The following is a 65,128-nucleotide window of genomic DNA, read 5'->3' as shown; positions in this document are numbered from 1 at the left end:
ATTTAAATGACAGTAGCAGTTACTAGCTATTTTACAGATTGAGATTTTCCATATAAAACAGTTGATTGGTTTGTAAAATATGATGTATTGTAGGGACACTTCGCCCAAAATCAAAAAAGATTTTCTTTCCCTGTTCCTTTTAGTGCTATTTATCCATCTAGATTGTTTTGGTGTGAGTTGACAAGTTTTGGAGATATTGGCCGTAGAGATATCTACATTCTCTCCAATACAATGGAACCAGATGGCACTCAGCTTGTGGTGCTCAAAGTGCCAAAAAATACATTTCAAAAACTCGACAGCAATGTGTCTCTTTCCAGCAATCATGACCCGGTTACAGCAGTTTCATGTTGGAACTATATTTTCTTTCTTCCTACGTATCACCGTGCAGAAGGAAGTGTGCATCTATACTCATGGACAAGAGGCTCATGCTCGTGACGGCGCAGGATCCAAACATTAATGGCGTCCTCCCTGGCTGAGCTGTAACATTAGATTGGTCCCCACAAGCTAACGTAGGTCTAGTTCAGCAGAAAGTAAAATAGTTCCTACATGAAACTTCTCGCAACAAGGTCTGTGGATTATCTTGATCTTAATTTCTGGAAAGAAACATTGCTGTTGAGTTTGTTATGTTCTTTTTTTGTGTCATCACACCAAAACAATCTGGATAAATAGCACTAAGAAAAAAAAGTGTATTTTTTATTTTGGGGTGAACTGTCCCTTTAAAGTTAGCTCCACTTCCACCAACTGTAACTGTAAAATGCTACCTACACATTAATGCATCGGCAATACTAATACAATAATATAATATAGTGTAACACTCACAGAGGGCATTTTACTGAATTATGAGGACTTTTACTTGTAATAGAGTAATCTTATATTGCAGTATTAGTACTTTTACTTAAGTGAAGGATTAAAACCACCGGCCTAATCAAAAGACCACAGTAATGTTTTTGCATGTTCATGCCCATTGACTACAGTTTGAATGTACATTACAGTGATAAAACATACAATATGTTTTTATACCAATTTTGTTGCTGGTTTGCATTGATCTCACTTAGCATTTATTTGACATCATATTATTTGATATTGCACTTAAGAGCATGGGCTGTTATCATGATTCTTCTTTCTGGTTCACTTAAAGACGCTGCAACATCCAAGCTGCTGAAAACTGCACTAATGAACTATATAACAAAATTAAATCAAGCAGGAAAACAAACAGCAATAAGCATTATAATGTGAATTGGGCTGCAGTGACCTTGAATGCACCAACATGGATTACATACTGTATAAAGTATTTATTTAACCCTAACCCTGCTTTCCCTTTCGCCGGTTGCACACTGCATGTTTTTCTTGTTTTTGGAGCTTAATGTTTGCTACACTTGTTATTTTCTCATACAAACAGCACTTTGACCGTACTTTTTTTTGCACAACATCAAATTATAAAGTAAGACTTAGTTATCTCAAAGAACAGACTGGCACTGGGTCCTTTTCTCAATCACCACATGGATGTAATACCACAAACAAGTGTTTGCAGCTGCTGCCGGCCCCAAACAAGCCAATCTGCATACACCAACACACACACACACACAAACAAGAGAACGCACAGCTTAGTCTTCATCAGGCAGCCTTGGCACAGCGCCCTGAGACATCGGCACACATCACGGGCACAAAGGAGAGAAGGAAACCCAGACAAAAAAAAAAAAAAAAGACAAAACAAAAAAAGAGGCTAAAATAAGAACAGAGGAAGAAACAAAGCGCAGCGGACTGCGGGACGACAGAGAAATAAAGAAGGCTGAAAGATAAATCTGACAAAGCGTACCTCGTTTCTGATCCTCACCACACAGGGAGAGCAGGAGGGATGTTGCTCTTGATTGCTACAGGGTCCACCTGTCTGTCTGTCTGTCTGTCCTTCTGCCTTCCTGGATCTTTGTCTGTGTGTCTGTGCATCTGTCTGCCATCTGTATCTGTCTGTCTGATGTCTCATATTCTCTAATGTGCCTTTGTGTTAGGCAGGGTCAGTGTCCTGGTGTTTTTTTCACATCTTAATCTGCAGTTTACTTCTATCTATCTGTGTGACTACCTGTCTGTCTGTCTGTCTGTCTGGATCTGTCTGGACCTGTCTGTCTGGATGTGCCTCTGTTTGTTTGTCTGTCTGTGCCACATCTCTGTTTTATCTCACTTTTTCTGCATCTTTTCTCATCCTTCAGCCAGTCTGCTATAAACAGATAATATGCTACTGTCTGTCTGTCTGTCTGTCTACAGCATTCCCCCTCTACTAACACACACACACACACACACACACACACACATATACTGAAGCACAGATGGACAGACAACCATGTTTGACTCAACAGCAAAAAAGCATCTTCAAAGCAAAAAAAAAAAATGCAGTTGAAACACAGACGCCGCAGGAAGCAGGGGCGAGGTGGGATGCTGGGAGCCCGTGAAGTTTAAGCGTCCATTTTGGAGGACACGCAGCAGTGCACAAGCCAATGGAGAGAGCATGAGACCGTCCGGGTACCCCTCCGTCCAAGGTTTGGACACAAGCCAAGCCGGGCATCCCGCATACCTACCAGATTTCCTCTGTTCAATCCCAGCATGCCTTGGCACGACGACGAGTGATTGCAGTCACAATGGCAAAACAGGGTAGAGACAGAGAGAGACAGTGAGGCTGGATCTCTGCCATGTCTTCCTTGTAGTTAGTTAATGAAGCAAGAAAAGCTTGGATATACTTCAAGCATCAACTTTCACACACACACACACACACACACACACACACACACACACACACACACAGCACACAATAACCCCAGCCAGCACAGACAGCAGGCATATTGAATACGTCTTTCAGATTTATTTTAACATCCTTCCACCTCCCACACAAACAAAAACCCTAACAAAGCAAACAGCCATCGCCCTGTCGGAAAACTGGACGTCTTTGTTCGTGGTTTGTTTGATGTCTTGATTCAAGTTTTAGGGCTTTTTAAGGTAGAGGAAATAAAGAAATGTCCCAAAAAATATATTTGTTGCATTCAGCATGGACATCGGTACCTGTCCATGCACGAAGGCAAGCAGACTAGGAGAGTGGATGAGAGGTGCTGTTCAGTCTCTGGATGGGAAGCTACTATAAGAGCCGGATAGGCAAAGAGGAGAAAGAGGAAGTGGAGAGATGACAACAAGCAGAGGAAGTCGAAGAAGGGCACAGAGATGGAGGTAAAGAGCGTGTTACTTCAGGGATCATTCATTCTACAGATTTCTTTCCATACTGTTGTGGCCAAAATGATCCCTGAACCATCACAATATTTATTGAATGTACTTAAGGTCCCAAAGAAACCTTCTCACTCACTTGACACAACCAAGAGGCCTCTGTGAACCTTCTTCCCTTTGGTCGGAAACTCTAAATCATAGCTTTTATTTTTCTGAAAGAGTCGCCCCATTCGGTTAAGCTTTGTCTACGGCCTATGTAACATGTTTTCTCAAAGTGGTTTTACTGAAAGACTCACAGGTTAAGCAGTTCTCTCAGCTCACAGAGAAACACACATCCCTGGCATTTATGAAGACATTGCAACCGGTGCGTTTCATGCTTTAACTTCAGCTGAAAGATTCAATTATCTTTGATAGCTACTTTAAAAAAAATAACAAGATCAAGAGTCTACAGTCATGCTAATAGAGAAATAGTCCAGCACATAACCCTTCATAAAACCGCAACTTGTAGTTGCCCTGCTTCCTGTTTTTGTGCTAAGCTGTCTCCTTATCTTTCACTTCATATCTAGCTAACACATATGAGTGGTAGACATAGTGAAGTGTCTGTTCAGGCAGAATCACTACACGTCAGATCTTTCAGCAGGTTAGAGGAAGACCAAAGTGCAAGAATAACATGACTTCTTGAAAGAATCCATCAGCCAAGACGAGAGAGCCAGGAAGCTGAGTGACTGTGAGATAGAGAACGAGGCTCTAAATACTCAGGCAGAGGTGGTGATAGCTCAGCTCTAAAGTTCAGAGCCGCACGTTGCCTGTCAAGAGGAAAAGGTTAAGGAGCTCTCCAGCAGAGACAGAGACGAATGAGAACAGGATTGTATTTAACAAACGAGCTCCAGAAAGAGAGAAACTGAAGCTCAGTGATCAGCTGCAGGAAGAGAAGAGCCACCCATCAGCAACAACTCGAGACGGAGATGAAATCTGGCGCTGAAAGGGGAGTGAGGACCAGGAGTGGATCAGCACGCTGAGGGCTGAGCAGGAGACTCCTCCAGCAGACGATGGAGCAGCAGATGGAGGACCTGAAGGTAACACTGGGGGAACAACAGACCTCAACCAACCTTGAGTTTGCCTTCAAGCTCCAGGCTGAGAAAGACGTAAGTCAGGACTGCCATGGAGAAGAATCTGCTACTTCCTCGGTTTGAGGAAGAAAAGGAAACATTTAAAAGTAAATGTTTTGTCTAGTTGTGTTTTGTGGTAAGGTTGTTACTTCAGCTGTATGCTCACTGTTCAAGGACGGTTGATCCAAACTGTGCTTGAAATGTCCTTAAAAGACCAGATCTTTAAAGTGGAGGACAGGTGAGCAAGAGAGACAGTGAGAGACTTTAGACAAAGATTAGCAATGATCAAGTAACTAAAAGTAATACATATTTTCTTTAAGAGCAAAATAAAATCTAAATGTTTAAGTTATTGTTTTATGGGAGGGGAGGGGAGGGGGTGAGGACCCGTGAGGTGCTCACCAAATGAACACTTAAAAAAAAGACTTTCTCGCATCATATTGAATATTTTGGCAAGGCTGTCCACAAATTGTTCTGTAGGCTGTGAATGTATTTTTAATGAGGTTATGTAATAGCCCCGACTGACCCACATTTAAACAGGACAAACTGTGAATGGTGACAGTGGACTGTTTCCTGCAAATAGTTTAATACTTCAACAATCCTAACAGGTCCAGTGCCTTCATGTATTCACAGCCTTGTTTCACTCATCAGGAGGATGATGATGATGATGATGATGATGATGATGATGATGATGATGATGATGTGAAACTTGAGTACTGGGAGGAAGTGGAGGGTTTAGTTTGTAGGGATACCTACTGATGAAGGAATGTTTGAATTATGCACATTTAAAAGACAGCACTTCTGAGGTACTTGTACTTCACTTGAGTATCTCCATTTTAGCTACTTTATACTTTTAGTTCACTACGTTTGATCTGACGTCTTTGGTTTCTACTGCGTTGGAGATTATAATCTCTATACAATCATATTATAAAATATAATGGAAATAAGTTTGGATGGACCACATGTTTCTGCATACTAAATGTCTAGCTAGGAAATCTGAACCATCTTACCAGTTAAAAAGAAGAAAAGGTAAATTACCATTACATCCTTTATGACGAGTTCATTCTAGACCTGTTCTATTTGAAAAGTGTTCTGAGATCACCTCTGTTATGAATAGGACCTTTTGGAAAGCTTTTCAGTATTGGATAACTTAATATTATCAAAATATTCCAATTCTAACCTATGAAAACATGAAGTTTGGTGAATAATTATTATTTTGGCAAAATATTTCATACACAAATATTGTTAAAACAAAAAATATATATTTGCATATGTTAGGCTACAACAATAGAACTATGTAAAATTAAAAAAGCCCTATATCTTTATCAATATCTATATACCTTGACTCCTGATTGACAACTTGTATTTTTTATTTCAGTATTTATTAACTAATTATTTAGTCACTCGCTCTGTTGTCCTGTTGTTGTGAACTATATTTTCTTGAATATGACACATGCCTTTTTTATGCAATAAAGAAAATAAACAATAATAATAATTAAGAGTTAGGGGTGCTAACATTTGCTAAATAAAGCTAAACCACTAGCATGACTTAAGATACTGTCAGGTTCCTACTCGGTTGAACGTGCACTTTTCTTGCCCAATTAAATTACAATCTCAAGAAATTGTTACTCAGATTTTCATTACATGAGTCACTCAAACATACTACTGTTACTTGCTGTAAAAGCAGCAGAAAAACACACAACATTTTAAGGATGTTTCTTTTTATTTCCTTCAAAACAGGAAAAACTAAACTTTCTTCTGGTACATTTCTTTATCCATCCAGGAGTTTTAAATCAAACATTTACAAAATTAAAAAGAAAAAAAAAATACGAGTTTCAAATCATAAATATTCACAGTATATGCTTTAAATTAATCACAAACTCTTTTCAATAATATGCACTCCTGTGCTCCTGAGTGAGGCAAATCAAATTACTGAATGACCTGTTGTCAAAATATAAGATTTCCTTCATGCAAGCTGCAGGTTCAGTACATAAATCATAGTTGGTGGCAGTCCTGAGCAAGTTCCTTGACCTTTAAGTAATTCAAGAGGTCAAATGTTTCACATTTGCTTCCATTCACATTCATTTTTCTTACATGTCGTATAAAGTGCTTTTCCTTCACAATTTGTTCACTTTCATTTTGGATGATGCATATTTCATATAAGGTGATACAAAAAGTATCCTGGGAAAAGAAAAAATAAAGTCAAAAAATAAATCCAGGCACTTTTTGGACAGAGAAAGGAAAAACATCATCAGTAAAGTTAACTTTTCCCCCCCTGTGACAGTCAAAAGAACAAAAGAGAGCATAGCTTTGCTTGCTCTTCCTCCTCTTTCCACCTGTTGTCCACCTCTCCACTTCTCTCCTCTCCCCCCCCATCTCTGCTTTTCTTTGACTTCTTCTTGTGTTTGTGTTTCTTCAGCTCCCCTTCCTCCAGCAGCTCCGGGGCCGGTTGTCTTCTTTCCTTGTTGTGCTTCTTTTGTTTCTTCTTCCACTCTTTTTTCCCATCGTCGCTGCTGCTCTCCTGGCTCGCTGATGAACTGACGCCATTGCTGCTGCTGGGCCTCTCCCCTTCCTCCAGTTCTCTCCCGCCCTCCCACTTGGTCTGTCCGTCCAGTTTATCAGCCTCGTCCTCCCATTGATTACCTCCTTCTCTCTCAGCCACCATCTCTGGATTTTCTCTCTCCCCTTTGCCTTCCTTTATCACCCTGTTTTGCTCCCACACCCCCTTTTCAACCGTGCTCTTATTTTTTCTGTTCTGCCCAGGGCTGCTCGTTCTGGGCTTACTGTGCTCTGACCCTCCAGAGGATTTAGAGGGGTGCGGCTTTCTCTCCTTACTCCGGCTGTGGGAGTGGGAAGGTGGGGAGTGGTGGCTCCCTGCAGGTCTGTCTTGGTGTCTGTAGTTCCCTGGTGGATCTTGGTGATTATAGTAGGAGTGGGAATGGTCTTGGTCTTTAAATTTTGGGTCGAGTAATGTGTCTTTATAGATTTTATATGCATGTTGATCAGGCAGATCGGCAGCTCCGCTTATGGCACTGCTTTCCCAGCTTCTGCCACTGAAGGATTTCCCGCCAAGACAGGAGGAGGAGGTCTTGTTGCTGCTCTGGTCATTCCCTCGCTGCCTGTCTCTCCTCTCTGTGTCATGTGCCGTTGAATAAGAGTAGGAGTGAGAGGAGGAAGGGGGGTTCCTCTTTTGGACCGAGGCATTGCTGCCGTGCCCCCTCTCTCTCTCCATGTCTCTCCCTTTCTCTTCTTCCCTTGTTCTCTCTTTTGATCTTTTGCTCTCTTTCTGCCTATCTCTCTGTCTCTCACTCTCCCTCCCTCTCTCTCTGTCCCTGGGTCTCTCCATCTCCATCCCTCTCTCCCTGTCTCTCTCTGCAGACATGGTGCTGTCAGGTCTGTCTTTGCCACTAGAGGGAGCCACACTTCTATGTGAGCTGGAGTTTTTCTCTCTCTCCAATGATCTGGCCCCGTCTCTCTCCGTTTCCACTGACCTCTGTCTCTTCTGTTCATGCTCTCCCTCTGTTTCCCTGTCAGCTGGTGTCTCTGCTGTCACAGACATGGATGGTTGGGGCAGAAACATTGCAAAAGCATCCATTTCAACTTTGACCTTTTCTTCATCCTGCTTGCCTTCCTCAGACTCTTCCTTCTCCCATTTGGAGCGAGGGACCTGAGACAGGGAGTGAGGACGTGACTGAGATAAACATATTTTGTCTGTGCATGCCTGTATGAGTGCTGTAGTTAATATTTTGAAACAAAGCAACGCAGTTCAACCAAAGAATAATTATACAAGACAAAAATCATACAAAACACAAATTATTATTAATTTACGTTATACAAATTTCCACACCTGTATGAGTACGAGCTCTTCCTCTCTGTCTGTGGCTCTGTTCTGAGTGTATTCCTTCACACTTGTTACCACTCTCTTCCTCTCCTGATCCTCGTAGCTGCTGCATTTAACATACACACACAAACTTTACATCAGTACACAACTCTACTATAGAAAATGCTTTCTAGAGAATCTAGAATCTGATTTATGTCTGGATCCTGTCTTGAAAGAACTTAACACTTTCTGTGTTTGACAGAAAAAACTTCTTAACTGTTGGCTAGACCCAACTAATTATATGTTGACATAATGACACTTGATTAACATTCTAATCATAGTATCTATTCTTGTTATTGGTTGCACATGTGGGCCAATAGAAACAGAATAAAAGAAACAGAATGTACAGTGTAAGTTGTTACTGTTAGAGGCGGAGTCCGCCATTCAGTGCTGGCATTCAGTGCTGGCTAACAATCATCAGTCATCAAAAATATATCTAAATAAATAAAACATTTTTGACAGCATATCAGTTTGAAATATTGCAGGGATAACTCTAAAGAACAAATAAGTAACATTCTGACCTGCCATCGTCCACCGTGGTGTTTGGTTCTTCATGGTGGTCCTTGTTTCCGCGCCTTTGTGACTCGGACCTCACTGTGTCTTCGTCTTCTTTCCTCATCCTCCACTTCACTCTCTCCATCATCTCCCCCTTTGGCTTCGACTCTCCCCACGGGTTTCCTCTGTTCTCTCCCTCTGCCCTCTCCTTCTGAGCACCTGCAACTAACTCTCCCATCTCTTGTTGTACACCGTCATTCCCCACTCTCTGGTCATTTGTCAACTCTTCTACTTTTCTGCCCTCCATCCCATCTCCTTCCTCCAACTGTTTTTTACTCTCCTTCTTCTCCTCTGCCTCCTCCACTCCTGTTAGGATGCTATGCCATAGGTCAAAGTCATCCTCTTCTCTGCTCTCTTTCTTCTCTGCTTCAACTTTCTCCCTCATCCCTGCCTTATCATCTCTGAAGGTAGCTTTCTCCCATATCGGTCTTGCCTGTCTTTCATCTGGTTTTATTTTTTCTTCAGACAAACTTTCCTCGTCTCTGCAGGATTCCTTCTTTTCTTTTACTTCAGTCTCTCCTCTGTTTGACTTCTCCTCCTCTACATTATCAGTCTTCTCAATTTTGATGCTCTCTAAATAAGACGAGTCCTGTTTTTCAGTTTTCTCTTCCTTCCTTTTTCCATCCAGGTTGATGTTGATGCTGATCTTCTTCTGTGGTTTCACCATTACCCCTCCCTCCCAGATGTCTCTCTCTGTCAGAGGCCATGTTTTCCTTTCCTTTTTCTTCTCAGTTTTTTGCTTCTTTCTGTCAAATGGATCAGGTGATTCACTCTTGCGGGTTGTAGGGACCTCTGCAACTTCTGTTTTCAGGCATCTGCTGCTTTGTGCCCTAACAGAACTTCTCTCCATGTCTTCTCCTTTTCTTTTTCTGTTCTTCTCTGATCTTGAGTCAGAAGCTTTGCTGCCTCCAGGTTTGTTGTATCTGTCTGTATCCACCCTGCATACCCCTTTGCTGGGCTTTTCTTTGCGCCGTCCCTCCACATCCTGCCTGGAGCCTGAATATTTGTCTCTTCTCCATCCTTTCTCTATTTCCAAATTCCTTTGCTCTCCGCTTTTCCTTTTATAGTCTTTATCGAAACGTTTATCTGGTTTTAAGAGTGGCTGGACTGATTTTAAGGCCTCACTGGCAGTTGCTCTGTCCTGTATTGGGGTGCCGTCTTTGCAGGTATTTGGTCCAGTGTCTGCAGCATCAGGGGTTGAAGACTCCTCTCCTCTTCCTTCCTCATGATTCTTCATGCTCTCTTGCTCATATTTTAAGGTTCTGAGATTCTTCTTTGTGATCAGGTGCTTGTCATCTTTACTTGTTTCCTGCAGTTCCACTTTCTCACTGCCCTTTGTGATTGGCAGGCGGCTGTACTTCTGAGCGCACCTCTGCTGATATCCCCTCAGCTGAGCCCCGTCTTCAGATGGAGTGGAGCGGCCGTCACTAGACGACCGGGAGGGAGGGGAATGGCTTTCATTGGACGAACGAGATGGCGTGGAGCGACTGTCACTGGATGACTGTGATGGCGTGGAATGACTTGAAGACTGAGGAGGAGGGGAGCGACTGTCACTGGATGACTGCGATGGAGGAGAGCGCTCGTCCTTCCGGGAAGTGCGCCTACCTTGTGGTCGGCTGCGAGATTCCGAGTTGGCGTGTGAGGGATTTCTGCTTCCTTCTCTGTCCCCCCACTGAGGAAGAAGAGAGGGAGGAAGATTGAGGGGGGGAGGAGGCAGCTGGTGGAAGTGTCCGACATAGCTGTTGAAGTATTTCTCACACCACTCTTTGTACTCCCTTTTCCACTGCAGGTAGCGCTCTCTGTCCAACCCCAGGCTGCCAGTTGGTTCTGCATGCTGAGCATACAGGTAACTATCAAAATTCCCCCCTGAACCTCCGGATTCCCTCTGGGAGCGTTCCCCTCGCCTCTTGGAGCTGTAGCTGCTCGAAGCTGATTTCTTACTGTGATGCCAACTGTGATGGCTGTTTTTGCGGTGATCTGATGGTGACTTGGACCTGGAGTCGTAACCCACTCGAGGTGAAGATGATGAGGACGGTGTAGGGGAACGTTTGTAACCATAGCTATAAGAGTGGGAGGAATGGGAGCGGCTATGGAGGTCCCTGTGGCGGGAGTAAGGCGAGTGGGGCCTGGGGGAAAAGAAAAGAAAATCATCATGGTGTCAAATATGACACATATTTTAAAGCACCACTGCTTTGTTATTGATTGAGTTGATGTACTCCCCACAGAAACCACATTAATTCCATGTTTATTTCTGTCATACTGGATATTTTATCCAATGTGTAAAAGATTTCTAAATCCTACACAAGTCTTGATAATACCCTAGCCCATGTACTAGTTCTAATGAAAGAACTAGTATATGGGCTACAGCTAGACCGAGAAATGAGCCAATATTAGAGCATTTATATCAGTATCGGCTGATAAGTAACAAGAAACTGCAGGAAAGAAATGCCAACCTAGGTTTGAGGTGATCTAGAAATAGTGTCACTATGACATTTGTCCAAAGAGCACTGCCCAGTTGATTGTTTAACTTTAAAATGCCCAGTTCAGTATGTATCCGCAATCTGTATCAATACTGTTCTATGTAATGTGTTTATATATAAAAAAAGGTACTATTGGCAGGTATAGCGATATCAGAATTTTTAAACCCCCAAACTTTTAAACTACTGATATCAAAAATCCAATATTGGTTGGCCCTTAATATGTCCATTGCACAACAGTACCGTACCAGAGGCTCACTTTTCAAAAAAAAGACAACACATTAAATGCAAGATCTTGTAAGAATCATTTTAATGATGGAAAATAGAATACAAAAAAAAGGTAACAAAATCTGAAAAATTGCACAAGATACCTTGATCTGCCTTGGGACCTGGACCGGGAACGGGATCTGGATCTGCTTGAAGAGTGAGAGTAGGAGCGACCAGACTTGGGTTTCGAAGACTTTGAATTAGAACGAGAGGAGGAGTGTCTGTAGGTAGATCCTCTGTGAGGTGACCTGAGTGACAAAGAGAGAGGGAAGCAACTGAGAGGTCTTTATTTCATATTATTATCAGTATGCTGTCCTCCTCCTGAAAGAAAGACCATTTTAAAAAGACTAAAACAGCCGGCAAATTAATTTCCCCTATAATTAAAATTTAAGACGATTGAGACTTTTCAGTAACCTGCTGCTTGTGAAAATGAGACCAGTTGAGTGCTTCATTTACCTTTCCTTCTTATTTCTCTGATTCATGTACCACTCCTTGGGGATGAGGGCGGGGATGGAGGAGGCGGAGGTAGAGGAGCAGAGGGAAGGGATGGGGGCACCCTGGAGGGTTGGGAGCGTCCAGACGGGCGTTGTAGGTGGGTACCCAGGGGGGTAACTGTTGAGAGGCTGCTGAGCAGCAAGGAATGTGTGGAAAAGGGGGGAGGGAAAGAGGGGTGGAGGAGTTGCTGGGTATGAAGAGGAAGAGGAGGAGGGAGGAAGCTGCTGGGTGTTCGATTTATTCCATCCACCAGGAGGACAACCTGAGGAGGGGGAGCTGTGGGGGAGAGAGGAAATTATATCAGACAGTGGATAGATAGAAAATACAGACTAGTATCTAAACACATACATGCTTCACTGACCTATCCCAGCATGTTGGTGGCCCAGGGTGTCTTGCAGCTGGACCTGTGGATTCAGGGAAAAAAATATTTTACAGTATAATGACTGCAACAAACGATTATTTTCATTGTCAATTAATCTGCCGATTATTTTCTAGATTAATCGTTTAAAAAAATGCCCATCCCAGGAATCCAAGGTGATGTTTTTAAATGCCTTGTATTGTCAGTCCAAAACCCAAAGATATTCCGTTTAATATGATATAAAACAGAGAAAAGCAGGAAATCTTTGAAAACAACATTTTCTGCAACGTCTGCATGAAAAATTACTTTAACGATTAATCTATCATCAAAATAGTCTGAATCACAGTATAATGAATAAACAGAAAGAGACACTACTTCTTAGTAACTCACCTGCGGGGGACTGCTGAAGATTCACACTGACTGTCTGGGGTTGCTCTGCCGCTGGAGCGTCGTTAACCTGAACAAATATCACAGATTTCATACAAAGAAACTTTTCAACGTGCAGTTAGTGTGTCTGTGTCAGTGTGTGTGTCTGTGTGTCCTCACCAGTGGCATCAGTTGTAATGGAGCAGCAGTGGGGTCTTTGTGTGAAACCAGGACAGAAGGGGCAGCAGCCGCTGAGTCATCATGTGTCTTTTCTTCAGCCTCTCTGAATAAACAGAAGATAGATCACACAATAACATCAGTGTGATTGTTTGAAGTTCTTCAGTCTCAAATCCATGGTGCCATATTTGATCAGAGATTGCACCAACTGCTGTGGGTACTTGAAGGCTGTACCCGCAGAAGTATCTACCTTCTACAATCTAGTCTGTCAGAAATAAAACAGAAAAGGATTACAGCTTTAAAAGTTTCTTTTTTATAACTTTTAGCTACCATGACAAGAAATCTGATGAGTCACCACAAATGAGTGAACCAACATCACCAAAGCCACACACACTGCATCGCCAAGTGACCTTACTTGTCAGATATCTCCAGGTGGCTTTGCGCAGGCTGGAGGGACGGGCTCGGTGTCTTAGCAGCAGAGGCGGGGCTTGTTGCCGTGGGAGGAGCCCCACACTCCTGAGATGATGGTGGGGTGTCTGCAACCTGTGAGCAGTACAGGAGAGGGTCCTAAAGAGGGGAGGCAGCAAGAGAATATAGCAGGGATCAGTAATACGGGCAAGCTAGAGAAAAATGTCACTTGCATAATACTAAACAATTACAAAGACTATCTACACAAGACAATATAAATGACCAAATACATGCATATTTCCTGTTAGTTTAAATATGCAGTAAATTGTGGTTTCCAACAATTGTTTCAATGGCTTTTTTAGAAGACTATCCCTCTGACAAAAATCTGACTGTGAAAATAAAACAGTAATTATTCTGTGTGCTCCTGAGTCACGCAGGTACAGTGCTAGATGAAACACATCATTATGAGGCTCACCTGCTGGCTGTGGCTTGACTGGTAAGGCTTCGGTGGTTGGCTCTGAATAGGTGGCGGGGTGGGGACAGGGCTCGGAATCAGGGTTGGATTTTGGGATTGGGAGGTACCACACCTTCCTCCCAGACTGTTAGCTTGGCCTCGCTCTTTCTTAAAAGTGTTCACAGCCTGTGTTGGGAGTAAAAGACGGACAGGAAGCTTTAATTAATGCTCTCCAAACCCCCGCGATTCTAACATCAATACATTTTCCATTCGTCTGTCAATTCACCTGTCTGAGAAATTTATTGGCTATCAGGGTATCAGGGGAGACATCGGACTGGTTACAAGTGGGGCAGACGTGTTCCTCTGAATCCAGCAGGGCGTTGCGAATACCTGAGCAAGAGATAAAGACGGTTAACGTGTAAATATGAGACTGAAGAGCGACTACAGCACATTTTATTAGTTAATCGTTTTGATGATAACGACAACATAAATTAATGTCTGTGAGTGAACATGTGGTAATATTAACAGTGTGAACGTTTTTAGCAGCTATTATTTTTTATTAATATCAAAATATTATATCCAGACATACGTATAAATACTTGCTTGGAACTCACATTAACACTCACATTAAAATCGTTGAAAAGACGTCTACTCCTTCTTACTCATTAAAATGTTTTTCCATTTCTAAAGTTTTCCTGTTGGACACAAGATGTCTCCTACTTCACTGTGAAGTCCATTCCCAGTGTATGTGCACTGGTGGATTCAGGTTTCTACATCACACTGTATAAGATTTGACTTCCAAACTATTGGTGATGTCACAAATCATGCTAGTAGGCCCCGCCCCTTAAAATCTGATTTCCATTGAGCACAGAGACACTTTCCACTTTCAGCAGGTGAATGTGAAAACATCCTTCTAGTGTCAAACTGTGCACATACATCAATCTGCACAGTGAAGCTCAAACATCACACAGTAGGAACAAGAAGAATAATATATATTTGACTGGAGGACGACTTTAAAGATTCAGAATCTGCTAAACCCAATGGTTCTTTAATTTCAGAAGTTATCAAGTAAAACAGAGACAGACACATTGCTTCCTGCACTTCTAACACAGTTAAGTACATCAGGTACAGAATGACTAATTCTTTACAGTACATTAAGTATACATATGTTTATCTAGATGCGTGTCTGTGTGTGTGGGTGTCAGACACTCACAGTCGTCGCAGTAGCTGTTTCCACAGCAGGGTATGACCACAGCGTCACTCAGCAGGTCATGGCAGATCAGACAGAGGAGTTCGTCAGGTACAGGATCCTCCTTGTCTTCTGACTTGGGCTGCTCCTGAGGAACGAAGGGAGGCTTCTCCTTCTTGCCAATGGCGTACGCCTTACTACAGACAGACAATAGTTCACTCTTTTTATGTGTTTAGCGGATGCCTTTATTTAACCAGAGTCATTTTAAAAGGGTATGGTTGGCGTTTGACATTTTGTCAGCTGATGAGCACACATTTCATATGAACAGTCTTGCTAATTGTGCCTGTGATTCAGTTATCCCGGCCAGAGGATATCTACAAAGATCATCCAAGAGGTATCTGTAGGTCAAATCTAGTTTCCTTTGACTTGATTTATATGGTCCTTTTGATTCATATTTTTTGCCTTTGCTTTTGTGAATACGCCCTAGCTCATAAACAGCCTATCATAGCCTTTGATAATGCAGCGTGCTATGAGTGAATCACAAAGACCACTTCCACCCTTGGGAGCAAGCTGTCAGTTATGAGCCACATCTGTTACATCTCAAGAAACAATCCACAGGCAGTCCACGATGGAAAGGTACTCAGCAACAATACCGTACAACAAAACATATACATTCAAATTATTACCTTAAACTCAACCTTTTTTCACCCGGTCTTTATTAAAATAGGTCATTAAAAATTATCAATAATTATTAATATCGACTAAAATTAAACATTTTGTTGGATTTCCTACCTTCTGGTCTTTGTGCTAAGCTAAGCTAACAGCCTGCTGGCCATAACCTTACATTTAAAGACAGATATGAGAGTGGTATTGATCTTCTCGCCTTACTCTCGGCAGTAGAAGCGAGTAAGTGTATTTCCCAAAAGACACACAAACATCGACTCTTTTGTCTTACGCGTGTATGGCCGGAATCGCATAATGTCCACAGTTAGTCAGCATGGCTCCCTTTATGTTGGGATCGTCCACCTCCACCATGAAGGAACGAGGGATGCCTGTGCTTTTCTTTATTCTCAGAGGGGCCTCAACATTTTTATCCTGCAACACACGCACACAACCTCGACATTTAATGCTAGGCTTAGCAGAAATGTAAAAGACACACACTAATAAAATCATTCTCTTGTGCATGATTGTAACAGAAACTAGTTCACATGTTCTGCTCTTACTCCACTGGTGGGACAGTTCCTGATGTGGTGTCCAGTATTTCCACAGCGATAACAGGTGTAGTTTGCTGGAAGAACACCACCAAACTTCTTGTTGTAACTTAAGAGAGAAAAAGACAGATAAAGAAAGCAAATTACACAAATGCAGGGAGACTGGAGCTAAATGAAACAAAGAATAGTTTACAAAATATTGGAAGAGGAACAGAAGGACGAGGAATAAGTGTGAGATGAAAAGGGCGCAAAGTAACGCAAGCCAAGAGAGAAAAAGGTGAGACATCAGAACATGGAGATACAGAATTTGGGGGAAAAAAAAGGGGAAAAGCAGGTGGAGACGAGCACCACAGAGACAGAAATGGGGATGAAGGAGATTTGAAAGCATTACAGAAGTGACTCACTTCATGGAGTCGTAGGCGGTGGACTGATTTAACATAACTTGGATCTTATCCTCCTCTGACACATCCGCATCAGCCAGGTTGGTCATCTGCATGTACACACACGAATGTACGTATGTGAGCAACAGACACAAAGATGGCAGGAGGATCAGTGACTCACATGATCCAGGATAAATACGTATAAGCTGAATAATAAAGAAAAGAAAAGAGAGTATACCTTGGAGAAAAAGGCTCTGGAAGAATTCTGGTCATCCATCTGTTAGAATTAAACATAAAATCAGTTTCACCGATGAAACGACGAGAGCCTCCAGGTTACATATCTTTGGAGAATACTAAGAGCTCCACGTTCACACTTGGCCAAGATACACATTTCATTCAAAGGAAAGAACATTTGTCCTGCTAAACTTGATGCTTTAACTCCAGTCCCACTGCAAAGTGGGAGTAACTGCTGCACGTCAAATGTTCAATTTCATAAACTTTTGAGCTGTAATACAATTTACACCAGTGGTTTTCATACAGAGTGGATAATAACTGTCTGTTCTCATCCCAGGATTACTGGCTCAGCACCTCCTGCCAACTCACTTCTCAGTTTTCATCCCTCCAAACTTGCGAACTGAAAATAAAGAAGCCAGTAACATAATGCTCAGGTCAGCATTTTGTTAGATAAAAAACATCTTTGTCACCTAATGTCTACCTCAGTGCCTCCTATCACCTCGGTTCTTTCTTGTTCTGAGCACCTGTTCTTGGGTTGCTAGATGCAGTACTCTATGGACAGCGCTGTTGGTTTGGTCCACACTGAAATATCTCAACAATTACTGAATGGATTGCCATGAGATGTAGTACAGACATTCATGCTCCCCTCTGGATGAATCATGATTACTATGGTTTACTTTGGTTTATGACCAAATACCTGCAAACACATTCCCATCAGCCTCAGCTGTGAATAGTGCTGATTACCATATACTAGCATGCTTCCAGGTTACACTAACATAGTGAACATGGTAAACATTATACCTGCTAAACATTAGTATTTATATGAGTACAACCTCAGCGACTCTTTAGTCTTCTTTTTTTTAAATAATATTATTCACAAATAACAGAACATACATTACGTGTATGATCAAACACGGAAGCAGATGTGTCAAAGTTACAGAATCCTCAAACAGCCATTTTACAGATTTTACTTATAACTACATTATTTCACAGCCAGTCTGGGTCAATTATTGTGGCTCTCGATCTTTATGTTCACTCAGTAAATGCATTTTTTAAAAAACAAATTAAACCTTATGAAAAGCCAAATATTCACATGTTAACATGTATGCATAAATCATAAAGATTAAAAGTTGACACTTAAAACGTCATCATTTCATTTAAAATCTAATGAGCTGGAGTACAGAGCCAAACAAAAAACAACTTCCTGACTGCACTAGATTATATTGTTCACGGCAGCAGGACAGATCATCCTGCCTGGCTTTATTAAAGCTCAGCCAAATCCAATGAAAAAAAAGCTATCATGTTGCAACGTGGGAAACGTAGGATCCAGTGTTTCTGGCGTTTAACCCATACTGGGGACTAAAAGTCAGCTGCTTTATTTTAACTACTCTTTTTTAAATATCTATTTTTTGAGATCTCCAACTTTGGGAAAGAATAATATTAAATCTCTGGAGTTCCTATTTGAGCTCGTCCAATGTCCAATATGATTCCAGTATGTGTCCTATTATGAGATTTGACCAATGTCTCCAAAATGTGTTTTCTGAGGTATCGACTGTGGTTGTGTATCAGCGAAGTCAAACACATAATCAATACATAAGACAGCTTCATACAAACGACTTTATTGGTAGAAAAACACAAAAGAAAAAAAAGTATGTGCAGTCCAACAGACTCATAGTACTAAGAAGAGTGGCAGACACTTACTCCTACTGAGAAACCAGAGACAAAATCAGGTCAGGTCAGTGCACACTAATTGCAAGGAAAAGCTTTTGAGATGAGTTTGAGTTAGTTTACAGGATCATAAACAAAACGCCACTACAAGAATGCAGGGCAAAAGAACAATGGTGCACCAGTTAGTTTAAGAGAGGCACTGTGTTTTTTTTGTTCCTACATCAAAACGAAAACACTGTATATTCAGCCCTTTTTGATAATCTCTGTAGTAAGGGAGGCTCTGGTGACATTATATTCCTTTATTTAAAATTCTCCTAACACATTAATTTCTTGACTGGATTTGTAGAGTTGGTGGTTAATAGCAGCTGTTCCCTTCACAAGAGTATTCTGTAGATTTAGATTATCCTGATGCTAAATTATTCATTTTGATTCCTTAAATCATTTTTAATGACGGATCCAATGTGGAACTTATCTGGGGAATGATTAACTAAATTAAAAACTGCATTTGATGTAAATTAACGGCTTACATCAGCACAGACTGCACAGCTTTTGAAAGAGGCCAATAATATAAATGCTATAAATGCTATAAGATGTCTGAAAGCCAGTGGCCATGTGCTACAGCAGTCAGTCATGACTGTGGACATTGCCGGCACCATAAAGCAACAGTTGGGTTTATCAGCTGTGAATAGCTGGCCTGCATGATAACGTTTGACCCGCCCGAGCAGCTCCCGCCGCCCACAGATAGGTACTGAATGATTTTCAACAATGAGCACTGACTGGTGACACAGCAGCTTATTAAATCAACAGCTGGGAGCTTTTATTAGAGAGAATATATACACGTTTGTTACCCAGACTTATAGGGATAATGCAGAACTGGTAGAATTGTAAACTTGTACACAGTCTAACTGCAAATGCTACTTTTTAAATAATTTTTTTTAATTTACTATTATTGCAAAATATGGTTTATCTGAGAGCATCACCTCCTTGTAAATCAAATACTGAGTAATGAGTACCACTTCCTCTTTGCAACAGGAACTCAAACTGCAATAGAGGAAATAGAGGCTTTCACTGATTCAGATTGTGGTCTCACTTTAAACCAATCATAGCAAAGCACACATTCAACTAATGTCCAAGCACAGACATTAGGCTGTGTTAACAACGTGTGTGTGTTTAGTGGAGCTGCAGGAGAAGAAGTGCAGTGGGATTTGGTTTGGTTACGTACTGCTTTGATGGCTCCAAAGGCGTGGTGAAACTGGGCGTCTGATCGCTCACTGAAACAAAACAACAAACCAGTTTTAACCCAGTCACTCAGATTAGAGCAGAAATTACCAGCATTTATGTTTATCCAAGATGACATTTTATTGGCCCCACTTCACAGTAACAAAAGTATAAAATATAAATGTCAAAACAGTCTTAAAAGTGAATCACACATTTAATGAAAAGAAGCCCTGTTGCGGTGTTCCACCTTGTTGCTCTGGCTCTGGATGTCAGCATCAGATCTTAAAATATGAGGCTGTATTATTTTTGTGTAACTATGTTACCCCAAATCTGCCTCATCTATTCCCATTTCAGTTGGTGATTCCCTGCATTACCCAGAGTGCCCCTACAGAAGATATGAACCTCAGCAGTGAGTAGGTGTGTATTTCAGAAGAGTAAAGTCAGCTTGATAATGGATATTCTTTAGCTTAAGTAAAAGCACAACATTAAATAGATGCTTGTGATTTGTCAAAGTGTATCAAATATTTTTCTTATTTTTCTTGTCCAATCTGTAGTTAATATGGAAAATGATATTACTTTGGCTGTTCTTTCTATGATAGATTTAACACCATGTCTGCTTAGTGCTGGAAATTGTGACTCTAGGAAGAACCTCTGACTCTTTGATTCTGACCTTGATGTTTGTTTGTGTTTTGCCCTTCATTTTAACATAAAAACCTCAACATCTGGCCTAGTTAACCATACAATATGACAAACACATCACTAAAAAAAAAAAAAAAAAACATAAATGCCAGTTACATTCACCCACAACTATTTCTAACAGCATTAGTAAAATATATTTACAGTCAATTATTCCTCTGGTTGAGTTTAAAATTAGGTTTTAGGTTTAATGTAAAATGTGAATGTAAGGCTTTAAAATGACTCCGAGTTAAGGGGTACTTGGAAGCACTTTGAAGCTGAGGGACCGTCTGTCTGCTTGTGCAAGTGGGGAGTTAGTTTGTTGCATTTAATCTTGTGGGCAGCGTTACACCACTCTTTAGCCTCTCCACCCGTCTGCATGGTGCTGACGGGGCTAATCACATGACCGCCGGTCTGTTCCAGTGAGGTCTTTTCCTGCTTTCCATGCATAAAACCCACCCCACTGCTGGCTGTCCTGTCTAAGCCTGACTAATATCTGGGTAATCCCTGTGAACGTCACCATGGAGTTACAGTTCTACTCTCTCTTCTTTTCCTGTGAGCACATTTTTATAATGGAAATGTTATGCAAAAAAAACCCTGATCAATCAACGGTCGACCATCATCTGAAGGATTAAGTAACATGCCTCTGGTATGGATTCATGATGATGTTTAGCATTGTTTTCATTGTTTTCTTCACCATTATGGTCCTCATGCTGCTGCTCCAACAAGCAAAAACAACTAGGCCCTTATATATTAACCTGCACCCTGTGTTTTATACTAATAAGATGTATTCATCTAAATTCATTGTCAAGTAGTGTCCATGTGATGTGATGAAGGTGGTTGACACTGACAAAATTAAGATATAACATTTTGGACCAAAGAACTGTTTCTTGATGGAGTCCTCTAAGTGTGGCATTACAACACTAAAGGTAGACTAGTAGGTGCCAGCTGGTGGCTCTTGTAGGCAGAGATACACTAATAACAGTACAGGAATTCAGCTACAATATGAAAACCCCTAAAAACCCAAAACAATATACTTACATGTTGCGGGTCTTGTTTGAGGTGGACTTGACTCCGATGATGGGGATTCTCCTGACGATGACAGAGGAGCCTTTGGGGATCATACCTTCATCATCTGTGTACTCTGAGAGGGAGAGATGGGGAGAGTGGGGGTTTAATGTGTGAGGATTAGCTCACACAAAATGATCTGGGTTAGGATTTATTTTTATTTTATTTTTGGAACCCAAGTGAATATTTCCCATCATACGAAAATCTGTCATTTTCAGGCTTTTTGAGAAATCATGCTCCCTTTGCTGACACATTAACATGAGATTGTTTCTTTGGTACAGTACTTAAATAACTAGTCTGAGACTATAACAGTATTTATACCATCTACGATTATTTTCATGATTCATCAATTAACTGTTTAGTCTTTTAAATGTCATAAAATACTGAAAGAAATCCAAAGATACTAAGTTTACTATCCTAGAAGGCTTAAAAAGCCAGCAAACATTCAACCCTGAGAGGCTGGATCCAGTGAATTATTGATATTTTTGGTTAAAAAGAAAATACTAAAACCATTCAGTGATGATGAAAATAGTTGCTGATTAAGTTTCTGTTGAATGATGTTGACAAATTAATTAATTGACAAAGAATTGATTGAGCTCTAGATGAATCTGCTAAATTAAACCGATCAATGAAATGTCCCATAGATAATTTCTGAACGGATACAAAATTCATAAAAACAAGACCAAAAGGACTTAATATTAACTTCCCAGCCAGGTAAACTCTCCCTCAACAGTGTAACATTTCTTTAGATATCTAAGTACTGAATAGTGAATGACACAGCACTGTTTGATGTCAGCCTGTGTGACTCCCTCAGCCCCTCACACTATGTTAAGTTCTTCAGGGTTGTTAGATCCGATCTGCAGGATATTGACACACTCTAAGGTAATTCTTGTAATTCATGGGTGATTATCATGATTGATCTGCATGTCACTCTTTTTCCATCTTTTAATACAGTGACCTACATTGCAGTTAATTCCCATCACTAATGACCCCTATATTGATGATTTTCATTTATGTGTGTGTGAGAGACCGGACTTCAGTCTTATGGTCATGGCTATGCGGTGCTCCTACCCTACCTATTTTTATCCCACATCTCACGTTGTGGGACTTTTACATGCATACCAATGGCGGGGCTGATCCTCCACCATCAGGCCGTTTAATGAAGGGCATGAGGCGGGCGTGCAGCAGCAATATGGCCCATTCATTAGGAGCCCCTTTTGTCAGTGCTTGACTTTTCTGGACCCCCCCCGTCAGGCTGATCGAGGTGACGCAACCCTCTCACCGGACAGCTGTCAGACCTGGACCACGTGTTTTTCTTCAAAAGTTCAGCCAGTCAAGACAAACACACAGTTATCTGTTACATACATGTCTCAATATTTACCTTCTTTGGTTTGTGCGCTTGTGATTTGCAGGTCGCAGTCCCCGGACCTGAGCTTCTCCCTGCCCATGATCTGCCTCTTCAGATCCCTCAGCGTGACGTGCGGGCCGTCAAAAACCACCGTGTCGTAGCTGAGTTTAGAGGAGAATTTATAGTGAACATGAGTCATGCTGAAATTAAGCAAAAAAAAAAAAAAAAAGCCCCTTCCTACACTGTCAGAAAACCGACAGCTGACACTTTTTTCCGCGATGATAGAGAAGCAGTATCGTGGTAGTTGCTAGGGGAGTACAAAGTTAGCTAGCTAGCTGGCGTTAGCAGCCGGCTGCGTCGAGCGTCAGTCGGTCTATCAAGCTAGCTCGTTAATTAACAACTGCCTGATAAAGTGGCGTTCACAGGATGACATTTCCTGGCGTCTGCTGGAACAGCAGCGGAGACTCAAATGAAAGCGCACTCGCTCAGTTTCGAGTCTAAATTGAACTTTTATTCCTGCCAAAGCTGCTGTGAAGCCGAAGTGTCCGCTGACAGAAACCACCAGCTGTTTCCACAAGCAACGGCTCGTCAGCACAACGCACGCACGCACAATCTGATGGTGCGTTCACGTGATCCCCGCACGCTCCAACTTCCGAGTGTCTTAAGTTATTACCGCAAACGCACCTGTCCGTCATTAAGTCCTATATCGATTTAGAGTGATTGTATGTGTATTGAAAAGGTCTCATTGCTTTTAAATGCATGCGCTTTAAGATTTTTTTTTTTTTTTTTTTTAATCAGGCGTTTTTGTTATTGTTTTCATATTTAATTTATATTTTATTCTTTGCAAAAGCTTTGTAAACGTATATCATATTATTACTGTTATTATTATTAGAGAGTGCGTCTGGGCGGATATAAGTAGGAAGGAAGGAGGAAAAGGGGGAAAAAAGCTCCGTGCAATTGAAATTTTTCTAGAAAAAGACTAGAGGAAGAGGAAAACAAAACTTAAGAGGAAAAAAGAGTCGACATATACACAACCACCTACATGCACCTTTGTGATAATGCCTAAAAACTCCAATTGTCTATTTTCAGGCCTGTAGGCCTGTACATAAGAATCAAATTTAGAGTTTAGATTTTCCCCCTACACCTGAAGGCAGCATCTTGCCTCCAAGCTCAGTGCAGTGCACCTGTTTGGGCTCAGGGGACCACAGGCTGGCTGGCTCAAAGAAAACCAGATTTACACCCGATAAAGATTAAATAACCCATTTCACTTGTCCAGTTCTTCTGTTGGAGATTTGACGTGATGATATATATTGTTTTAACTACGTTGTAGTCCCAGGGGGATGGGGGAGTCACACTCCAAAGAAAACCAAGCTCTCTGAGAGTCAGGACCACAGAAGAAACATTTTTAAATCACAAATTACAAATTAATTACAAAATGCCCAGAATTTTCAACAAAATTTTGACTGCAGTTCTGTTGCTTGTGAAGCCTCAATGATCCACTAGAGGGAGATAAAGCACCACTTATGATGCTGGTGTGTGTGTTAGTTGAACTGTACTGCAGTGTCAGTCTGAAAGCTTCATATTTTGACAGGTTTGGTCCCATAGCTATGGAAAAACATGCTTATTTGTCCTTGACTGAAACAATGCCCTGCGTTATTATCTGACTGTACAGCACAGACTATATGCTAACCTCTCCTCTCCAACCAGGTTCTACAGAGAACGAGGATGCCTTTGAAATTTTGCATTACATGCAGTGTGTGTGATTAGGCTACATATCCATGTATAACCATGTAAACTAATATTGCAAATCCATTTTAAAAAACCCATTAGTTGGGCTTAATTTCATTTGATTTAATTTCATTTGGGCTGCCTGCCTCTAGAACTGTCCTTAAAGAAATAATTTGACAGTTTGGGAAATGCGTTCATTCGCTTTCTTGCCAAGTTGGATGAGACAATCAATAGGCCTACCACTCTCAATATATATATATATATATATATATATATATATAATATATAAAAATATGAAGCTACAGCCAGCAGCCAGTTAGCTTTGCTGTTGCCAGACAACCAACACATTGGTGCTCCCAACCAGAGCTGATTTCAAAACCGCCAACTACATACTACCGACAAACTTTTCACAATATGCAGTATGAAAATGATCATCAATTTAATTTGCAGTATGCTAGACCAAGGTCAGCTGGTTTCTGGTTTTGGAAAGTGGAAGTAGACAATAGCAAATGGCGTTATCAATGTGAATTTTAATGATTTTCCCAAAGATGAACATTTACCTGAGGGATGGGGACTGAACAATTATAATAATAATTAGAAGGAACTACATTCACCAGCACTTTGTCTGCAGTGTAACATGAGTTCAAGCTCATTGTCTGGTCAAAAATGTAACGAAGTAAAAAATTACAGCTGTGGGCCTGTCCCTACTCCGCCATTGCTGCTGAAGTCATCTGCTGTAGTGGTTGTAGTGGTCTGTGTGACTGTATGGAAAGAGGAGTCTGTGAGCATCACTGGCCAGCTGGCTAGCTAGGCATCCCCTGCAGGCACTTGTGGAGCTTCTCAGTTTTGAAATTGGAGGTTATTTTTGATCTAACATCAGTTTTCTTTAAACTGCCAGTATTCAAAATCTACACCGTGGGTTGCCTTAAAAAATGATCAGAAGTGAATTTAATGATGAAATAGCATACGATATTGGCCTGACCGTACCGGTGCTTTGCATTGTGGGACACATACATTTATTTTATTATTTATTTATTTATTTATTTATTTAATGAGCTTTAGAGGAGCTGGTAAATGGACTTACCTTGGGACTGAGCCAAGCTGTTTCCAGTCTTTATGCTAAGCTAAGCTACCTGCTGGCTCTAGCTTTATATTTACTGTACAGACATGAGAGCGGTATCATTCTTGTCATCTAACTCTGCCAAAGAGCAAATAAGATAAGATTTTAATAAATGAAACGTTTATTCACATCAGACAAAAAATTGATTTAAGCTAAACTAGCTTACCACAGGCTCATGTCTCAGGGATGGAGACAAGAGGTGAAGAAACAAGACCAGCAAGAAAGTAGCTTAGGAAGCTCTGACATCATCACGGCAGGTTGGTGATGACACACACATGTACACACACATGCACACACAGTCACACACACACATTGAGGGAAGCTGGATCGGTTGGATTCAGATAAATGGAGGTAGAGAAAGCAGAGATGAGAGAGGAGTGTATGAGGAAGTGTTTTGCACTCAGTCTTCTCTCTCCTCAGCTCCTCGGTCTCTTGCTTTCTCTCTCTCTCTCTCTCTCTCTCTCTCTCTCTCTCTCTCTCTCTCTCTCTCTCTCCTGCCTGCTCAGAGGAGGGATTTGCCCTATCTTCCCTGGCTTAGCACACCATTGTGAAAGCAGTGGGAGGATGGAGAGATGCAGAAGGAGAGAGAGGGAGAGAGGATGAAAGGGAAACAGCTGCTGCCTTTAAACTGATGTTCTTCTTATCGTGATATGATAGAGGACATGTTCAGTGACTCAGCCATCAAAGAGCTGCTTGGAAACAATTATATCCCCGGCTTTATGTGTGTGTGTGTGTGTGTGTGTGTGTGTGTGTGTGTGTGTGGGGGGGTGAATTCTGGATGGCTAACGATGTGTTTAAATGGGAGTATGTTATAGTGTTTGTGTTTCTGCCACAAAAAGAAAGAGTAGACAAAATTAAATAAATACTACTACTAAATAGTAAATCATAATTGTGAGATTGGAAGTCAGAGTTACGACATAATCAGTCAAAAGTTGGACCCGCTAATTAAAAACTACGAGAAAAAAAGTTCTGACTTTTTATCTTCTAATTTTGACTTTCTGACAGAAATGGTCTTCCAACACTGTATGGGCTCATGTTTAATAATGCATATCTGTAATAACGGTGTGTTTACATGCTGAAGTGAAGTTTACTGGGACATATTGCTGTTATTGTCTGTGACTGGCTGGCCACTGGTGAACTTGTTGATTGGTGGACTGTGTGACTAAAGGAATACTAATGAGAGTTAGACACAGCTTCATACATAGAAATGTCCAAATATTTGATTTCATTATCTCATTCATTCTCTCATCCTCCTCTCCACCTTACTCTCTCTCCTTCTTGTCTTTCTGCTTGAGCAGCGTTCACAGCTCCAAGGCTTTTTTTCACACTGCAGATGGCCATAGTGTTACTCCACACAGCGCATGCACACCCACCCACACACACACACACACACACACACACACACACACACACACACACACACACACACACACACACATTGCTCTCTTTGTCAGTGACAATGGTTCAGAGTGCTCTTCACTCAGTTTGCCCTTCTCGGAGAGCAGAAGTGTCTCTTGTCCTCAAAAACTGAACTTGCTGAAGATTTGTCAGCCAAGTCTGGCACTGATCTGATGCTTTTTGACTTCAAGTTCAGACTGTGTGGCATCAACAGTAGACTGAGGTCATGTAATGAAAGAAAAGCGTTTTGGTGGATTTTTAGCCGTGCTGGTGGCAGGGCTCTACGGACGTCATTGCTCTACATTTACTGGATGAAATAGCACAGAATTGACCCTGACAAACATCAAGCAGTCAGGAAGTTGCCCAATGCAGCATCTGCTTCAAGGGTATCCACCTGGAAGATATTGATACCTAAAATAAGAGACCCCTACCTGGCCTGAAATGTCGGCTTCCTCACAGGCTGTCGCCTAAATGACCACCCAAACTCCCAATTCCTCTGTGGTACACATTCGTGGAGGTTTCTTCAGGAGGTTTTTTCACTAATCAGATGGTTCGCGGTTCTATCCCTGGCTCATCCAGTCTGCATGTTGAAGTGTCCTTGGGCAAGATACTGAACCCTTAATTGCTCCCGGGGTGCCATCAATGTGTGAGTGTGTGTGAATGGTATAAGTGAGATTCTGATGAGCAGTTGGTACCTTGCATGGCAGACTCTGCCATCAGTGTACAACTGTGTGTGAATGGGTCAATGTGACATGTAGTGTAAAGCACTCTAAATCACTTAGGAAATAATGTCAGTGCCAACATATAGATGAAACTTCTACTGACCAGTGTGTAAGTACTAATAGGTAGGAGCCAGGCAGGGGAGGGTTTTAAACTGGGTGTTTGCTACATCCACCTAAAATGGTGTGCTCAATACAAGGGAAGAAAGAGGTACTATTTGAATCAAACTTATTTCTTTGCAAAAAAGATTCCACAGATTTAAGGATGTTGTATAAAATTGCTGAAAAGAATAATAATATGTCTTTCAATTAAATATATATATTAAAACATAATATGCTCTATGAAATTAAATAAGATTAAATAAGAATGAGAGGTATCAGTGAATAGAGTGATAAATAAGGTTTTGATGAAATCACTACAAAATAATCACTACACACACAATATCTCACAATATCACAATATCTATCTGTGCCTCATTTCCTGTCCGCAACAATTCTGACATATGAAGGCGCAGCATTAGAGAGCAAAAGGAATTAGGAAATGTTGTCATTCCAAAATCTTTAGCAGCACGATGAATCAGAAGAGACTGAGACTGACGTATGAAATGTCCCAGTGCTCCCGATGAGCTGTATACCACTGCTTTGGTGTTTCTTTGACTTTTCACCACAATGAGGTCGACACTTTAATTTGTTCAATAGGCAACTTTGTGGTTTATGACCAAATACCTGCAGAACTGATGACATTCATCAGCCTCAGCTGTACTTTGTGTTCCGTCCTAATTAGCAAATGTTTGCATGCTAACACACTAAACTAAGATGGTGAATATGGCATTATACCTGCTTAACATCAGCATGCTATCACTGTCATAGTGAGCACATAGTTAGCATTTAGCTCAGCACTAAACCTGACCTCACAAAAACACTAGTGTTGCTGTAGTATTGTATTACCCTATAAGCAGCTGGGTGGGCATTGATACATGGGATTTTCAAAGTAAACTTCTGTGCATTGACAGTATAATATGTATAATATAATAAAGAAAACATGCATGCTGTGAGCCATGTAAGAAACAATTCTGGTCTTTTTTAAAAACTTGATGCCAACATGTTAAATGTCCATAACATTTATGTAATTTAAGTGTTAGTGGCTATATACACTAATGTAAAATATAATTGATTGTGTCTGGTGAATGAAAATGAGGGTAGTAAATTTGATCTCAAACAACAAAAGTGTTTCATGTTCAGGTGCACTGATGTTATAACACAAACCCACATACACATAAACATACAAGGAAATACACATGCACACATGCTTTCATCAATGTGCAGCAAAACCCTGTAAAACAAAAGAAGCACATGAACACAGACATCAAGGTGTTTGCTACATGTTGTCTCTGGTGATTGCAGACGCACACACACATGCACACGCACATTGGTGGATGGGGAAACCTGCAAAAAACAATGCCAGCTGATTTTGCAGAGCAGGTGTACTCAGATATGATAGATAGATAGATAGATAGATAGATAGATAGATAGATAGATAGATAGATAGATAGATAGATAGATAGATAGATAGATAGATAGATAGATAGATGGATGGATAATTAGGACATCAAAGCTGCTAGTAACTCTCCCTCAGAGCCTCATTCTGTCACAAACAGCTGTTATAGCAACATTCAACTGGGACACAAACACACACAGACACACACTGACACTTGTATTTGTGGGTAACATTAGGAGCTTGCCTCGTATAATATCACAACTCTATGTCACATTGCCAGATGATGTGTGTGTGTGTGTGTGTGTGTGTGTGTGTGTGTGTGTGTGTGTGTGTGTGTCTTTGAGGCTGAAAATAAAAACGTTTTTGATATTTTGTGCCAAATAAACTATAAAGTCACTGCAATGACCTTCAGTTTTCAGAACAAATCATCTTTTGCACAAATTCCTGTTTTATTTTTAAAGCACATAGAGGTAAGACATTACTGTCTGGTACAGCACTATAAAATAATCTGATGTGGGATTCCTGCTGGGAAATGCTCAGTGTCTTTTATGGCCTATTAGCATAAGGGGCCATTTTCTCTTATTGGGCCAATGGAGCTGAAGAAAGCAATTACTACAGAACCGTACTGCTCGATGGAAGGGTGGGGTTTCAAAACACAAAAAATGTGGCAGAGGGGAAAATGACTAAGAGGATCACGGAGAAGAAAAAAGTGAGCCAGGGTGAAAAGGGGAGAAAGGAAACTGGAAAAATGAAACGTGTGCAATGGTTATAATATCTGCAACAGAGGAGATGAGCGGCAGGAGAGATTGAGTGACAAAATGGCACATATGAAGGCAGTTAGGAGGAACAAAAGCAGAGTGGCAGCCAATCCCAGTGTGGCGGAGAGTCTCTCATAATCCCGTCATCCACTCTAATCTCTATGACGACAGCGCGGAGCTCCATCGGTGACGTCACAGTTATGAATATTCATCAGGTGAATCTGAGCTCTCCACCGAATCCTTCCTTCTCACATTACTTGCTGTTGTGGTCTTGCTGTTACATTATATTCTGATAACATACAATAGCAAATTGGGCAACATATACAACATTTAACCACAAAGTAAAATCACTCCAAATTCAGAAAAGCATCAAACATCAAAACACATAGTATAATATTAGAGACCATTTCTCTTAATTCTTGTCCTTTTGATCTGGAAGTGTAACTGCACTCAGGGATGAACAACCGGCCTGCTTGTCAGGTGGTTGGTTTCAGAAAGTTGTCAGATGAAGCCCCCCCTGCAATTTCTGACATTGAAAAGGTATGGCGGGTGGAGTTTCAGATGCTGTTCGACCATCTGCACTTCAGTTGTAGCATACTGATGCTGACTTTAGCATGGGATGTAGAGGTTTAGTTTAGGGCCGGGTTATGAGAACTTGTACGACGTGCTGTCCTACCACGTCTGAAGGCAAAAGTATACTTTAAAGGTCCAGTGTGTAACATTTAGGAGGAATACAATATTCATAGGTATGTTTTCATTATTGTATAATCACCTGAATTTTTCAATCCTTGTGTTTTCGTTACCATGGAGCTGTTTATATCTAAAGACGCCGTGGGTCGCCTTCCATGGAGTCAGCCAAGTTGAACTGCCATGTTTCTATAGAAGCCCAGGACAGAAAAACCAAACACTGGCTCTAGATAGGGGTGTTTGCGTTTTTCATGTGTTTTGCAACCACAGTAGTTTTCACTACTAACTAAAACTAAGCTTAAACTAAAGTGACCTACTAAATCCCACACACTGGACCTGGACTGAATCTTTTCTCAAAGGCAGTTAGTGTTGCACTTGTCTGTGCATATGAAAAGTGACAGAAGTTAATAGTGTGAAGTATGAAAATAGAGAGCTTCAGAGAGAGAGAAGTCCAAACCGTATACTTTCTCACATCCTCACACATGTCGAATTGCTGTATGAAGTGGTCGTGCTTGTCAGATTGTCAGTTTTGTCAGATGCAGTTCTTTCCATGTCAAAAAGGTGTAGGGACAGGGGAAGTCAGACGCTATTTGACCATCCAACAAGTACTTGGTTGGTTGAAACATACTGACACCTTTAGGATGGGATGTCGAGGTGTAGGTCTGCTTTCAGTCTGACAATGGGCGGGGTCTCTGCTGTCCTGCCAGAATACAATGTTCGACCATGGCTTAGACGTAGGAAGGAACAGTAACCTTCTTGTAGACTTGCGCCAGAGTTTTGAACTGGACCAGTTGTATCCTGTCCCTGGAAGGAATTCAAACTCAGTGTAGTCCAGCTTGAGCTTTATATCAGTGGTTCCCAACCTTTTTTGTTTGTGACCCCTTAAAACAACACATCACAGGATGCATGTATAATTTATGAGCAGCGGTTTGAAAAATTCTCATATTGTTTAATTTTAATAATAATGAAGGCCTGAAAAGATAAAACTGTACAGTAATTCACATAAAGAAGCACATATTGGAAAATGTGTTTTTCTGTATACAAACTTAGGTTTCTTTTTTATTTTCCACCTGGATGATCGGCTTGTAACCCTTTAGATTCATCTTGCGATCCCTTGTTGGGGTTCCCAGGTTGGAAACCACTGCTTTAGATGATGCCTACTTAAGGTTCTGTATGCTGATGGTGAGTTGCGCCAATAATGTCTCAAAATCATTTGATCAGTGGCTCCTGCAACACAATCTGTGAACGGAGGGAGACCACCTGATGTGGCACATGGATAAACAGTTTACATGGTTGACACAGGACTCTCACAGGGATACAGGAATACTATCAAATGAATCATTTTCAATCACAATCTGATCAGAAAAAGTGACAAATAAATAGATGGAGAGCCACCTACACCCATATATTTCAACCATAAACAGACATACTCATTTGTATGTACATGCACACTCCCCCCCACACGCATACTGTCACACACACTCTCTCTATCTCCTTCAAACACCTCAAAGCTGGCACGTCCTCCAGTCTCCTCATTAACTTTTTTCTTTCTCCTTCCCATTTCCCCTTTTAACTCATCTTCCTCCCGCCCTCTTCCTTTCCCTCATTCAGACATCTGTGAGGTGGCTGTGGAGATAAGCAGAGGAGTTATCTATCGGACAGCTAAATCAGAACAGTTGACACAGTACAGCTGATACACATCTAGTGCGTCTGTGTGTTTGTGTGCAGGTTGAGGGAGGAGTGTGCGTATGTGTACATTTTCTCATCAATATTGTGCAGGTTTATGTTGGGGTGTGGTGAGGTTTCCAATAAAGATTAGATAGTGTTAATTTTCTAGGAAGACCACCAGACTACGGGGTTATCTGTGTGTGTGTGTGTGTGTGTGTGTGTGTGTGTGTGTGTGTGTGTGTGTGTGTGCAGGATGTAAGATCACACAGCTACACATCATACATTCACATACACACATTCAAATACAAAATGAACTCACCACAGGCACTTTGAAAAGGTGACTCTTTATTTTCTAATTATTATACTGTATATAATATTCTTTCTCTCTAGATATAGGTAATCATATTTATATCATGTAAGTAAAAGTGTGCTTTTATTCACAGCATGTGTCCGTGTCAGACCGCTGTTAGTTGGAGGTTTACATTATAAAGTATACAGTGAAACTGGCTGGCAGCTACGTGTGTGTGTGTGTGTGTGTGTGTGTGTGTGTGTGTGTGTGTGTGTATGTGAGCTGTGAGAGTTATACAGTCAGTGTGCCTGTGTATAGAAAGACAAATGTGAGTGCCAGCATGTTTCTGCATGCATGTATGTGTGTGTGTGTGTGTGTGTGTGTGTGTGTGTGTGTGTGTGTGTGTTGTCAAGGACTAAGTATCTCATGATAGGGCTCAGAGGTATGGAGCAGAATAAAAAGCTGCCCATTGACACATATTTCATCTTTCACCTTTCATCACGCTTTTAGGTGTTTTAAAAACTATGGTCAACCCACATTTTTGGGGGATTTCATTTATGAATGTCACGTCAGGTTCCAGCTGCACATTTGTCTTTAGGCTTTCGCTTTTCACTTTCACCGCAAAGTAACGGCTGGTTTCTGTTTACTCTCCTCATCTCCATCAGAATAGTTTCACCTCAAAACAAACTGCTACAATGCCTGCAAGATACACTCCCTGAAAACAAAATGTTTTGCTTTTTGCCACTACTACACGTATAATAAACACAATAATAATAAAAACTTTGCATTTACTGATATTCTGGATCTTTTACTCTGAAGGGACTCTGTGTTACTGTACACTGCATCAATGCAAACTCCAATCAACTAAGAAATACATAAAAAAGTTAAAATGTCACTAACTTCTACATCTCCTCTCCTGAGTCTGTGTTCTGGTGTTTGTTTTCTAACAGTCCTCAGGTCAGTTTGAAATGGACAAAGTCAGGTTACAGTCATTTACCACTTAAAATTAGATTTTTCGTCATATTCTACTTTAAAAACCAAGACTAAGAGTTTAAAAGCCATGCTAGCACAACGACAGTGCTAACGTGGATGTTTAGCAGTTTAGCATGTTAGTGTGATAACATTTACTAATTAGCATTAAACACGGAAAAGGATCCAAGTATTGGGCAAATAGAATATTTGACCTGATGGCGCTAGATGAAAATCCAACACTTCCACAGAGCCATGCTACTAGCATGGCTAAAAACTCTATGCTGGTCTCTATGCCTGGTAGCCTGACTCTAACCATTACAACATGGCTCAGTAGAAATTATGTGATGGGCAATTTAGTCTCTTTGGGGCATGGCTTTCTCAGATGATACAAAAATCTCAATAGTAATCCAATAGATGTATATCACATGTACATTTCAGGGATTAGATCTAGTGTAACTCTATTGGGGATCTATCAATGAAAACTGAATTCAACAAGAATGTGATAACCTTTTCTATTAGACCAACTCATGTTTTCATTCATAACTCCAAAACACTTGTTCATGAAGACGAAACCTTTAACATGTACTGCTGCTACTGCTCATAAGCATTTTATGTAAGAGGGAGCCTGAATACACCTGGTGCAGAGCGAAACTCTCAAGGCCTGGTACAACATCCTGCCATTTTGGGCCTTTCCTCCTTGGTCAGTCAACCATGCCAGCCTCAGATATGTTCTGCATGTAAACAACACTGCCTGAACACTGGACTTGAGGCAAATTTGAATCACTGTGTACTTCCTGTCAAAATAATATATGTAAGACGCAAGACAGGTACAAAACCTCTCTAGCTAAAGGGCTACAGGTTTCCACAATACAACTGGAAATTATTAAGGAAGAGGGTAGTCTGGAAAACGGGCTTAATATAGGCACCAAGGCCTGAATGATTCTTGTGGCTACTATTTTAACTATAGCTTCTGTTGTTTGAACTTGCACTGAAAACCAAGGATTCTCGGTATACAGTCCCACAACAGAACAGGAACAGGAACAACAGATGTTTTAACCCTAGTGGGGGCGACCTCTCACGTCATCTTAAAGAGGAAACACTGTCATGTAAAACCTCATATAAACATAATCTCAAGCAACACAATGGTTTAATAAGTGAGTCTTGCAGATCGAGCTAGAAGATTTCCCCCCTTTTCCTGTCTGATCTGGGGGAGGTTTAAGAACACAAGGAACAGCAGGCTACACCAGGCTGTGCTGATTCAAGACCAGCTGTCATTAGGGATTCGATAGATTATTGTCTATCCTGCTAAGCCCCCTCTGCCGATCCTAAATCAGCCTCACAGGCAGAAACGTCAGATCTGCCCAGCATGTGTGTCAAAATAAAAGTCCAATAGTCCTGTCAGACCATGTAAATAAAAAAATGATTTCCCTCTTAGCCTTGTAACGTAGACTCATTATCATATTTAGTCAGTATAATACACAATACCCACCGGAAACCGCTGACTCCAAAACAGTCCTTATATTTTGTATGGCTGCGTCTGCTGAGGAATGATCGGGGCAGTTAGCTCTAAAACTGATCCCAGTGCAACCGTTAAAGGTCGTGGGAATGCAGAGGAGGTTATACTGGAAGCCCCATGGCTGATCTGGGAGCTGTCTGAAGGCAGGACAGGCAGGCACTGGGTGCATGGGTGAGGAGAGGCTAACTGCACACGCACACGCACGCGCACACACACACACACACACACACACACACACACACACGTGAATATTAACACACACACAAACATGCAGGCACATAACTCCACCTGTAAGCCCTCCTCACACAGTAACCTTGTATGGGTTTTTGTATCTGTGTGTGTGTGTGTGTGTGTGTGTATTTGTGTGTGTGTGTGTTGGTAGCGAGTGCAAAGTGTAGAGTGCTTATAGCGTGTTTGTCTCAGAACTATTCCAGTAAATTCACATTTCTCAAACAGTTCTTCTGGTCCTCCGTGTTCGATTAGCTGGCTCAGTGTACTTGAAGTTCCAGTGAGGAGCGACACATCAGCGACAGAAACAGTTTGTTGTTTTTCTCTCAAAGAAACACTTATAATGATTTTTCCAAACATGACACAGTGATTTTTCTTTTAACAGGACACACTTATCCCTACACCGCACTGGGCAAAGCTGAAGCTGTGTGTTTTTTTCTGTGCCTAAATGAATGTCTGTGTATATGTTTGTGACTATTAATGAGTGTGTGCATTACTATGTGTTGTGGTCTTGTGTTTCTATACTCATGAGGACCTATATCCCACACAATGCTTTTTTTTTTTTGGCTTTTTGTTTTAGCAATTTATAAATAGAAAATATGGTCTTAATTTGCTAAATTTCAAATTCATGTTGGTTGTGATATCATTATTTAATCACAACATGAATGTGTGCTCACGGCTTCCTTTGGAGCATCAAATTGCCTTGATGTGTTTTAACGTTTTAATTTGAAAGTGCCAACAGAGGACCAGGAAAGAGGACTTGTTTCTGGAGTCACAGTGAAAAGGAAGAAGGTAAGATGTAATAACATGTTTAACCATGTGTTAAGGTGCATTATCTCATTTCCAATTATACTTTATTATTTGGTATTGTTGATCAGGATATTGTGGCAGTTAATGAAGCTGCCTAGCTTTAAGTGGTGAAGAATACACAGGGGTACAATGTAATACAATCCATTATGGCAGTCCTGCAAAAACATTACTTCTGTGAAGTCTAAAATGTAAATAAAAAAAAGGGGCTGTTTCAAATCTTTTTTTTTTTTTTTTTTTTGAGGCTGTGGTTGAGTTGTATCATATTGCCTTACATTGTAAACTGTTTCTATTATTTTGCCTCCTAACAAAAATTGATAATTCTAAGCTTGATAAAAGTATTGTGTTTTCACAGGCTGCTTTACTGGATTGCATTATTTTCTGCAATCGTCCCCTGTAACAGGTAACCTAGTGCAATGTATTGGGTCGTTAGGTCCTCAAAAGTGTAGTAACCTAAGTACTCTGAATGCTTGTCAGTGTGTGTATTGCACTTTCAGTTTTGAGCGTCCCGCTGACAGACTGTAACGTGACCTTTGGCACCAGTGAGGTGAGGTTAACGTTGAACAGAGATCGTCCGAGCGCTCCACTGTCTCTTCGGCTCCTCCTGTCAGAGGCTTCAGATGTGATCAAAACAACACAATCTCACAAACCACATCAAAGTAGAAAATTAAACTAGAATAATATAATATTACAAAGACTACGACCCCAACTTCCCAACTCTGCTCCCATCAATCAAACCCCCCGTTAATAGATTAATAACTATAATATGTGACAGAGTTTTGTCATCCTCTGCACAGTGGCACCTTTAGAATAGAATATTTATTTACTAATAATACAATTATTTGTTGTTGATATCAGAGTATCAAAGCTGTATGGCGGTAAGAAGAGATAGACAGAGGTCTAGTCTCAAAAAGCACCCTGTGCTCTATTTGAGTAAACATCATTAAACACAGCACAGGCACAGGGCCCACACACCCTTGTAAGGCGTCTTAAATGTAGCAGTCCAGTATCCCTACGGAGTATAGAGATTAGGGTGCCATTTGAGACTCGATTAGAGATACAGCGAATGTAAGCACTGGAAGCGGATGGATATGGCATGCATGGTTTGAAAGGTCAATGCTGACATGGCTCATGGATGCGGATCTGAACCCTGACCCCTAACAGACCCTCAGGATCCGAGGGGCCTCTGATGTGCTGAGCTACATAACTACTACTGCTGAGTCAGTATACTGCAGGAACTCCTATGCAAAAAAGAGTAGAGCGGTGAACCTATGATCTAAAGCTAACCTGGAGGCCATGATATACAGGAAACATTTTGAGTAATATTTCGCACCAAGTATGATTAACAATATTTTGCTAATATATGTTTGATCCTTAAGCTAACTCAAATAATTCTTAATTAAAATTGTTATCCTACCTCTGCTTAAGGCAATATTCTTCATAGCTAATTACTTTATAAGGTCAGCCATCTAACCTAAAGTTAGCAAAGAAATCCGCTAAAGGCTAACCTGTAGCTAACGTGAGTAGAAGAGTACAGTCTTTGCGTTTTCTCGACCTCTGCTTCTCTTTTGCGAGAAGCCTGTTATATCCTTAGTTAGCTATTCAGCTGGTTTAAAAACGGTTGTTCCTGTGCAAATGTACTTTGCCTTTCCTTCCTACATAACACCCTTAAAACGACGTTGCTGCAGCGCTGAGCGTAAAAAGCCCTTGTGTGCTCCTGTCCTTAAAAAATTAAAAGCCCTTGCTTTGAGAAAAGCTTTTTTTTTCCCCTTTCACAGCCCATGACAACTGCTGATGTTGTAGTTAGCTTGCAAAATTAATATTTACATGTGGAGGACAGCAAGAGCAAGTCTGTGGTGATACACGTTTTGTCCCTTTAAGCTCCCTTTATGGCGTTAAAGACAGTGGATAAAGCAGCAGCGTCATAAATTAAACAGTATGACTGAGGTTTAAAACATCTTTTATTATCAGGGTAATAACTCTCAGTGTGACTGGTATCAGCTTGGTGTTTCAGTTTTAGTTTATACAAAACAGTGCAATGGTGGCTTAGGGAGGTAAAGAAGGAAACAAAAATGCATTTTTTCCCTCTTTCACGCGCACTTTTTACTCATAGAAGACGAAGTTTGAGAAAAATGCTGTGAATATTTATACTAGCTACTGATTCTCTCTCTCCTCAGCTTTCCCTAACTCTCTGTTTTATGGCTATTTTGCCTTCTTCTCACTCTGTTGCAACCCCTCCCCTTGTATGTATGTGTGTGATCAGGTGTTGTCTAGTGATGTGATAAATGGTTTAATACGATCTCCTGCATTCAGATGACGCTCTCTGTAATAAAGTGTTGCAAAGTAAGCCTTTTTGGGTCTTTGTATGTGTTGTAAAAGTCTAGGAAACTGACCTTTTAATCCTCTGCCAACATTTAAATTGGACAGAGGTGGCAACAGATTTTGGTAGATCCAGTAAAAAACTGATTGTACGCAAAAAATATATAATTTCAAAAGCAAAAATAAAGCCTAATACCATATATTTAGATATTTAGGATACTGAAACAAGTGTACCAGTATGTATCAATTGGAAAGTGATCAGTCCCCAGTCCAAAACAGCACAGATACAGTATATATTTATTTATTTAGATTGCATTATTATATTTTTAGGAAGATCACACCATCAATTAACACTCTTTAGCCTTCTAAAACATCACTGGCTGACAATGACACAGATTCCAGCCTAATTTACGCCTCTCGTCTCACCTCTTATCCAGTACTTATTCATCCAATCGCTGCTTGGATTCAAACCTCTATCGCTCTTCCCTTCATAAACTAACCCTCTCTCTCATTTTTAGTGTCGTCTTGCTAAAACTAAGGGCTCTTAAAACAATAAATCATGTGCCTCTCATGTTCATGAGTGGCAAATATCTTAAATGCTTAACAAACACTTGGCTGTTAATACAAAATGGGGCCAAAACAGTATATAGTGTCAGAGTGCACCATTTTTGTATCTGGATATAATCTTGAACAAATCTAAGCTCACATCTGCCTACTGTGTGCTCAATCGATCCATTTAGTATTTTCATGTCCATGTGTTTGAGAGAGAGAGCAGGGGAGACTGATATATGGAAATGTATTGATGTGTCTCTAAACGTGTCTCTTTTTTAAGGATAACAGGGCCATGACTGTCTGTGCATGTCACAGCTCCATGTAGGAGACATGTGGTAGATGTGTAGAGGCTCGTGTGTATTTGTGCAGATGTATACAGTATGTGCACATGTAAGGGAGATAAAAAGGAGGAGAGGCTGTGAGTAACAGCTGAACGGACGGAGCACAAATCCTCTGAATAATGCATGGGACTTCCTCCAATTCCATCTATTTATCTTTAAATTCTTTTTCAACAGACCCTCCATTGGAGAAGAGAGATGTGTACTTTAGACTGAAGTGAGCATTTTCTCTGTTTATTTCTGCAGCTGAATTTTTTATTTTTTTGACAATTGTTCTGGCAAGAAAAGACAACTTTATATTAAATTCATCTGAAAGATATTCACCAAGAGGTAGTGGGCAAACAAAAAAAAAAATCTGTTTGTTTAATGTCTTTTTGGCTCTGCCTTAAAGCATATTCACAGCTCAGCGGTCTCCTCTCCACAGTACCCTGAACCAACAACCTCCAGAACACCTAACTAGTCTATACGAGCGACACCAACGGAAGACAGGACCTAAAAGAGAAAGAGAGGGTGAGAGGAGGTGTGTGAAGGGTGGCAGTGAGGTGAGTTATGGGGCTACACAGAAAAATGTGGAAGGTGAAAGGCGATGGGTGAAGGCGGACAGACGGACAAATATTTGATCATCTCTTTTAAGTTTTTAGGCGAAAAAATAAATTGAGAGATGACTTGTGTGGCTGCAAACTAGGGGGTAAAAGGAAGCACCAATGATCTAACGTTACCATCTAAAAGAGATTCATTAGTTTTGTTGAGTCACACCTTTTCCTACCTAACAGCTGATCTGTAGTCAGTGTATGTCACCAAAAACCGTTACGCAGGTTTAATAACTGACCTGGGATCAGAGAGATGGGTTGAATGGTACCAGGAATGAGCGCAATTCAGTTTCAGTTCAGTCAGGTATGAAGTGAGCTTTTCTACAATTAACTCAATCAATCAATATGAAAAGAGAGTATATATATACAATGTGTATAGAAAATAATAACTAGTGCCACAAATGTGCTGCCATTAAATGGACAAACTGCATCTTCAATTTATATTTTGAATCCGGCTGAACTGAAAATGAATCAATCCCGATCCTGAGGTGTTAACTTCTGCACTTTTAAACAGTTATCGTAATCAGAGAGACAGCTCGGAGCTCTGAGGCTGTTCCCTGCACTAATCCAACTCCGCTGCTATCCAAAAGGGTCAGGAGGACAGAGGTCAAAAGGTCAGATTACACAAAGTCTCTCACCTCTTTCCTCTTCTCCTTTAGTTCACATTATTTTCATTTTTTAGGAGAAGATGCCCCAAACAGCAAACCACTTACGATATGCTATTAAACTTGGGTCAATCCCATTTCTTCTCCCTTTAAAAAGCCAGTAGGTCAATTTATGAACATAAATTGTATGTGCCTTCATATGTAAGGAGTAACAGGTATAACTACAGAGATATGTGGTAAAGTGGAGTTGGGAACAACTTCTCCATTAAAACCAACCCTGCAACTCACGCTGAAACTCTCACAGGGCTCAGGATTCACAGTTCAAAGGCTAAAAGTTCACAGTTCACAGTCAAAGTTTATCAAACCCCTTTTCCCACCCCTTAACCCTGTGTGTCCCCTGCTTTTGCACTCCCCCTGTATTTCTCATCATCCTTCTCTTTGATACTCTGATTGACTCGATATCTGCAGCCAGCACCTCTCAGACGGGTGTGGTCCTGCGGTTGGGGTCCTTGCTGTAGTCTTTGGTGAGCGTGCTGCTCTGGAGGAACTCCCTCTCTGAGTTGAGCAGCCCACCCATGCTGCCGCCAGGTTTGGTGCCGGCGTTGCCTGCCTCGCGTGGGTTCAGCGTGTACATGGGCATCTCAGAGGCGGCAGGCCCTGTGTAGCCGCCTTTCCCCAGCGGTGAGGTGTCACGGCTGGGGGCCTCAGAAGAACGCACGCTGGAGCGACGCCGGAAGCGGTAGCGGTAGGAGGGGATGCGGCTGAAGGCGGACTTTTTGATGAGCTCGGTGCGGGACTTGGCCCGTAGCTTGCGGTGCTTCTCGATGAACATGTGCACGGCCAGTACGCCCACCATTTCTGCCATGATGAAGGAGAGGGCGCCAAAGTAGAAGGACCAGCCGTAGGAGTAGGACTTTTTGCTGTCGCTCTGGCCTGGGTCTCCCGAGTTGGCAGAGATATAGACAATAATTCCTATGATGTTACTGAGTCCTGGAAGGGAAGGAAAGAAAGAGACAAATAATAAGAAAGGGGCTTATCAAAGCACTTTAGAGCAACAGCACAGCATACATGTGTTTTGCTTATCTTTTCACTGCAACCCTGCATTGACATTTAGGGAATTATTACTTGAACAAGTAACAGCCGCAGTAAAACTGTATGGTTAATGTGGTCTGCAGTTGTGTACAGAAACTGGCTGGACCACTAATCAGCTCACAATGACAAAGCTAACATGACGATGTTTAGCAAGTATAACATTCACCACATTTAACAGTTTAGTTTTTAGTTTGTTAACAATTAATGTCATTAGTTTCACAACTATTTGGTCATAAACCAGAGCGTTGGACAAATTAAAACTCTGACCTGATGATGGCACTAGATGGAAAGCTAAGGTTTATTCAAACTCATCCAGAGGGGGACATGGATGTCTGCACCAAATGTCATGGCAATTCATCCAATAGTTGTTGAGATATTTCAGACTGGCCAATAGACATTTCTGTCCCTAGAGCCATGCTGCTAGCATGGATAAAAATCTATAATTTTGTGATGCACACAATAAGACATAATAAAGTGGCAGATTAGTGAGAGTAAAATGGAATGAGAATTTGAGAAAGAAAAAATGTCAGAGAAAGAGAAGAAGAAGAGGAGTGACGGGGAGACAGCCAAATGAAATAAAGCAAAGTAACGGGAGGAGAGCATCAGAGAGAGTGGAGCTTGATAGAAATGCTGGAGAGAGTCATTGCACACAGCTGGGCTCTCTTATTCCATATCATTAGTCCAGAATACAGTGCTCATGCAGTGTGGTGGAACGCACAGAATGGGGACAATTAGCCAGCTGTAATTAACCAGAATCAGCCCCACACTATTGTGGTAAATAATTACCAATTTGGCTCCATGAATTTACTACAAAACCCAATGGGACCCTACACATCCCACTAAACAGCAATTACAACCCTTTGTGTGTGTAAGGGGCAAGAGCGTAAGTGTGTGTGTGTGTGTGTGTGTGTGTGTGTGTGTGTGTGTGTGTGTGTGTGTGTGTGTGTTTATGAGAGACTAAGTGTCAGCATCCACGTGATAGATTATGTGTGTTAGGATGTATGTGTGTTTACACTCTCACACCCTCACAGTGCATCACAGCAGCATCATGGTATTCTTGCTGATTGATTAATCAGCTGCTGTGCCCAATTTCCACACTCTGGCTTCTCACACAGGCACTTCTGTGTGCACTGGATGCCTAACGGGCTTCTTCTACAAATATTTGAGTGCTGCACCTCCTCTGTTTAAAGTGGCTACACACTAACACAACTACACACACTCACAGACACGTACACACACATATACCCCCTTTGTTGCTATCATAAACGCAGCAGGCGTGTTTGTATTTAAACTCCTAGAGATCAGACATGGGTATTTTAAGTCATTTGGCTGGTACCGCCACTAAGATGGCTGCTATGCTAGTATTGTCCTGAAGTTGAACATCAGTATGTTGAAATATTACAGTTTGCTGGACTTCATGCTCACAATGAAACAATTCTCCTTTCAACTACAACCACATTTCTGTTAATGGTGGCATATTCTGACCTGCCAAGTTTATGATGTGTGATAACAAGCAAAGAGGGGGAAAATCAGATCTTCTTCTTTCCAAAAAAAAAATAAATTCTGTAAAAAAGACACAAAACAAAACAACAAAAAAACCCCACCAGGACTGTATGACTATGCTCTTCATATTTAAACTCTCTTTGCTCTTAATTAAGAACTTATTGACTTTCATGCCTCCTGTGGGGAAATTGGGTCATTGCAGTGGCAAAAGTAGTAGCAGCCATCAGAGAAAAAAAAAGACAAACACAATACAAAACATTTCATCAGCAACATTAGCAAGCAACAAAATCAATACAATGTCAATATAAAACATGTGTAGCCAATGAGGCTAAAATCTGGACTAGAGAGTGACAATTCTTAAAGCAGCAGGATTCTGGACCTACCTACGACATTTCACATGAAGTATGAATTGACCTGTTAGGACACGTACAATATGTGTATTTTTTTGCTCTACAAAACCTGACGACTGATGACTGCTCTACAGAAGGGTCAATATGTAAAAGATGTGTCATTTAGGGAAGAACGAGACCTTCCTGCTCTTAATGTAGGACCTACCTTATGTACAATGGTGCACTGGCCACAGACACCACTGTCATCACATACACATACCTACACACACACACACACACACACACACACACACACACACACACACACACAGCACAGCACAGACTTACCTGCAGAGACGAAGAAGATTCCTGCACTGAGGATGACGTTGTGTCGGCTCCGGTAAAACTCACTGGCGGCCACACAGAGCCCCCCCAGGAAAAGCAGACCCACACTCATGATGGGGAAAATACTGGAGGCACGCACAGCACCTGTACACACACACACACACACACACACACACACACAGACCCACACAGGGTATAAATATGGTTATTATTATTATTTGAAAAATAAAAATGGATAAAGTGATTTCAATCACAGGTAAGGCCCTCCTGTGAAAGTGCCATTTTCATTTTATTGTTTACTCTGTTTTGCATGTGCTCCTTATTCGTATTCACTTGTTTATTCATTTTTTACTTGCTATACTATGTTTTCTCCTGTGCCCCAGAAAAGATGTAAAGATCCCCTTGCAGCCAGCCATTTTTTTCTTTTTAAATCAAGATGTTGCCTGTGATGAATAAATAAAATTTGAGGCACTGCTATACTGCAAAAACAAAGAACACTGAAAACACTGCCGACCTCTGCGCTACATTTGAACTGAATTCCCATTTTGTTGGAAATTTGCTGGTTTGCCTTACGGGACCATTCCATAGATATACACATCTCAAAATAGCAGATGGTACGCAATACATTTACAACATTCGCAGAAAGAACAAAACAACATAGTAACATATTGGATATTCTCAGCAGCATTTTTACATGAAATAGTGTAAACACGGGCGTAACCAATGATACTAATTAAGGTTCCATTCAGGTCAGACAGAGTCAGGGGGCTGCTATTGTGCATGTTGGCTCAATGGAAAGGCTCTGATACACTAAACAGAACAGAACCATAATCAGTGTCATTGGTAACACCTGTGTAGTGCTGGGCGGTATGTCCAAACACTTTTTTCCCATATATTTTTTTTAATTCTGGCAGTTTCACTGTATATCACAGTTTTTGTTGTTTTGTTGTTGAGCCTTTATATAGGTTTATAGTAGCTTATTCTACTGTCAGGAGTACATAGAATATGAAACATTTTAATGCCACCATGTATATACTGAGGGCTTTGATTTCTATAGGGTTTTCTTTTCATTAGCTGACAATGGAAACAGGCTCACAACCTCCAAGACCAAAGGAGGTCCGCTGATTTACAGCGGCCCCGACCAGGACTATAACTCTGAGGCGGGTTCAGGCAGGGACAGGAGAGGCGGGAAATGGAGGAAAAGGAGCTTATTTTCTGAGTAGCTGTTAACGTTATACATCATCCATCGTATTTTACACCTGTGTTTACTATTCCATATCAAAATGGCTGCTCTGAAAAAGGTTTATTGTGGCCTTCACGCCACCTATTACACGGGACCAAACCTAATTAGAAAAGTGTCAAAATTCCTGCACGGTTTCCCAACAGTCATAGTCATTGTTTCATTTCAAATCCACTGTGCTGGAGAACAGAGCTGAAACAATGAAAAATGTGACACACACACAAAAATGTGACACACACACACACACACACACACACAAACACACACGCACACACACGCATGCACGCACGCACACACACACACACACACACACACACACACACACACACACACACACACACAATAGACACATGGGCTAGTGTGCTGCCACATGCTTGACTGAGTCTGAATCCAGAACATGTTAAAGCATTCAGAGGCCTCGCTTGAGAGAGTGAGAGAGCGAGAGTGAGATGGATGTAGAGGGAGAAGATGGACAAAAACCAAGACAGATGGAGAGTCGCACTGACACATATGCGCGGCAAAATAATGAATAGCGGAGATGATGAAAATGAAAGCGAGGCTGCAGTAGGACTGAAATATTTGTCAGAGCCCCATATGTGTACATGATGCGATAACATATTGAAGGGTATCTGCAAACAGCTTGTCATGCAGAACTGGGCTGCGTGGTATTTTTGAACAGCTGATACTCACACATCACAGGTGTGTCATTACAAAAAAATTCCTTCATAAAATCATATTTGCATTTGTGTTCCATGAAGGTGAATCTGTTTTCTTTACGTCTTCTTGCGTTCCAAAACATTTCCAGCATGACTGACAGCTGCAGTGACCAGTGGCGTTCACGCGGGTGAGCGTTTAAGCCCCGCCCTTGTGGCCCACACCCCTGGGCTGTATGAAATGCCGGTCACTAGGTCCCCGCTCTCCATTGGCTGGCCAGCTCTGAGGCCTGTGATCTAACTGGCTGCCTCTGGGGATGTTGCTCTGTGTTCAGTGGAGCAATGAAAAAGAAGCACAGGCTGAATCCATCTTCCCCCCTTTTTTTGTTGTTGTTGCTGTTTTCTCGCTCTGTCCATCTTTACTCTGTGTTTACTGTGGGAGAAAGAACCCACAGAGCCCCCTCCTCTCTGTTTTTCACTGAACCACCCTCTCTCTATCTCTGTAGCTGCATCCTGTTTACCTCTTTCTGGAAATAACAAGGTGCTCCCACCTTTCTCCTTAGTCATTTTCTCATCATGCCGATGTTTTTCTTCTCATTTTTCTTACGTACTTGATGGTAAAACCCTGCCATCTGTTTATATCTCTAGTTCTCCCCAGTATACCCTCCCTGTTCATCTATCTCCTCTCTCTTGGTTTTTGTAGCTACTATTCATTCCTCCCAGCCAATGTTACACGAGATAGCTCTATCTATCACATCTGCAGCGATTTCCAGTCTGCTGGATGTACACAACTCAATGTTTCTCTCCGTTAAAGATCTTATCCAATTGACCGTTTGTCTGCTTTAATCTAACCTACAATTGTTTGCATGTCTGGCTAAGTATCTTACTACCTACTGTATTAACAGAGTACTACTGCCAAGGCCAAGGAGCATGCACATCAATAACTAACTGCATTTGTGGTTTATGTTTGGAAAAAGAGCTTCATTCGAGCCTAAACAAGTTTATGTTATAGAACAAACAATGTACTGACAATTTTACTGATGTATAAATTCACTGTAATATTATTATTAAAAATTTAAAGTTAGTCCTGTGCTACATGAGCAATAACCTTAAAACAGAAATGGGTTCAACCCTTTTGAGAGCATGAGTGTGTCCAGCAAAGTTCATAGCAGTCTTGGCCTGACAGTGACACTTATCCAAAGGTTGTTTATATATGTTTGATTGATAGAAATGTATTGAACATGGGTCAGAAACTATAATCATGTCCAGATGGCTCATTTAGGTTCCTTGCATACCTTTGCTAGGGATACAAACATTTTTTTCTAATGGGGTCACAGGCCAGTAAAAGCTGAGGTGGGTTGTAAATATTACGATGTGTGTGTATGCATGCGTACGCACATGCCTTGTGCTTGTGTTAGAGTCAGACTTACGGAGGAGGTATTCAGCAGCATCTGCTTCATAGTCAGCGTCCTCTGGGAAGTGATCAATCTTCTTACACACACCTCTGAATGTTCCTGCAGAGGAAGAACACACTTCAGTTCAGATCTGTATTGTTCCACAAGAGAAAATGAAATACTATTGGTTTTAAATTAACAAAAGAACATTGAACGGTCTTTACAACCAGTACGGTCTAGACCTGCCCTTTCTGAAAAGTGTCCTGAGATAACTTCTGTTGCGATTTGGCACTATACAAATAAAATCATATCAAACATTTTTTCATAAGAATTCAGAATACTTTTATATTATGGGCTAATAATTTATTTTTTGGGGTCAATCAATAATTTCATCTTCTTGTATAATTATACTGCATCAAATCACATTTGTATGAGAATCTATATCCATTCTAAAAAATATTATAGCTATTATTTTGACAGATACTGTGATTGTGATTCACAATAAGTGGGAATGATAATCACAAAAAAAAAAACCCTATTAAATTCATGACATTTGACATTTGTTGGGGTCTGTACTAAACAAACAGTTTTTCCTTACATCTGTGAAACATGATTTCTAAAGCCAGGGCATCTCTGCAGCACTACAGTACGTCATTATAATGCTGTTTTGTAACAGATTTTACATTTTTCTTCTGTGATTAGGAGATTGCTCTTGGCCATATTGCGATTTCGATAGTATTTCGATTAATTGTGCAGCCCTAATATACATGTACATGAATATACATCAAAAGCAGCAGCGGGGAGAGAGAGAGAGAGAGAGAGAGAGAGAGAGAGAGAGAGGAGAGAGAGAGAGAGAGAGAGAGAGAGAGAGAGAGAGAGAGAGAGAGAGAGATGACAGATGATGCAGGACAGTGCTATAGCCTTCAGGGTATGTATGGGAAACACCAATGAAAATCCTTATCACACCCACCACACACACAAACACACACACACACACAGAAGCACACGCACAGTAGCACTTTAAATACAGAAAATACACACTAAAATACAGACATCAAGTGTACGCACATATCTACGGAGCTCATTAAACTGATACATGAACACTATCAATCATGCATGTAAGTAAGAGCCTTTCTATCAGTGTATGTCAGTTACTGTGTGTGTGTGTGTGTGTGTGTGTGTGTGTGTGTGTTTGTGTTGTATTGACTAGGATGCAGTCTCCTACGAGTGTGCCGTGTGTCAGGCAGAGAGTGACTCATCCTCCTTAGTCCAAGTCCTCCTCGAACACACACACAGACACACACACACGCGTCAGCATCTCTTGCGAGTGCATGTGGGAGTGTGTTTATGTGTGTGCGTGCGTGTGTGTGTGTGTGTGTGTGTGTGTGTGTACACTGCATGTAGCTTAATTCCCACCCATCATTCAGACCCATTCACACATGGTCAACACCACAGGGAATATGAGAGAGAGATTGGGGGTGGGGGTACTGAGGAGGGATGAAGGGGGAAGAGGAGAGAAGGCAAGATGAAGGAGGATGAAGAGAGAGGAAGTGCCGGTTGAAAGACGTTTGGTGGTAAAACGACACGGTAGAATTAGGGAGAAATGGGAGGATAGAGGCTGGCGACGAACAACGAACGACTCAACCTAATTGCTTATTTGCATATGAAGAGGTTCTTTCCAGTACCCACACTCAGAAAATCATTCATAAATTGATTCATGCAGCTCGTGCAGTCAGGGATAGTAACTAACCTCTGATTGAGACTCTGATTGCCCAAAAAATAAGTTTATACAGAGTTTGATGTCTCGATTTAATAAAGTATTAATCTGTCAAATTTTCATATGAATCAAAGTCTGTTTTGCTACCCTCTGACATTAACCAAATACAGACAATTATATGCACAGTATCATCTTCGTACACGCTCTTAACACTGTAATCCTCATGTGTTCATACTTGATTTCATGACATGATTTCAAAATGGATGCTACAGCTGCATTTATTTAAATGTGTGCCTCTATTCCCTTTTTCTGCTCTCCCTCTCCATTCTTTTCAGTGCGAGCAGCATTTCTGTATTTTTGTGTTTCCAGACCACATACAAACTGTCGGAGGAAAACCACACTAGTGCTGCAAAGATTTGTTGGTTAAATCCATCGACAGCAAATTAATCTGCAACTATTTTGATAGTTAATTAAAACAAAAAAAAGCACTGTACTGTACTGCTGTCTTTATTCTTTAATGTGGTCTGGCTTGGTTGGAGTCACACAAGGTAATTGTAGCCTTAGCTGTTCCTGTTGGATGCATTAAGGTGTAAAGCATCATTAGTCAGAGCTCTGCCTCGTGTCTGTCAGTCGGAAAATGTATTATACCTCCTGCCTTTTAATGTATCGAACCATCCTGATGTAGAGCACCAAACGGCCTCATGCAATGAGATGCCAGTGAAGCGATGCACACACACACACACACACACACACACACACACACACACACACACACTAATGAACATAGAGGATGTTGTGGAGGGAACAGAGAGATAGATGGCTGCTTTTATTTCTCTCTCAGTGGCTGAGAATCTAAATCACAACTGTATAAACACACACACACACACACACACACACACACACACACACACGTATACCCTGGTTATCACACTACTGTGTGCACCTAATGACGTCACACTATTACTTTTTAGAAAGTAAAGATGCTAAAAATAACACCTCACACACACACACACACACACACACACACACACACACACACACACACACACACACACACACAGGGAGACTCATTAAGACTGGTGTGTTGGACCTCCAGGTCAGCATGTTCATCATGATAATGTGTGAGTAACAAACAGCGCAGTGGGAATCTTTAAAACAATAAGCAGTAACACACACACATATACACACACACACACACACACACACACACAGGAGGGAAGGCAGGGTATATGGAGATATGTAGTCTACATTATAAACTGAACAATCTCACAGCCCATGGAATTGACTGCATTAAATAAATGTAAAACATAATAGGGTCTACGATTAGACAAATCTATTGCCTCTCGTCTTTTTTTGGGGAGATTTTAATTTTTAATTTTCATTGGTCTGCCTCCGAAGAATGTTCAGCAGGGCAGTACACACAGAGTCGAAGAAAGAGTGAAATGATTCACAGCTGTAGAGATAAAATATTTTTACATCTTATTTGGTGAATCAAAGGTTTATCTGACCTGTTTGATGACCGACAGTCACTGCTGCACTGGGTTACATGTTCTTTCATTCAATTCACTCCAGTTCAAATTATTATTATTATTATTTGTATAGCGCCAAATCAGGACAAACTTCTCAAATAGAGCAGGTCTAGACCGTACTCTTTATAAAATAATCTTCATTACCATGTACACACACGTAGTTTGTAAACCACTTACACTATCTTGCTGCCATAAATATTCACCAGAGCACCAAATGTGTCTTAAAGGGACCCCCAAAGAAAAATTGTTCATGCTCATTCCCAGGTCATCAAATTCTGATGCTTCGAGTTATGGTAAACGGAAAACAAACAAAATGGCTCAGAGTGAGCCAAACAGAGCAATCGTCCAACGCTTCGGGTTGCCAAAGCCTCTGTATCTGACAACCTGGGAATGAGACTCAACAATCAACCATTTTTCTTCCAAATGACTGACCCCACATTTATTCTGCAACTGAAAATTGTCCTCAACATATGCAATGTGTACTGTTTTAGGACATTATTTAGATTTAATTTTTATTTTTTATTTTTCGGTCTTCTGCAGTTACAAATAGTTTAGTGAGACGCACTAAATGATACAGATACAAAATGTTAGTTTTGATCTTTTCATGACGTTTGCTGACAAGAAAAAATTATTTCAGCCTTATGCTTTACTGAACTTACTGTTTGCCCTTGTATAAAGTGGTATTGTATAAAGTTATGTTTGGTGCAGGTACAAGATTTTTTTTTTTCAAGATCAGTGGGACATTTTAAATTTTTTTCATGAAATACTGGACTTCAAATTTCCATGATTGTCCAGCACTATATGTGTATTTTGATGCAGATCTGGATCCAGATACAGATTCATGTCTAAAAATTATTCAAGTAACAGCTTTGGCTGAGGTATACACTTTCTAGTAGTTTTAGGTATTAAACTTTGTATTGTGCATTCATTTATATACATTTTTATTAGGGATGCTCGATATTGGCTTTTCTGCCGATGTCCGATATTCCGATATTGTCCAACTCTCAATTTCCGATACCGATATCACCCGATACCGATATATGCAGGCTTTTTACACCAAAACTGTTAACAACTGGTAACAACATAACATATCTCCTATTGTAGAATTAACACATTATGCCTAATTTTATTGTGATGCCCCACTGGATGCATACATAAATGCAACATGGCTTTCCAAATAAATAAATATAAACAGTGTCTGTGCAAAATAAGAGAACAACTTCAACTTTCATTGTATTAATACTGAAAAGAGCGCTAACCCTAATTGCTAGCTAAGCGCTAGCTTTGGTTAATGTGTTTAATTGTATTATGCACCTGAAGGAGTGCTAATGTAAATTCTAAGCCAATTGTTAGTTTGGTTAAGGAACAGCTCATAGCAGGGTAAAATATTTAAGGTGCATTGCACTTATTTTGTGTTAATATTAAAATCATTCAGTTTTAAATTGTTTGCTTGTTAGCCACGGTTAGCAACCGACCAGTCTAGCGTGTAGTTGTTGCTGTTATACGTCATCTAGCACGCGCCGGTAAACGTCCCATGCTGCGTTAATGCAGGCTCGGAAATGCTGAAGCCTACAGAACAAACATAGGTTATAAAAACCTGATACCGATAATTCCCGATATTACATTTTTTAGTGAATATCGGCCGATAATATCGGACATCCCTAATTTTTATACTTTTCTACTCTTCACTTTCACAGGTGGAGTGTATTCCAGCAGGGACTGGGTTAGTAGAGAGGAAACAACATGGACAGATTGACAGCCTTTCATAGAACAAACATCTAAAAAAGTTTTGGAAAATGACCAAAAAAAGAACCACCTAGCAGAATAACAATCTGGATCAGCTCTGGATCAACAGAACAGGCACAGGAACCACTGTCAGTCTGCAAATACATTGTCATTGGCCCTCTCCTGCAGCTAAACAGGTGTGTGTGTGTAGGTGGGTGTACATGTGTCACACATTTCTCAGCCCACACTGAGGTTTTAGAGAGGTACCTCCAAATGCTGTATCAGTGAGTGAGTCAGTAGCTGTCACACAGGCTTATGTCAAGTGTCACAACCGGCCTATGATCTCATCAAAGAGAAACCAGTGCAACACACACGCACACACACACACACACACACACACACACACACACACACACACACACACACAGGGTCAAACGATGTATTGTCTATGTGCAACAGTTTACGAATACACTCATCACACAGACTGGCTGGAAAAGTTGAACAGATTTTTGTTTTATGAATTAAAAAGCCGTCGACAAGCCTTGGTGCAGCAGACTGTAAGTCTGATTACATCCTTCCATCTAACTGTGGAGTTTTGTCTTACATTCAGCCTTTTTTCTTTGACATCAATGTCTCTATTCCCCTTGCCTCAGTTGCTTTCACCTTCTTAATCCACTTTTCGTTCTCCATCCCTCTCACCCAGCCAGAGTATTGTGTGAACCAATGTTAATTCAGATTGATTATGCTGTAAACCTCAACTTCAGGTTGCAATGGCTCTATCTGAATATCACTTTTTGGCTTAGGACAACACCTCTAGAGGAGACAGAGGAAGCCAGAGATCATGAAAATTCACCTAAAACCATTCAGAAAAAAAAGAAACCTAACTCCTGTTAGAAAAAGTCAATTAATTACTTTAGTGAAATTACATCTTTAATTTAATGTCACCATTACACAAAATCTCAGAACAAAACAATACAAAATAACATGTATTAAATGAAGCACCCCCACTTAATACAAGACAAATGCTAATACTAATCTGCATGACAACACTTTTATGAAAACAAATGAAAAATGTTATGGCTTTTCATTCAACCATTGAATTTTTTCTCAAACCTGTACACATCCAAATCTCTCCGTGATGGCTCACCGATAAGAGTCTTCTAATTAATGTCCCTTATTAAGGTGCATCACAAGCAGTGGATGTTGACAAGCTGCTCACCGTAGCAGAGGTTATTGCTGCGATTAAGGACAGACTTCACCAAGCAGCCATCTCACTCATACTAAGAACAATTCTACTGGTCACTTTTATTAATAAATGTGCACAGAATAATCATCACATTGTGACAAGTTAGCTTAGACAATCGTAATATGGGACACTGAATTTGATCAACTGACTGTTTATCAGACCACAAATGAGACAATAATTAATTGTAAATTGATGGACAGTGCCGTAGTGGAGTGTTTCTGGGCACTGGGAAGAAAATCTTTTCTGGTCTTCCCTCTGATGTCCCTCTAGCTGCTCTGCTTCAACTTTCAGTGATTTACAGAGCTGGTGGTTAGCTACTTTAGTCGCTAACTGTAGCTGCTAACTTAGGTGTAAATTAGGCGACTCAGAGCAACGGGAGCTCCTTTAAACTTAATACATTTTTGTTATTTTTTCTGCTTTATTGCTGAAAACATCATTGAATAATATCTGATTGGATTTCATTTTAAGGGGCTATGCCAAAATTTGGTTTTATTGCTGAAACAGATATGACCAGCAGTTGTCAGAAAAGGAAGTGTGGGGTTTGGATTAAAGAGCAGCAGCCTTTGAGACGATCCACCCATGCCCTGCTCAGCTTGGACTTAAGGCTGCCCCTGGTTTATGTCCGTTGTGGATGAAATGAAACTCAAACAACGGGAAATCAGAGGCTGTTGTGCCCACATCTTTACAGAGTTATGCTCCATCAACATCCCAGATCCTCAATGGGCAGGAGAAGAGGAGGCGGACTTTGTGTTTACATTGATGATGCCCAGTGTTCAGACAAAGTCAAGTGTAACCAAAATCGAATTTTATTTTTTGCAGTCTAAAATAAATGTATTGTTGACAGTTTTGTATTATTAAAAGGAAGAAAAAGGGTCTAATTTTTGCCTTAGACTGCTGGGGAGGCGCGTCCATGTCTATCAGCTGCTGAGGCCTGTTGTTGGTGGTACTGAAGAGGAAGGACCACACCAGCATTCCCCTAGTGAATGTTTGTTTAGTGGCTCGTTCAAAAAGCTAAGGTGTAGGACAAGACGTGTGGTCAGTGCTCAGTGTGACCGCCTGCTCTGTCTATTATATGTATTAAAATAAGAGCACAAGAGTGTGGATACAGTAGGATACATTTCTGTAGACTTGCTTGACTCCTATGTATAGTTATTTTGGGTTCTGTTCTGTTTGTGTTCCACACATAAACAATCCTCTCATTTGCACGTACACTAACATGGACATGAGATTGGGACTGACTACATCACACTGCTGGTTTGTTTCTCTAATTCTGTGCGCTTCGAAGGTCATGTAAGCGTGTGCATACATGGCCATTCAAATGTGTGTGTGTGTGTGTGTGTGTGTGTGTGTGTGTGTGTGTGTGTGTGTGTGTGTGTGTGACTATGTGTGTGTGTGATGGATGAAAGATTTTTTTTCAGTCTAATTAACAGCAAACACACATAAAGGGAAACAAAGCAACATACATACTCAGATAATAAAACACATACAAACTATTTTTCTCTCTCTCTCTCTTTCTCTCTCTCTCTCTCAAACACACACACACACACACACACACACACACACACACACACACACACACACACACACACACACACACTCACAGTGGGAGCATCTATCAGGAGACATTTGCCTCACAAAGGTCAACGTGGCCTTAGGGAAGCTGCAACCACAGCCACAGCGAGGCATTATGGGACACAGTGAATGGGGATGGGAGTCCAGTATTTGCCTGATTGCTTGCCTGTGTGTGTCTCAGTGTGTTTTTTCTGACTCATGTGTTTTAGTTTCCTCTTCTGGGCCCAGAATGCTGCCGCTGTCACTTATATATAAAGACATGCACATATGAACATAGACGTACACTCTGCGCACTCCCTCTCGTGTGCTATTGTTTCTGAGTCATGTCATGATTAGAAAGCACAGTCCCAAATAAAACCCACAGGAAAAAGAGAAGAATGCGTACTTTTACTAACAATAATAACTGCTGCTATATCCCAAATGGGCCTGCCATGTTTGAATACAGGCATCATAAACAATTTTCGTAATTAAGACCTTTGTTTGAATGCCAAAAAGCTGTACTGTAATAGACAGATGAAGTCACAGACACACAGACACACACACACACACACACACGCACACTTTAAAGTTATGTATGAAAACAGTAGTACAGCAAATCCGAGGGCTAAAAGACAAGAGGTAGAAAAGAAACACTTTCCATTTCACTGACTCCTGACTAACTGTTGGCTGTTCTGCCGAGCTACAAACACACTTTTATTATTTAGTTTTACCTCCTTTTCTTTTTGCACCTCCATACCTGTTTTTTCACTCTCTTCAGTCTCTGCTTCGCTCTCTTGTATCTCTAACTTTCCACGGCCAGCCTGCTCTCTGCTGTATTTCTTTCTATCCAGCTGTTCAATTATCATCATCCTAACATCAATATAATCAGCCATCGTATCAAAGGTGGACAACTCTGCATGATTTCAAATAAAACAAATATCTGCCTGCTGTACTAGTCTAGTTCTACTTGTGGAATCGCATGCAAGCAATGCAGTATGCATACTAAACAGTGAAAATATTCCACCAGAAAAAAATAGTGCCTCAAATCAAGGTTAAAAAGGAGACAAACACAAACAACACTGCGTGTCCAGATGCCCCCACGATTGTGATGAGCTGGCCATGAGGTGCCAGCTATTTGTCCTTGTTCTAACTCTGTACCCCACACGCACTGTACAGCAGAGTTACATGTGAAACACAGAAACACCACAGATCTCCATAAATTGCCAGACCCTTGTAAAAAACACTGGCACTGACAACCGGACTAACAATAACCAGCCAAAACAACACCAAAAGAGTGCTCAGATGTAAGATTTGGGTAAGTAAAATGTATTCAGAGAGCAAAGCAACAAGTACAGTATAAAATGTACAGGAGGGAATCAGGTGATGGTTTTTAAGCAGATATGCTTATACTTTTAATGTAGTGGGAGAAAGCCTTGAGACTTTTGTGTGCCAAAACTTAACTTGCATGTTCAATTTCCACAGCAGTAAATCATGAGCAATACATGCAAGAAGAGAAATGCATTTCATTTTCTGGATAATGCTATTTCAGTGAAACTAAATAAGTTTTGTTACTAGTTTTCCCAATATTGTTACTAGCTGGTTCAGTTTATCTAAGGGGGGAACATGACTGAAAGTCTGAGAACCACAGCTGTAACATAACCTTAAAGGACCAGTGTGTAGGATTTAGTGGCATCTGGCAGTGTAATTGAAGGAGAAACTACGGTGGCCACGAAACACCCCTATCTAGAGCTAGTGTTTTGTTTGTCCATTCTGGGCTAATGTAGAAACATGGCGGACTCCATGGAAGGCGACCCGTGTCTGTAGATATAAAAGGTACCAAAAATGTAACGATTCCTGTATTCAGGTGATTATACACTAATGAAAACACTATGCCAAGCTCAACCCAACCCCAGAGATTAATTGAAGAATTTTAGCTTTAGCTGCAACTGTAGTTGAAACATAGTGGGGGCATTAAATATGTCCAGCAACAAGTGCTCCTGAAATGACAAAACAGGTAATTTGTCAATGTACTTTTGACAAAATTACGTGTATAAAGACTTTCTGATCTGACGCCTCTAATGGCTGGAAGACTTCTGTTGTCAGTGCCGTTACAAATTACTGTTACAAAAATGATTGTCACAGTTAGTGAGTGAAGGTTATCTAAAGATCAAGACTAAGACTATACAGCTATGCTAGAATCTATGTGAGCAGTTCTTTGAGGAAAATGCTAAGATCAGTATATCAACATGCTGTTTTTTAGCAGATAATGCTTACCATGTTCAACATCTTAGCTTAGTTGGTTAGTATTCTTTGTTAATCAGCACAAAACACTAGCTGCAGCCGAGGCTGGTGGGAATGTCATCAGTTTGAGTGATTACAATGATTACAATTCAGGGAAACATGAATTAATTTAATGCAACCTGCACCCAATAGTTGTTGAAACCTTTCACTTAAACCCACAGATGTGCATCTCACTGTGCCGCTAGAGAGAAAGTCAAGTGACCACCAGGGAAACACGAATGTCTGTGCAAAATGTCATGGCAATCCCATTGACAGTATATATAATGAACAGAGCTTCTGAGTCTGTGAAGTGGAGCAAGGTGGAAGAGAAAACATGCATTATACGAAAGGCCAGCAGAAGGAGCTCCATTGACTGCAATAAAAAACGATACTATTCACTCAAATGGACAAAATACCTGACCTTACTAGTTTATGGTCTTAATCACTAGTTTCAAGTCTTCTTCCATACAGCAAACACCAAACTCGAGGCTTCAAAATGGGAGCAATGGCTGACGTTACGATTGGTTCACACTTGGACAATCCAGTAGTTAATAAGATATTTCCGTCTGGACCAAAGTGATGGGCCAACCAACCAACTGCCTAGTCATTGGTTGGTAAGGTCAGGAATTGATTGTGGTTAAATAAAACCAACATTTACTGTTGGCAGGAAACAGTTACACACAGTGGACTCCCATTCTAAAATCACACATTTCCATGCCCAACTACCCATCCCAACCTCCTCCCCACATGATTTTCTAGTGTTATAACAACGAGTAAAACGTAAACATCGTTTTCGGTGAGGACAGGCTCGTTCCCGGGGGAGCTGTCCCTAATCAGTTGATGTGCGACCAAAAAGCAGCACGTGAGTGGCCTGTCTCAACCCAGCCACATGCACACACAAACACATGCACTCAGAATATAAAGCGCTTTGTCAACTAGAAAACAGAGGAGAAGAAGAGGAGGGAGGGAGCAAGGGAGAGGAAAGAAAGTTGAAAAGCAGAGCAAATTGGACTGCTTGTTTTCTCAGAGCGCCTCTGACAGCTCAGTGTGGGTGACTGTGCCTCTTCTCTCTCTCTCTCTCTGTCCCTACCTCGCTCACTCTCTCTGATTACCTCTTTCTAGGCGAAGGGGAGAGAAGACGGGAGAGAGGGAAAAGAGAGAGAGAGAGAGAGGGGAAGAGGCTAGTTTCCACGGTGATGGCTGATGAAAGAAAACGAGACAGGTTCTGCTTGGCTGCACACCTCTACTCTTTCTCTCTTCTCCCCCCCTTTCCTCTGTCTGTTCTTCCTCAAACGCCCGTGTTCTTTTTCTCTCTCTTTCCTCCAAAACATTTCTCTGTTCCTGTTTCAATTCTTCTCATCATCCCACTTTTACTCCACCTTTGTTTTTCTTCTCTCATTACCAAAACGTTCATTCATCGCTTTACGATCTCCCCGTCGTCTTCTTTCATCTCTTCTCACTTTTGTATATGCTTGTGTCATCTAGCCACACTACGTAAGTCAAAAGTATCTGGACATCTCAATCCAAAAAAACCATGGACATTGACAACCTCCACTCCTCTGGGACAGTTGTACATGGGATCTTGCAGGAAGTTGCTCCCATTCAACTTATGGCTTTATGCATGGGGGACATTGTGGTACTGAAACAGCGAAGGGCCTTCCCCAAATAGTTTCCTTAAAGTTGGAAGAATACTATTATCTAAAACATCATTGTATGGTATCGAGGTTTTCTTTAACTGGGACCACCCCCTCCCAATACATACACACACACACACACACACACACACACACACACACACACACACACAATTAAAACAAGCTTATCAAGCCCTTAATAAATTGGCTATTGTTTTATTCTATTCTACTGTAGGTTTAATTTCTTTTTTGTTTTTCTCACTCTTAAATGAAGGAAAGATGTAGAATATAGGTATATGTATAATTATGTATATGTATTATGTGTGTGTGTATATACACATCCTATATTACCAGGCCTCATTGACCCACCCCTCCTTATTCCTAGTCCTTTCTGTCTTACGTTTTTTACAATCTCTTGGCTGTTTAAGTGTCCCTGTACTTGTTTCCACTTGTTTTGTAACCATATAATAATAATAATAATTAAAAATAAATAACTGTAACTAAGGGATATAGCCCGAACCATGAAATACGCACACACAGGTATGCAGTAAAAGGGTCCTCATATTTTTTGGCCATATGGTGTATTTGTATTCTCTTCCAGTTCTTTTTCTTTTTCTTCCAAACTCTTCCAAATACTCTCCTCCCCCACCCCCTCCTTTTTCTCTCCATTTCTTCCCCCACCTCTTTCACTCTCCCCTTCCTCCCGCAGCCACCTGGGTGATCATTTTTGTCCCCGTCTCTGTTTAAAACCCTGTTCCTTCTGTCTATTACCAGGTGATCATTTAGATCCCCAGCGTGGTCAAACACTCCCCAGAGATTCACCTGAAACAGAGGCCATGCAGAGCTCATCCATCACTTTCTACCCCTCTCCCCTCCTTCATTCATACACATTCCGGTCTCTCTTCATTCATGCTCTGTCTCCAATCCTCTACCTCCCCCCTTCCTTCCTTCTCTCCTCATTTCCTGGCTTTCTCGTGCTCATTTATCACAGAGGGAACCTAACACCTCAGTACACCTGCACAGACACACAACAACACATTAACTGCATGCCAGAAATCTCAGCATATACGAATTGTCAATGGGTAGAGGAGCCACAAAGATACTATCATGAAGAAAGGGCACATTAAATCGCACTTACAGTAACATAGACCCCATTTGCACTTGGTATTAACAAGTGATCTATATCTGGAGAACAAGACATTACAAATGCCTGTAAAATATTTGGCTTCAGTGACTGTGTAAGTTTTGGTACATTTTGGAGTCGTATTTATTTTAACGCATAAATCTGCTAATTAGAGGAGAAGTTAGTCACGGCATGTGTGTTTCAGACTGGCGGTTGGGTAGGTTGCAATGCTGGCATAGCCACGGGAAGTAAGAGTGTTGCTATGCTTGAAGTATACAATATTTTTAGTCTTTCATTTCTCATGTTACACACCATCCCGTTCAATTCTTTGGCCAAATAGGACTCCCATTCAGAGACAACGTAATATTGTGGTTATTTGCATCCTGTGGCGACGTTGTAGGCCTGTAGAAACATTGTTTTGCACTGTTAAAGGTGCTGCTATGCCTGTTCATTAAGACAACCATTAAAGCACAAGTCTTTATTTTCTTTTTTTGGTAAAATTTCAGCAGCCTTTTCCCGGTGCTGTAGTTTATATCCTGCATGGATGGTTTATTAAAACGATCATTAAAGTAGGGGTCTTAATTATTTTCTTGTTGTCATACTTTTTGGCTGACATCATGTCAGAGTGCTGTGATTTACACCAATCAGCCATAACATTATGAGCACTGACAGCTGAAGTGAATAACACTGATTATCTGGTTATCGTGGCTCCTATCAGTAGGTGGGATATATCAGGCAGCAAGTGAACATTTTGCCCTCAAAGTTGATGTGTTAGAAGCAGGAAAATGGGCAATGTGAGGATTTGAAGGTTCATTGATGCACGTGGGGAGTGAAGGCTGGCCCATGTGGTCCGATCCAACAGATGAGCTACTGTAGCTCCAACTTCTGAAACAGTTAATGCTGGTTCTGATAGAAAGGTGTCAGAACACACAGTACATCACAGTTTGTTGGTATGGGGCTGCGTAGCGGCAGACCAGTCAGGGTGCCCAGGTGGTCATAATGTTATGGCTGATACGTGTATATGCATGAATTTGTGTTGGTTCAGTCAAAACTGCTGCCCCCCCATTCAAAATGCAATTTGTGTATAGATATGGTTTTGCTGTAATATTTTCCTAGAAAGAATGTATATTAGTTAATTATTTTGTGGTCAAACTGTACAGATTGCAGTCACACCTCAGATCCAATCACAATTGGAACCTGACCTTCCACTTTAATGCTTTTGTCTTTATCCAGATGATATCCTGATACTAAGCTATCATATATATATATATATATATATATTCTATATATTCTATACACAAGAAGCCCAATCACACAACAGAAAACAAAAAACGCAATGCAATTTTTTGTCACCTTTATCTCATCCATCTTAACATTTGCTTTGATAAAATAGGATGATTCTAAAGGCTTTCTTCCTCTCGTCCCATATTGTCTGTGAGAGACACTGTTCCACTGTAAAATGTGCTGCACTTTATATGCTGCACGTATGTATGCATGACTGCTCTATACATTTACTGTAAGAACACTGCATACATGATGTTTTTCTACCCCCCCTCTCGTTCTATCTCTCATTCACTCACTCTGATGTCAGGCAGAGTACAAGCCACATGTACACGAGTCAGAGACATCCATTTCCTGTCAGTTTATGAGGCGTTTATGAATTATAAAACCGTGACAACCAGGGACCCGGAATGAGCAAAGGGGGATTAAGATGTGCAGAATGAGAGAAGAGATAAGAGAACTTATTCACTTTAGTTGTGTTATGGTGTATGTGTGTGTGTGCGTGTGTGCGTGTGTGTGTGTGTGTGTGTATGAGTGAGTGTATGTGCACCTGCATGTGCTGCATGTGAGCCTATGTGTGCGTGTGTATGCTGTGCATGTGTGCATGCACTGACATTGTGCTGACATTGTGTTAACTTGGCGTACTGCTCCCGCAGCTGTGCTTATTTGGTGGCTTGGGAATATCCTAGAATTTGTCTATTTATTCATTCAATTACAAGTGTGTATATGTGTGTGTGTGTGTGTGTGTGTGTGTGTGTGTGTGTGTGTGTGTGTGTGTGTGTGTGTGTATGTGTGTGCATGTAAATGAGAGTGTGTGTTCAATAAAGCCTTATACCTGCGCCATCTGGCCCTGTAATAGCCTTCTATGCCCCCCAGAATGAGATGGTTATGTCTGGCTGCATCACACACACACACACACACACACACACACACACACACACACACACACACACACACACACGCTTGGTCCTGCAATGTATCTTTTGAATGATAAGTGAAACCAAAGTAAAAAAATTTAAAGTGAATTATGTGTCAGGTCATTATGAAGCATCCAGTAGGAAAATTGTATATTTACTACAGCTTTTGGACTTTTGGCACCAAACAGGTGAGCTAAGCTTTTACTTTGTTGTCTTAAAATGAGCTAGATGTGAGGATTGATATCAGTTCCATCTCACTGTGTTCAGTATCAAGACTGATCCAAGACATGTTTAGCCTAGTTTAGCACAAAGAATATCAACAGAAGGAAACAGCTGGTCAAAGAGGGAAAAAAACACACCCTCAAACAGATCCAAAGTTAACAAGCAAGCTGGCCATCAATACACCCAAGAATCACCAAAGTTGAGCAATCTATAACTCCAACTTTGTTTTGTAGCTTTCAGTAAAGTTGGCTCCAGGTTGGAGACATGTCATTTGACCTTTCTCTGACATAAAAGGCCACATTTTAAAATGGCATTTTTAAAGGAAGGCAACAGGAAAGGTGGAAAGAGACAGAGGACGACATGCAGCCAGCCCTGGCACACACACACACACACACACACACACACACACACACACACACACAGGGTTAGGATTTTAAGGATTGGTAAGAGCTGATCCAATACAGTAGTCAAGATATCAAAAGCCACAAACAAGGGATGTGTCTCTGAAGCCAAATGCATCAGGTGTTGAGGGAGTCAGCCTGGGTTTGGGAGGGTTTTATGCTCTACATTATCTCACTTAAATAATTCAAAGATGCAAAATAAGGACAGGAGATTACACACTGCTGGACTCACAACAGAAACAATAGTAATATACTTGTGTTTGGCATCAGTTACTATGAAGTTGGCAGTAATGTTACATTCTTACAGGTGGAGCTGACTGTAGGAGCAGGCAACAAGCAACAACCACCACACCTCTGTAATGAATGTGGAAGTGACTAAAGATGCAGTCCTCCTCATGGCCACTAGATTCTGGCTCCAAAAGAACTGCCAGTAGAGTCAAATGAAAGAACCAAACTTGTCTCCAGAATTAGGACACAAATCAGGGTGATATTTTGGGTGGGTGCTTCCACAAATGGAAAGGCCTCTATCAGCTGTAGTGGTTACCAAACGCACACCCGATCCCAGCGCCAACCTGGGCTACGCCATGCTGCTCAGAGCTGGATTTTCTGTCTCCCAACAACGAGACAAGATGGTTCCAAAAGAAACAAATTCCTAACAATGCTGTGTGCAAGAGTCCCAGCAACAGTGTGCAGATTCAGGTGCTTGTTAGCGGTAATAACACTGCCAGCTGTCTGCGTTTGAGCCTGTTACTCACATCCTAGGCGTGATCAATAAATATTCTATTTTATGATGTTGCAGGGGAAGGGATGCATGGGTGAACTCGGGAAAAAGGACAGCTTCTTGATAACTGAGTTTCAGGGATTATAGGCTGCTGTCACACTGTGAAAACACACACACACATTTTGGGTACACCAATGCAGACTGTAGGAGAGACAGGATGTGTGTGTGTGTTTTATGTGTGTGTGGGGAGACAGGGACAGAGAAAGACTAACACACACATGGATACACACTAGGAAAAGGCAGACAGAGAGAATACAGACAGCTACACAAACACACACACAAACACACACACACACAGAGAGAGAGAGAGAGAGAGAGAGAGAGAGAGAGAGAGAGATGTTTATGCACGCACACATACACACACAGAAACAGAGGCAGAGAGACAGACAGCCAGTCAGTCAGACTGATCACGTACCTTCCAGACAGCAGGTTCGCCAGAGGCCGGAGTGCGTCATCACCTCCTCGTTCTTGCGGCTCGTGTCGTTGTCGCCGCTGCTCTTCACGCGGCAGACCCCGCGCGAGTACAGCCAGTAGTCGGTACCGACGGCGATGGTCATGAGGCTGAAGGCGGCGAACGCGCCCACCGTCGTCACGAGCATCTGGACGCCGCGGTCACACATCAGCATCTTCATATAGGCGGCTCCTGTTTGTCTTAATCTTTTTCTCTTCTTCTTCCCTCCTCTCTTTTAGATTCACCCTTTTATTTCCTTTATATCCCGCGAGACTTGGAGAGTCAGGGTGAGGGGTTCATCAGACAGGCACTCGGAAAAATGGACAAAAATATAGAAATGTGGGTAAAATGTGGTGATTTTATAAGTGTGGAACGAGAAATGAAGTACTTGGCTGCCTTGTCCGTTGAGTTGACAAGCGGCTCGTGGCAAAGGGCGGGAAGGTGGGAGGGCGGCACGTCACTTTCTCGCGCATCAAAAACCGGTTTTCACCAACACCACCCTCATACACACACGCGCGCGCACACACACACACACACACGCACACACACACCCACACACACACCGGGGGTTTAAACGACCACCGGTTGTCCCCGACTACCCGACACTGCCCTCACCCAGTCAGAGTGGCGGGTAACGGCGATGCCACATTCTACCTCTCCTTCCTCTCCTTCCCCGGTTTGTTAGACCCGGGGTTAGGCAGGGCGAGCTGCGTTAGAGCCGCGTTATCCACCAGTGAGCGGAGGATCTTCTCTCCTCCCTCCTCTTCTTCTTCCCTATATCCCCTTTCCTTCCTTCCTTCCGTCCTTCCTCCCTTATTTCCTTCCCTCCCTCTCTTCTCAACTTCTGCTTTTTTTTCTTCTTCTTCCAAAAGCAGCCCCCCCCCTTTTTATCAATCTGTTAACAGCCAAGGTGTGCGTGGGGGGACTCCATCTTTAAAATAACAACAAAAAGGGGGGGTTAGTTTGTTTTCTTCACTGATGTAACCGCACAGCATTAGTCAATGGAGAGGGCTTTCTAATGTGTCTCCGCTAAAACATCACTGTTCAGGCGGCTCGCCCCTCACTCACCGCTGGATTTCTTGCCCGGTGAAGGGTCTCCTCTGTCGACAGTCTCCCAAAACAGCAGCGCCAAAAATATGAGGCGGTTCGGTGGATTTATTCTGTCTCTCTCTGTGTCCTGTTGA

At 41.3% G+C, this 65,128-nt stretch overlaps 2 protein-coding genes across 2 annotated transcripts; both read right to left on the bottom strand.

Annotated features, from left to right (window-relative positions):
- Positions 1 to 6,014: 6,014 nt before the first annotated feature.
- rbbp6 (retinoblastoma binding protein 6) lies at positions 6,015 to 23,334 on the bottom strand. The gene is made up of 19 exons (XM_051387116.1): positions 22,772 to 23,334; positions 21,364 to 21,466; positions 19,652 to 19,700; positions 16,766 to 16,804; positions 16,552 to 16,637; positions 16,160 to 16,256; positions 15,892 to 16,031; positions 14,961 to 15,133; positions 14,034 to 14,137; positions 13,769 to 13,933; positions 13,301 to 13,452; positions 12,889 to 12,991; positions 12,733 to 12,799; positions 12,346 to 12,388; positions 11,946 to 12,260; positions 11,594 to 11,737; positions 8,712 to 10,871; positions 8,158 to 8,257; positions 6,015 to 7,977 (listed from the first exon to the last, which is right to left on the bottom strand). Exons 1-19 carry the CDS (start codon positions 22,935 to 22,937, stop codon positions 6,595 to 6,597), a joined length of 5,589 nt encoding a protein of 1,862 aa, XP_051243076.1. The 5' UTR covers positions 22,938 to 23,334; the 3' UTR covers positions 6,015 to 6,594.
- Positions 23,335 to 29,626: 6,292 nt separating this feature from the next.
- cacng3b (calcium channel, voltage-dependent, gamma subunit 3b) lies at positions 29,627 to 64,822 on the bottom strand. The gene is made up of 4 exons (XM_051387136.1): positions 63,909 to 64,822; positions 47,123 to 47,206; positions 43,803 to 43,943; positions 29,627 to 41,520 (listed from the first exon to the last, which is right to left on the bottom strand). Exons 1-4 carry the CDS (start codon positions 64,123 to 64,125, stop codon positions 41,009 to 41,011), a joined length of 954 nt encoding a protein of 317 aa, XP_051243096.1. The 5' UTR covers positions 64,126 to 64,822; the 3' UTR covers positions 29,627 to 41,008.
- Between the last annotated feature and the right edge of the window lie 306 nt (positions 64,823 to 65,128).

Source organism: Dicentrarchus labrax, unplaced genomic scaffold (genome assembly GCF_905237075.1).
Source record: "Dicentrarchus labrax unplaced genomic scaffold, dlabrax2021, whole genome shotgun sequence".
NCBI lineage: Eukaryota > Metazoa > Chordata > Actinopteri > Moronidae > Dicentrarchus > Dicentrarchus labrax.
The sequence above is the reverse complement of the archived record's forward strand: the minus strand, read 5'-3'. Positions and strand labels throughout refer to the sequence as shown.

What these genes read in the sequence shown, in the direction of transcription:
- cacng3b (XM_051387136.1), bottom strand. Translation starts at nt 64,125, where the DNA reads ATGAAGATGCTGATGTGTGACCGCGGCGTCCAGATGCTCGTGACGACG. An exon ending in TGCTGCTGAATACCTCCTCC is followed by an intron (nt 43,944 to 47,122) that starts GTAAGTCTGACT and finishes GTGTGTGTACAG; the next exon opens with GTGCTGTGCGTGCCTCCAGT. An exon ending in AATCTTCTTCGTCTCTGCAG is followed by an intron (nt 41,521 to 43,802) that starts GTAAGTCTGTGC and finishes CTTCCCTTCCAG; the next exon opens with GACTCAGTAACATCATAGGA.
- rbbp6 (XM_051387116.1), bottom strand. Translation starts at nt 22,937, where the DNA reads ATGACTCATGTTCACTATAAATTCTCCTCTAAACTCAGCTACGACACG. An exon ending in ACCGCCTACGACTCCATGAA is followed by an intron (nt 16,257 to 16,551) that starts GTGAGTCACTTC and finishes TTCTCTCTTAAG; the next exon opens with TTACAACAAGAAGTTTGGTG. An exon ending in TCTTCAGCAGTCCCCCGCAG is followed by an intron (nt 12,389 to 12,732) that starts GTGAGTTACTAA and finishes CTGAATCCACAG; the next exon opens with GTCCAGCTGCAAGACACCCT.